This window comes from Lygodium microphyllum, chromosome 2 (genome assembly GCF_053477565.2).
Source record: "Lygodium microphyllum isolate KBCC chromosome 2, Lygodium_microphyllum_v1.1.10, whole genome shotgun sequence".
Classification (NCBI taxonomy): Eukaryota; Viridiplantae; Streptophyta; class Polypodiopsida; order Schizaeales; family Lygodiaceae; genus Lygodium; species Lygodium microphyllum.
The window spans coordinates 36230420-36302508 of NC_141136.1; the positions used below are offsets into that span (position 1 = coordinate 36230420).

At 41.8% G+C, this 72089-nt stretch overlaps 4 protein-coding genes and 2 pseudogenes across 4 annotated transcripts; all 6 read right to left on the reverse strand.

Annotated features, from left to right (window-relative positions):
• Window positions 1–28774: 28774 nt before the first annotated feature.
• On the reverse strand, window positions 28775–29191 carry LOC148039607 (large ribosomal subunit protein eL32z pseudogene; annotated as a pseudogene).
• A 558-nt stretch (window positions 29192–29749) lies between these two features.
• LOC148039608 (pentatricopeptide repeat-containing protein At2g33680-like) lies at window positions 29750–30860 on the reverse strand. Its single transcript, XM_087661769.1, has 3 exons — window positions 30707–30860; window positions 30520–30599; window positions 29750–30421 (listed from the first exon to the last, which is right to left on the reverse strand). Exons 1-3 carry the CDS (start codon window positions 30858–30860, stop codon window positions 29750–29752), a joined length of 906 nt encoding a protein of 301 aa, XP_087517895.1.
• An 8784-nt stretch (window positions 30861–39644) lies between these two features.
• LOC148039609 (cysteine-rich repeat secretory protein 55-like) lies at window positions 39645–40837 on the reverse strand. Its single transcript, XM_087692153.1, has one exon. The coding sequence runs from the start codon at window positions 40597–40599 to the stop codon at window positions 39838–39840; it is 762 nt and encodes a 253-aa protein (XP_087548279.1). The 5' UTR covers window positions 40600–40837; the 3' UTR covers window positions 39645–39837.
• A 16116-nt stretch (window positions 40838–56953) lies between these two features.
• LOC148039610 (large ribosomal subunit protein eL32z pseudogene) lies at window positions 56954–57370 on the reverse strand (annotated as a pseudogene).
• A 490-nt stretch (window positions 57371–57860) lies between these two features.
• Window positions 57861–59038, reverse strand: LOC148039611 (pentatricopeptide repeat-containing protein At2g33680-like). The gene is made up of 4 exons (XM_087661787.1): window positions 58846–59038; window positions 58698–58786; window positions 58365–58599; window positions 57861–58294 (listed from the first exon to the last, which is right to left on the reverse strand). Exons 1-4 carry the CDS (start codon window positions 59036–59038, stop codon window positions 57861–57863), a joined length of 951 nt encoding a protein of 316 aa, XP_087517913.1.
• An 8981-nt stretch (window positions 59039–68019) lies between these two features.
• LOC148039612 (cysteine-rich repeat secretory protein 55-like) lies at window positions 68020–69225 on the reverse strand. Its single transcript, XM_087692162.1, has one exon. The coding sequence runs from the start codon at window positions 68972–68974 to the stop codon at window positions 68213–68215; it is 762 nt and encodes a 253-aa protein (XP_087548288.1). The 5' UTR covers window positions 68975–69225; the 3' UTR covers window positions 68020–68212.
• Window positions 69226–72089: the final 2864 nt, after the last annotated feature.

The window sequence follows — 72089 nt, forward strand, 5'->3', positions numbered from 1 at the left end:
TCATGCCAAATGCCTTCAAGATCTCCCATGCATACTTCTTCTGAGAGATGAAGATCTTTCCTGGCTCTTGCCAGACTTCAATCCCCAAACAATAGTGCAGCAAGCCTAAGTCTGTCATTCCAAACTTAGAGCTCAAAGCCTTTCGAGTTTGGTTGATCATATCTTCATAGTCACCTGTAATAAGAAGGTCGTCCACATATAGGACAATCACTACAGACTTTTTACCATCCCTACAAACATACAAGTTAGCATCTGAGGCACATCTTTTGAAGTTTAGGTTTAAAAAGAACCTATCTATCCGCTGGTACCATGCTCTGGGGGCTTGTTTAAGCCCATACAATGCCTTCTTCAGTTTACACACTTTGTTCTCAGAATGGGGGGCCTCAAACCTTGGTGGCTGAGCCACGTACACCTCCTCCTTGAGGTCACCATTTAAGAACGCTGACTTAACATCCATTTGGTACACTCGCCACTTCTTGTGGGCAGCCACTGCAAGTACTGTGCGAATAGTGGTCATTCTGGCAGTTGGGGCAAATGACTCTTGAAAATCAAATCCTTCAACTTGTGAAAATCCTTGGGCAACCAGTCTAGCTTTGTACTTTTCTAAGGTACCATCAACCTTGTACTTTACCTTCCAGATCCACTTGGTGCCAATAACCTTCCGCTTTGCTGGTCGAGATCCACTAGCTCCCAAGTGTCATTCTTCATTATGCTGTCATACTTCGCCTGCATAGCATCCTTCCATGATGGATCTGCAAGTGCTTCTTCTAAGTCAGTTGGCTCCTTTACTTCTCTCATAATCTCAACCATCAAGGCCATATTGACTATGTGAGCAGAAGCCCTCCTTTGCTCCTCTATTCTCTGAGACCTCCTTGGTCCATCTGCCTTCTCCTCAACAGATGCAGGCATAGGATTATTGTGGTCATAGAGCTGCTTCACCCAGCGCGGCAATGGCTTTTCCGGTGGGGTGATGTCAAGTTGGTGAACTTTTTCCTCATCATCTGAAGATGATGCTTCCTCCTCCTTAAGGATAGGGATAGCTCTTGGGACAGGTTCATAATGGACTACTTCTTCGCTTGATGATAAAATGGAAGAACTTGCCTTCTCCTCCTCCACTGTATGCGGCTCCTCCTTGAACACCACATCACGACTCGCGATGATCTTCTTTGCCTCTTGGTCATATAACTTGTAAGCCTTCTGCTCATCACTATAACCCAAGAAGATACATTTTCTGCTTTTTGTTGTAACTTGTTTCTCTTCTCATCTGGAACATGTGCATAACATTCACATCCAAAAATTCTGAAATGTGAAACAGATGGTTTCTTACCAGTGTAAGCCTCATGAGGTGTTTTTCCCTTGAGAGCCTTTGTGTAGCTCCGATTTAGAATGTAGACTGCAGTATTAACAGCTTCAGCCCAAAAATGGTTAGGCAATCCCTTGCCCTTTAGCATGCATCTTGCCATCTCCACAATGGTACGATTCCTGCGTTCCACAACACCATTCTGCTGAGGTGTGTGAGGTGTCGTCAATTGACGCTTGATCCCTTTGCTCTTGCAAAAGCCTTCAAACTCCTTTGAGTTGAACTCACCACCACCATCTGTTCTAAATTTCTTCACACTTTTCCCTGTTTCATTCTCAACAAGTATTAGCCATTCTTTAAACTTACCAAAAGCTTGAGCCTTATCACGAAGGAAGTACACCCACATCTTCCTACTGTAGTCGTCAACAATCAACATAAAATAAGAAGATCCCCCCAAGGCCTGTGTAGGCATCTTACCACACAAGTCAGCATGCACCAACTCTAGAGGAGCCTGTGCTCTATTCTTGCTTTCTTGTGGAAATGCCTTTCTCTGTTGCTTGCCCATCATACAAGCTTCACATGGTTCCTTCAATTCAGTTATTGTAGGTAGGTGAGCAACCATACCTTGCTTTTGCATCTCCTTTAATACTGCAAATCCGATGTGTCCAAACCTTTCATGCCAAAGCTTACTTGTGCCCACTCCAGCGGTGGCTGTAAGAGCACTTAGCTCATATAGGTTGTTCCTTCTTTCTCCTTTGCCAACAATTGTGCCAGCACTATCAATAATTTCTGCACCTATCTTCTTGAACCTCACTTCATGACCAAGATCAGTTATGGCAACTGATAAGAGATTTCTCCTGATTTCGGGAATATACAACACATTTGAAAGCTTTTTGACTTCACCATTTGCAGCAACAAAAGAAATAGTACCTGTGCCCGCAGTAGGGCATTTAGCATCATTTCCAACCGTCACAGTGATGGATTCTTGTAGAGGCTGCATAGAACTGTATAGACCTTTCTTGTTGGTCATGTGATGGGAGGCCCCACTATCCAACACCCATGAGTCAGTGGTAGATTCTTCTTGCGCCGAGGAGCACACTTCCTCAATGGTCACCATGAATAATTCCAACTCTGCTTCAGCCGTATTGGCTGTCTCTTTCCCTTTACTTTTAAGGGTACCATTCTTTTCATCTGCCTTCTTGACACGACAATCTGTAATTGCATGTCCTTTCTTCTTGCAGTAGAAGCACTCTCCTTGAAACTTCTTCTTGCCGCCCTTCTTCTTTTTGTCACCATCATTTTTGGTGGAGGAGACACCTTTGCCTTTTGCATTGGCAGAGAATGCAGCATCTCCATTGTTGCTTCCTTCTCGAGCTTTCAACCTCAATTCCTCCTCCATTAATAATGCACAAAACTCCTCAAAAGTCAAAGCTTGAGGTCTCACCTGAGTATTAAGGGCAGTTACTAGTCCATCAAACTTTTGTGGACAAATCCGAAGACGCCTCCGAGCTAGCTCTTCGCTAGTCTTTTGTATCCCAGCGCCAGCCATATGATCGCGTAGATTCTTAATCCGAGTGATGAATGCTTCAACCGTCTCTCCTTCAGCAAACTTCTCCGCTGCTAGTTGATTCTCCAAGTTTTGAATCCTTGTTTGGTTTCGTGTTTCATACTGACTCCTTAGCACATTCCAAGCCTCTGACGCTTTGGTTGTATGCTGAATCAAAGTCAAAACACTGTCAGAACAGCTTGTAACTAAGGCACACAATGCATCTGCATTCCTTCGTTTCCAAGCTCGTAGAAGATCTGCATTCGGAGGAATCATCACACTAGGATTTGATGGGTCGGGGATAGGCTGTGGTTTTTGCGTCAGTCCCCAGCACAGTCTCCAGAAGCTCATAAGATTCAAGGATAGTTGTAATTTTGAACTTCCACAAGGTGTAGTTTGTACCATCTAACTTGCCTTCGCTGAAGGTTGGTGGACGAATCCTCAGTATTTGAATAGCCGGTATAGCAACACCACCTCCTGCACCGCTTCTGGAAGTCGACATAGTTTCTCTTTTCTGTTGAAGCCTTTGCCTCTTGCATGCTCTCCGATCTCTAGAGCCCCCTGGGCTCTGATACCATGTAAAATATTACACGACGCAGCGAACAGAATCTGAGAAAGAGATAGAGAGTACACAACAGATAAGAGGAGAATCAATAAATTCTTTAACTCCACACAACTGATACAAAGATGGCTCTGTCCACCCGTGCGCTTCCACTGTGTGAAGCTTAGATGGCGATCTAGACAGAAGATAGGTGAAGAGCTTAAGGCTAGCTGGAACAACAACTCTGACTGGGTGAAAGATGAGTGAGAGATGGCTGCGAAGAGGTTTAGCTTTTATAGCCCGCGAAGGTCGTCAGGTCGGCGTGCTGACCGACCTACCATATGAGCCTCCACTAGTCGGCCAGGGAATATTCCAGGGAATATTCCCTTTACCATCGGGCCGGGGGCGCTGCCCCCGGACCCCACAATAGGGGCCCCTTTTAACTCCCTTACACCGCAACTCGATGCAATGCGCCTCGAGTTGCTACCAACTTAACCACTCTGTCTAACCCAAAGATTAGACCCACAACAGTCACCTTTTTGCCATCCGATCACATAGACCTCATCTGATATACAAGTCAGGACTCAACCAATGTCCGTGTTCACATTTGGCTTCTCCTCATAATGGGGGCCTTACAACTTTGAGCACCATGGATCATTGGTAGCACCTAATGAGGGTGGGGCATTGATCATATCTAACAGATCTGAATTTCAACGTAGTACGTGCCATCGACCGATTTGATATCTTGAGGGCATGGAGGAGATGCCATGGGTTATATCAATGCGATGGTTGCATGGGGCTTTGACCGCAGCATCTCACGAAGGGACAGAGGTCTCAACCGAGGAGTGGAAATTCTCGAGGGGATGTAGTCCAAAGGTGATGATGTGTTTAGGGTTTGTCATATCTATATTTTATACGTGACAACTAATTGAGTATTTCAATGTACAATACAAAATATATAGTGCAGTATGGTCACGGGGATGGCATTTCTGCGTGGAGCATATTGACAAAACGCGCTCCACATCATATTGTGATATCATGGCAAGGTTTGAGCAAGAGAGCCGACAATGAGCAACGAATCCAAACACGGTTATAGATGACATGGAGTATTTTTGGAACTTGCAAAGTATTATTACGATGGATTACCATAGCTTCTCCATGATACTATTCGATGTGTAGTGGTTCAAAGTGGTACTTGAAGGAGCTGAAGCAACAGTTTGACGAGGTCCATCTGGATTTCTTGAAATAGATTCTGAAAAAAATGGATGGATTTGCGTGACAGCTTTGTGTTGCCGGTCCATTTTTATCTCTGCACGTGACCTTTGTGGATTCTTAGATCATCAAGATGAGTGGAGGGATAAGCAATGAGGAGTTGCAGGATATCTTCACGTGCATGTCTTCAAATCAGATGGCAAGATTCAGAGACATTGCAGATGAGGAGCTATCTCGAACATCGTCAAGCCACTCTATTAGATCTACTTCGGTGAGATTAGATGCTTCAGTTTCGAGCAAACAAGGTCGACGCTCTAGACTTGGGCCAGAGGGAGGGAGTGCTTCAGGGTCAGGGGGATGCTACAAAGATATGGATGCAGTGAACCCACGTTCGGCTTGGGATACAGGTGCTACTCCTCTCTCTCGTGGCGGTTCCAGAGAGCATGGCTCATGTGGTTACTGAGGAGGCACAGACGTAGTGTCTCCTCTCGTCGTTCTACTGTAGTTGCGTCACCTCCAGGATTTGTCACACTTGTGGGAACGTCTACTCTAGTCACTCCAGCTTTTGCTCAGCCGTCCGCAGGTGGCACCCCTATGGGTGCTACTCCGATAGATACTGTCCCGGTCAGTACACCACATGTACAGGGGTCTCTTGGATATGCCCAGGAGCGTGATCGCAGGTGGGAGAGGACCCATCTTAAGCATACCCCAGAGGGGTGTGCCTACCTTGTACATGATAGGTTAGGAGCCATCATCATGAATGATGAGGGGAGGAGGGTGACGGCTCGCATGAGAGAGTTGTGCCAATAAGTTTTTCGGCACAACGTCTTGGATCATTGGAAAAACATACCGGAGGGGAGCAAGGACTACATAGTAGCATCCTTGCATGAGGAGTTTCCGGTACCAACGCAGAAGATAGGTTTTCTACGGGCTGGATGATGGAGTGCATGCATGCATATATGTCACACAGATGATCGGACACATGCAAGACACTCAAGAGTGGGGCTGAAAAGCCTGAGTGGCTACACGGTAGCCACAGGACATGTCTGGAGGACTTTGTAAGTTTTTCTTTTGTTTTGCTTGCTTTTTTTTTTTCAATATCCTTTATACTGACAATCGTGTTTCTAACAGTTAGTATTTTGTTTCCTTTGCAGCACTCCATTACAAATTGTGATCCGACCAGCCTTGAGACTCAATATGTAGAGAGGAACGGTCTCACTACATTGATCGACCGATTCTATGGACGTAGTGGCTCTGTAAGTCACTCATTTTTCTTGTCTATAGTTACCATGTTTAATTAGAATGCATTATTATATGGTAGACTAATGTATAGTTGTTTCTTTTTTTGCAGAGTCTGTTCGATGCTCTTTTGTGGCGGGACGAGCTTTCAGATGGCGATGATCTATAGCTTGCCCTTGGATCCTTGGAGCTCACACACCCTTCTTTTCTAGTCACGTGATCTGTGTAGACATTTTCTATGTAGTAATGATATCTTGCCATGATTGTACTAGTTGCTTTCATTATGCGATTATGTATTTATTTCATGTATCAGTGTTATGATTTAAGTACACTTTGTCTTTATTTACACAAGCATTGTACACAGTACACAAACTATTTTATATGGCCCAAATAAAGCACATGGTGCTATTTGCCATAGGGCAGCTTGTTGCCCTGTCACCAAATTTTTTTTCCCTATTACCATCGCTATGAGCATCGCAAATTTATCGCACGCATCGTTATTGGCGTCGTTATTAGCATCATTATCAGTGTTGTTATTTGCAACACAAATAACGATGTTGATATCGACGCTAATACTGACTGTTCTATGGCATCGCCAATAGCGATGCTTTTTGCGATGACGGGGGCAAATTTCTTTATTTACATTTTTGTCACTTTTAACATCGGTATAAAGCCTATATCTTGTAGTGAGTAGACGAAAGAGAAGGGGTTCAAAGAAAGAGAAGATATGAAAGAATACTCGTAGAAAGAAATAGAAGACGTAGAATAATACTCACAGAATTGAAGCCTATCGGTTTTTTTCTCCATTATGAGAAGACAAATTTCTTGTACACAAAAAAGTACACAATATAATACCTTCCTCTATGTTGCTCGAACTGCCAATCTGATGCTTCCATTAGCTCCGAAAGGGGGATAAAATACTAGCACACCTGCCCAGAATCTTGCCAGATCACTCCTTCATCTCCCACTTCATAGTGTTGTTCACTACCTGAAAACAGTGATCGCGACGCGCACAATTTTTTCCATCTCTCTTTTTACATAAAATCATCATAGATGGCTGAAAGCTACATGCTTTCTTTTCTATGTCATCCTAATCTAGAAGTTGTCTATAATTATTGGTTTTTTACAAGACATAATATCTAAAATATCATAAATTGGATACACTTGTCTAGAAAACTAATATGTTTGAACCATGGACACTAACACTAATGTCTAAAATGGCATTGGCTCTCTAAATCAATAAGAAATCCGCACTTTAGAGATTTTCACATGGTATGTACGTAGCGGCACGGCATCTACCTCCTCCTAACCTGCACATCCTGTGGCATGTGCCAAAGTCTTATGGATCTGCAGTGTCAGAAGAATTATCCTCTGCCATGTCAATATCTTCATCTTCTACATCTTCTTCTTCCATATTCTCATGTTCATGCTGAGTATCCAGCTCCTTCAACTCATATGCCAAAGACTCCCTACGTTTAAAGAGTTTGATACATTTTCCAACCACTAGAATCCTTAGAGTTGTCCCATCCATCTCATTTAATGCATAGGTAGCATTGTCAAAATCCTCTATCAGCAACTACTTTACCAACGCATCCATACCTGCAAAAGACTTCTTCCAATAAGAACCTACAAACTACTTGAGTAGTCTTTGTACTAAGAGCTCGACCTTCCACTTGATTTTTCAAGTCTTCTCATGCATGCACAAGATATCTCATATTCCATAAACCTGTAGGCATGGTAACCAAATTAACTACCCATTTGTAATGTATAAACAATGGATATGTCGATTGCAACCCATCTCTATGCTTTACCATGGAATACATCTGACAAACATTGCATGATTCCACAAAATGTTCCACATCCTTATACATGTTTTTCCACCAATACTTCTCTTTGATCTTGGCAAATGTGCCCCAAACTCCTCTATGTCCAGCCCATAAGCTTTCATGAAACTCCTGCATCATCTATTGTTGAGAATCCTTATCTCCCAAAACACGTACTGGAGCTCCTCTCTTTTTCTTTGCATGCTTCCATAAACATCCAATTTTAAGAAAAACCCATAATCTTTTCTTTTAATCCTTTTTAATTCAGCTTCAGACCATTTAGCCTTCTTTGTCATGAGGCTGAGATATTGACCTTTTTTTAGCCAGTCATCCTCATATAAATCTTCCAAAAATTATGTTCTCACTGAAGCATAACACTGATGATGCTTTCTCTCTACTGCCCATTTCTTCTCCATGGATGTAAGCTCTTTTCTTACTACTAAAATCTCTGCTACAATAGTTGTACCTGCAATAACAACAGCTGCATACTCATTCCCTATTGTCATAAAGTCATTTTTAGCACTTATCACATCATCCTCTTCATCTTCCATCAACTCCTCTTCATCTTCAAATGTCGCTCATAAAAGCATGTGAGCCATGGGGTTTTCTCTACCTGCAATATGCTGAAAATCAAGGTTAAGTGACTTTCATATGCAATCCATCATAACATGGCAATATCAAGAGTTGAGAAATTTGCTATCATGCCCAATAGAGGTAGACAATGAGTCTCTACCACTACATGTGCTTCCATAAAATACTCCCTATCACACTCAAGGGCCATCATTACATCCCAAAGCTCTCTTTTGACTTGAGAATACCGTCCTTGGCGTTCATTGATGACCTTTGCTCCATACCAAATGACATATCTATTCCCATCAGCATCATCCTAACCCACTGCCCAACCAATGCCAATTGGGCTTGTATCCACATTGAGAATAATAGGTTGCCCATTCTCATAATTTTCTCTCTTTAGTGTTGGGGCTGAAATCAATAAGCTCTTTAACTTCTGAACTGCCTTTGTATGTTGTTTTCCCCACCAAAACTTTTTCCCTTTTCTCAAGAGCTGATATAGACTTTCACCCACATGAGCAAAATGTGAAATCCATATCAAGTAAAAGACACATGTACCCAAAAATCTTCTTACCTTGGATACATTCAAACATGTCCCCCGCATCCTGCTTATGGCATCAATCTTTACTAGTGAGGGCTTTCTTCCATATGGTCCACACATGTGCCCAACAACGAATTCTTCCTCCACTCCAAAAATTGATTTTTCTCTTGACAGAGTCAAATGCACTTCTTCAAGACGACTCAAAATCTTGTCACAATCAGCAATATTTTCAGCCACAAATCCTCTACATCCCTGATCATTCAGCTCTTCATTCTTCTCACGGATATCACACCCTTTTATCGGCACATCATCAAGAAAGGGTAAGTTCAACTAAGAAATATACTCCCTCAAAACTTTATGCATAGCATTCATCATATGCGCCACTAAATTGGTTGCCCCCTGTGGAAGCGTACACATCCTAACCAATCCAAGCGGTGTCTTCATGGTAGTGATATCTCGACTTTCTCATGCAAGTTGGAACTGATCATATCCTGAATATAAATCTCCCAAAGAGTAAATTTCCTTGCCTGTAAATGCTTCTGCAAATTCATCCACTATCGGGGATGATCCAACATTCCTTATGGTGACTTTATTAACTGGTTGCAAATCCTGTGTAAACCTCAAAGAACCATTCTTCTTTGAGGTTGTAAACCACCAATTTGAATATGGAGCTGAAGAGGGCTCCAAAATCTGCATCCTGATCTTCTCGTTCAAAAGCTTCAGCAACTTAGGCAAATATGCCCAAGGTACTGGAATAGGATTTAAATTCCATGGGACATGAGGTACTATAAAGATCACCATAGGTGCAACTATGATCAAATCAACACATCCAATTTTATTTGGCTGAAACGCAAAGGCTTTCCCATGCCTTGCTAACATCTCCAAGAAACAAGCTCTTTTTGCAGGTAAAAGAAAGCTTGTATCACCAATTTTCAGCTTTTGTAAAGTTTCAGCTGTAAATTTATGTCCCACTCCATGTGAACCCCGTAAACTAGGCTGTTGAGCCACTTTTTCAATCAACCCATCACTTTTAGGTGGTAAAGGCAAAGCCACATGCTTAACCTTCTTTGCAACTATTTTATACTTTGTATCCACCCTTGCTTCAGCCTTGTTTTGCAGCCCATTTTGCAACCCATAACATTCGTGCTTAGCAAAATCTTGAATGGGTTCATACATTTCTAAAGTGCCAACATAAATAACCTCTTTTTTTTCCATGCTTTCAGCATTAAATGTTGTAGAAATTTCAACTACTGTATCAACATCAATTAACCCTAAAAACAACCCTAAAATACCTTCATTTGCAACCATCAAACCATGTCTTCAGCTCTTTTTCAACCCATCCAACATATTTCTTTTCAGCCCTGCACATGACTGAAACATTCTTAAAACTACCAAGACTACATGATGTCCATTCCTGCAATCCAGACATAAACATAGTTTCCCCCTTTCTTGGAGGCATAATTATCTTCCTAGAGGCACTTCCATAGCCTCCCCTTACCGTAGTGCTATCTAAAAACCCTTAAACTCTCGTGCATTAGGTGGCATGGGATTATCCTGCAGCTTATCCTGATTATGGGGATAATTCACACAAACAGTGAGAAACTGTACTATCTTTGTATTATCTTTACTCCGAACCCGAGCATATGAAGAAGCATCATCCAAGGCTTTTGTTTCCAACCTTGATTCTGAAATATAGGGCTACCCCAAAATCACTGGGGACAACTACATGAATCACTGCTTGGAATAAAATGAGCATCTTCTTCTTCATGTACTTGTTGATGGACATCCTTATTATACATAGCATTTTATCTATGCTTAGTCCTACCCACAATACCATTCTCGGCCACAAGCTTGCTGTCTATATTTCCATCTAACCCATTTTCAGCATCAACCTATTCCAAAACAACATTACATACATCATCATATTCCCTCTAAAGATGTTTCTCTGTGTCTTTGTCAACCTATATCAATGCTTGCAAAACTTCACCATCAAACTGTCTTTTTCGTTTCAGCATATCAATCATTGCATCATGAAATTCACACTTTGCGAGTCCAAGAACTTCGTGAAGTGTGAATTCCACTCTATTGCCAAGTATACGATCTTCCAAGACTTTTTTAAGATTTGTGGCACTCTCAAGATCTGATTGTAACATGTAATCATGCTTACCCCTTCTTGTTTCTTCTCTTGAGATGCATCATCCATAACATGCTTAGGTATGGCTTTCTCAATCTCTTTTTGTTGCTCCATTTTACTTCGTGTTATGCATTTAGATGGGCCTGAAGAGGAAGGACCAATAGTGTCCTCATCTCTTCTTCTCTTTTCTTCCACAAGAGCTTCTTGATTATGAACCTCAGTCAAATAAGCATAGGCTAAAAATGAGTCCACTGGTACACTCCATCCTGTTCTCCCTCGTATACTCTCACTTGCATCAGCCAATTCAGATTTTGTTGTTTTTCCCTTTTCCATGCAATCTAATGCTTGCATCCAAACATGAGATTTTTCTTCAGCCATGCTTCCTTTATGAGCTTCATCAGTCCTTTCAATTCTCAACCCATATGTGGCTACATCTATGGTAGTGAGAGTAGAGTTTTAATGCCGAGAACTGCTTAAAAATAGCTAAAAATTACGAATATCAAGGGAAAAATATTCAACATCGAAGGCGTCAGCTCCAGCTAAGACGATTTTAAGCGTCAAGTGCTCTAAAGGCGCCCGAGCGACACTTATTGATTTTTGGTAATTTTTCAGACTGACGTGCAAGTTGTCAAGAGTTACCGGCCAATGCAGGATGTGAAGCCGGACGCGCAGAAATTTATAGCACTCGATTTGGACACCGGATAGGGAAATGGCCAACAAATGGGCAAGATTTGAAGGGGTGGACCAAAGTTTGGCCAAGTGGCTTGTGACCTTTGGGAGTTGGGGCATTTTATGCCACATGAAAGTGTGGAGGAAAAAAAGAAGCATGAAATCGTGATGTAGGCGTGGAGGAACAGGGCGCCGATTTTTGCGCTTCATCCTTGAAGATGGAGATGGCAACCTACAAGCAACCTATCCAACCGACATTACCCCCAATCTACCCTCTGGATGCTGACTCTATCGCTATGCTTGGCCCGCCAAATGGTGGCCTCAATGGAGATCTCTGATTTTAGTCTTTCTCTCACCTCCCTCTCTCTCCCTTAAGGGGTTATTCTTGTGTGGAAGAAGACAATGAAGAATGGTGGAGGAAAGCTTGTCCGGATGAGATCGGATTGCTTCCGAATGAATGAAGACATGAAGAGTGCTGTTCTTGAAGATGTTGAGCATTAAATGCATGCTGGAAATTAGTCTCATAATCAAGCCCAAGAAACCGAGACCCGAAAATAAGCGGTAATGCTATTTTTATGAAGAAAAATGATATTTTTATGTTATTTGCTTTATGAAATCTTGTTTATATGGGATGAAAGTTCTTTATGACATTGTTTGCCATGAGTTTGATCAGTTTATGCTCTGAAAATCGGAAAATATAAGGCTACATGGCCGGAATTAGTGTTAAAATATATGAAAACACGCGTTTTAAGGGTAAAATTGGGATTTTTGCTACATAAATGAGAAATATGATATGTCACACCAACTAAATCTGAGTTTTTTTTCTATCAATGAACCTAAGGGCCACAACCCACAATCAACCCTCATTTTCAATCATTATTTATTAAAGAAATATAGGAAAAAAATGCCTAAAAATGGAAAAAATGGGTTTAAAATTAGGGAAAAATGGAAAATGGGCTGAGGAAAATTGGGGAAAATTACATCTATGTTTATGCAATGTATAATGATGGCAAAGCACGAGGTTGGCCTTGGTTTGTCCCCGTTTCTATATTTTGTGTGTATTTATCATTCTTTTAAAAGGAAAAAAATGCATAGAAACCCTATCTAACTGATCAATGATGCAAAATGCTAAGAGTTGGATGAAAAGGGGCTGAAACACTGAAAGATAAGAAAAGATTTGATTTATGCATTATACTTGGAAAATAGGAAACGGTTTAAATAAAGAGGATGGTAGCATGAGCACATGGCTCGGTGCCTCCTTTCAACGCAGCACGCATTAGTGAAATTCATGGAAAGAATGCTTTATGCACCATGCACGATGTTGATTTTTTTTTTGTCTGAGCACATAGCCATACACGATTTGCATTAAGCATAATAATTAAAAGATATCAGAAAAACCTCCTGGATGCATGGCACATGTCTTCCTTAGGTTGAGACCAACGATGAGTGTGAGAGGACGTCCTAAGCTATAGGTTAGTCATTGGGTCCTAAAGGGAAATTGCTGCGAGGAATGGTATATCTTGGAACATAAAATATTGGTACCTTGAGAGGAGTTTGTGCTCATTTGTGTTATATGTTTAGCAGCGCATCAAAGGGCCAATCCGTGCGACATAGGAGAGCTGCCGTGGGGCTCCAACTATTAGTCGGTGGAGTGCCTCCATATGTGTGTGATCGTGGCATTGCCAATGTATAAGGGATCTCCCTCTAAGGAGTTTTAGGGAAACGTTGGACTATGAACTATAAATGCGGGAATTAAGCTTTAGGGCGGTTTGTCCCTTAGTATTAGATTGACACTCCTGGTCCACGAGGCCATGAGGGTGTTTGTGTGTCATGAGCATGAGGTCCGGCTAGTGCTATAGCCAGTGCTAGACCATTTCAAGTCCTATCAGTGGTGCGTCTGCCGGGAGCCACTTATAAGTGGTGGTTTTTGGATCTAGGGTTTCTAGGGACCAAAAGGAATTTGGTTTATGTCCTCTTACAAGGACCGTCAAGCCGAAATCCAGAAAGCAGAATGTGCTGAGAGGGCTAGACGGCGGTTAGAGATTGTAAGCCGTTATTCTCCTCAAAGGAGTAGCCCAATACATATAAGAAGCAGTGGTCTTAGTCACCCAACTGCTCCACATATTCCGTTAGGTGTAGGAGGAAGCGTAAGTTCTTCCTCTCCTCCACCAAGTCTACGCACTTTAAGTGGGGGGGTGAATTCACCCGTTCCAGCTCCTATTGCTAATCCGATTGTCACCATGGCACAACCTATTGCGATTCCTGGAGGGACTCCAGATTTACCAGCCTTAGGAGTTCCCTTACCCATTTTTAATGGGTTAGCGGAAGAGGATGCAGAATTTTACATTTGTGAATTTCAAAGATTGATGTTCAATTATTGCATCCAAGACGAGGGATATCTCATGATGTTCTTCAATATGACGTTAAAAGGAAGGGCTACAGTATGGTATCACAGCATAGAGTCTAGAACCATAACCACCATTGATCAATTTTATGCAGCTTTCAGAGCGGAATATACCCCTGAAAGAGGTGGCCAATATTGGTCGCAGATCTTGAATGTAACGCGCCAAGATCCTCACGAGAATGTGAAAGCATATGCCAAGAAGTTGAAGGAAGTATTCTGTAAGTTGCAAACTTACATTCCCATTCCCCTAGCTGCCCAATTACAATACTTTTTGCATGGGTTGGATTTTAATATCCAAGTACAATTGAGCAGTGTGGCCTTGGCAGACCTAGACACCGCTATTACGCGGGCAGAGGGAGTAGAAGCACAATTACAAACGGCCTACTCCTCTCGAATGAATGTTAATGGGGGTTTAGTACCTAGTGGCAATCCATCATTGACGAATGGAATTCAAGGGATGCCTATGGCTAACCCTAATGGGAGAGGGAATATGGTTCAGAATGTACCTTTACTATCGGCTCCTCCTAGTGTGACTATGCCTATGGCAAGTCAGTTGGCTCCACCAAATGTTGGAGGCCAAGTTTCAAATTCTAACATTGTTCGAGTGGGTCAACAGTCAATGCCAAATCAGATTGTTAGGCTAATGGAACGACGAGTTGATGATCGAGGCTATGAGTCGAGTGCATCTAATGTCCTTGGCAAAGTTAAGGACATAATGAAGCATTATACCGATATGATTTCTGAACAATATCGACAAATAGCCGCCGATGTTAATTTTTTGAAGAAGCAACAAATCTGATAGGGAGTCGACGCCCTGAAGAGGGTGGACCCTCTAGATTCAGTTGTAAATGGTGTGGTGGACAGCACGTGAAGTGTGACATTTGTGGAAAGTCGGGCCATCTAGCTACTACCTGTTGGAGTAAGATTAGTTCTCTCCAACAAGGGAGCAAATAACCGGGCCCAGTGAATCATAGAGCGCAAGGAAATAACTTGCAGCAGAATGATGCACCAAGGCAAATATTGCAGAGGGAAAAACAAATATAGAAGAGTTGCCACAAGGCAACGGGGTCAGCCTTATTGAGGCTATACAAGACCATGATGCTGAAACCTCTAACTTAAGAGCCGTGAAAAGAGGCCAAAAGGCTAAAGAGGTTGACAAAGATAATGCAAAACCGGTTGAGGCAAGCCCTAAACAAGGGGATAAGGGGACGCAAGTCTAGAATTCTAGCATAGAAGGGGGACCGCTAAAGTTGGTTGACAAGAAAGGCGATCCTAAAAAAGATAAGGAAGTGCCAAGAAAGAAGGAAAGAGCTAAGAAAGAAGCACCAAAACTGGTCCAAAGACCAAAAGAGAGGATGGTTTGGTGAGAAAAGAGAGCTTTGGCTACTTATCATGACTTTGATTTAGCAAGTTCTCTTTGCGAAGTCAAACCAGACGTGAACCTCTTGCAATTGATCAAATTATCTCCAGGAGTACGCAAGGAATTTAAGAAGATCCTGCGTATTGGATATATTGTAGAACCCTTGGGCATAGCACGAGTAGGGGAAGATTGGTTTGACCATGCTGAAAAGAACTACCCTAGGGTTCCAACTTATGTGGATAGAATATTAGTGGAACATGCCATTGTAAACACTGGATCCTCCGTCAATATCATGAGTTCAGAGTTGATGGAGAGGTTGGGTCTAGGCATCTAGAAAGATAGCTCCACCCTTCTTAGAATGGCTGATGATAGTCTAAGACAACCAAAAGGTTGCATTACTAAAGTCCACGTTACGGTTGCAAGTGTAGAATGCTTCTTGGACTTTAGGGTGATAAGATTTGCAGGACGTCCTAGCTATCGGGTTTTGCTAGGTAGGCCCTGGATCTTATGAACAGACTGTCAAGTCGATATACCCGCCGGTCGAGTGGTTTTAGGTAGAGGTGCTAATCGAGTAATAGTCGATGCTTATCCTGAGTCTCCTCAAAGTGAGAGAGCTCCTTTATCTTCTACTGAATTAGAGACAGTAGATGATCCATCTGGTAGTGAGACATCATCTAGCGATGAATCTAAAGAGGAGTCCACTACAGAGGATATATATCAGATAACTCTAAATGAGCCGATAGAGCCGCAGGATAGGATAAGAGATGCGGATGTGATTGAGTTAGACCTTGGCATGCCGAATGATTCGCAGCTAATTAAATTAGGTTCCATGCTCAGTTCAGCAGAAAGGGAGGACTATGTGTCCTTGATTCAAGAATTCCGCAATATCTTTGCTTGGAGTTATGATGAGCTGAGAGGTATTCCTCCCACCCTGGCTATTCATACTATTCCTGTAAAAGAAGGCAGTCGTCCTGTGCGTCAGAAAGTAAGGCGTATACCTTTTGAGCTGAGGGATGGGCTGTTTGAGAAGTTGCAAAAGTTAAGGAAAGCTGGGTTAATCTTCCCTGTATAACACATAGAATGGTGTTCACCAGTTGTTATCAGGAAGAAGAAAAACAACCAGATCCGATTATGTGTGGATTTTAGAGAGCTGAATAAGCAGGCAGTTAAGGATTACTACCCATTGCCATTTATTGACCAGATTTTGGATCAATTAGCGGGTAGGGAGATATATTCGTTCATGGATTGCTTTGCAGGATACAACCAGATGGCAATTGTAGAAGAGGACAAGTTGAAAATAACTTTTATTATGGTCTTTGGTACTTTTGTGTACCATGTGATTGCCTTTGGTTTATGCAATGCACCTGGATCGTGGCAACGAACATCAAACAAGACCTTTGGTGACATCTCCCCAGATGAGTTGAAAGTATTTATTGATGACTTGGGGGCAGCCACTATAAGGGAAAGGATGTTGATTATTTTGAGAAAGTTCTTTGAGCGTTGCAAACAATTTTGTATCGCTCTTAACCCACGGAAGTGTGTTTTTGGAGTACCTTATGGGTTATTGCTAGGCCATGTGGTCAGTTCAGTAGGGATCGCAACTAACCCTGAAAAGATCAAGGTTATAGTTGCTATGAGTCCAACACGCACTCCAAAAAGGTTCATAGTTTTCTGTCATCGATAGGGTACTATCAGAGGTTTATAAATGCCTTGGTAGAAAGAATGTTGCCATTAATGAATTTTTTATCCTTTAGTTGTTTATTTGAGTGGAGCAACCCTTGCAAGGTAGCTTTCGAGGATGTGAAGCAGGAGCTAGTAAAAGCACCCATTTTAAAAGCACCTAAAAGAGGCGAGGTGTTGTACATATTTTTAGCAGCCACCATGCATAGTAATTGCTGTTTAGCCCAAATTTGGGAGAAAAAGTGGTATCATCCGATAGCTTTTGCTAGTCGGAAGTTGGGCATTTCAGAGATCAATTATACCTACATGGAGAAGTTGTGTCTTGCGATGATCTTTGGGACTAAGAAATTCAGGCACTACATCCTCTATGAAAAGGTAGTGTTCTATACAAAGGCGGAAGGGCTTAGATTGCTTATGAACATGCTGCAGCCACCTGATTGTTTGGCAAAGTGGTTAATTACTTTGCAGGAGTTCAATTATCAGATTAAAAGAAAGCCACCAAGGTTGCAGGGTATTGTGGAATGCCTTATGGATTTCGGGGAGCCGAAAGAGACTTTGGCTGAGGGAAGTGATATTGAGGAAATGTTTAAAATTGATATAGCTTCCATTCCATCTTGGTATGCTGCCATTACACACTATTTATCAACAGCAGAGACTGGAGCTGGTCTATCAAAGTCAGAAAAGAGAAAAATCAAACAGCAAGCTTTGAAGTTTTCCTTGATCGCAGGGACACTATATCGGCAGGGTGTTGATGATATCTACCGCCGATGTGTGATGCCTGACGAGGTTTCTTTTATCTTGGAGGATTGCCATGACTCTGCATGTGGAGGGCACTTCGCGGGATGGTTGACATCGCAGAAAGCTTTACGAGCTCGATATTGGTGGCCATCCATCTTCCAATATTCTTTTGAGTATGTAAAGAAATGTGATACCTATCAAAGACATGACAGTAGAGAAAATAGGAAATGCCCACTTACGCCTATCATGGCTATCCTTCCATTTGAGAAGTGGGGCATTGATTTTGTGGGTCCTATCACCCCGTCGTCTACTACCCAGAAGAGTTACATTATAGTAGCCACTGATTATTTTACAAAATGGTCAGAAGCGCAGGCAATGAGGCAGGACAATGCAAAAGAGACTGCAAGTTTCCTTTTAGAGCAGATTATCTGCCGTTTTGGTCCACCGAAAGAATTAGTATCGGACTGTGGAACCCATTTTTTGAACAAAGTGATTAAAAACCTGACAGAAGCTTGGCAAATCAAGCACAATAAAATGACTCCTTAGAATCCGCAAGCAAATGGACAGGTGGAAAGTACTAATAAGCAGCTTGTGGGTATCTTGTCTAAGATAGTCTTTGAGAAGAAACGGGACTAGGACAGGAAGTTGTATGCGGCAGTATGGGCGTATAATACCACGTTCAAGCGAGCTACCAGCCATACTCCATTTAAATTGGTTTATGGGGAAGAGTGTGTGTTACCCCTCGAGATTGAATTGCCAACCATATGGTTTGCAATTAACCACTCTTTGGGAGATGAGGATTCCCTTTTTGAACGTTTCACGACTATAGCCCACTTGGACGAATTGAAGTTGTAGAGCTTACTACACCAGGAGGTGGCTAAACGTCGGATGAATCAGTTGCATGACCTTAGAGCAAAGAAATATACTTTTAAAAAAGGGCAATTAGTCCTCTATTATGATGCGCATAGGGAGCTATTTCCAGGGAAGCTGGAACCTAAATGGGATGGCCCCTACAAGATTGTGAGGCTCAGGAAAAATAGGTCTACGACTCTATTAGCTGATCTACAGGGAGTAGAGTTTAAAACTAAGGTTAATCTTAATAATATTAAACATTATTATTTCTAAGTATGCTAATACAAAGAAAATGCATTGCAGGTCCACGCTGGGGATGATTTGAGACCTGCAAAAGAGCTTAAAAGCTGGTTGATGGAGCGGTTAATCCCTTATTTGGAGCACCCATATTTAGAGCAAAGATACCATCAGGGGAAACTTATCTGTTGGAGCAAAGGATACAAAGTGATTGAGAAAAAAGATGGAACCTTTGTGTGGGAGATTAAAGTCTTCTGCCATCACTACTTGCAACTGTTGACGAGTATCCCTGTTGAGTTTAATGAAGAAGGTGGGATGGAGCCGTCCGTTCATCCTCTTAACATGCTAAACTTTGATTATCATAATTACGAATAGAGGGGTTTGTGATGGCAGGCTGTGTAAACCCATTATGGACGTACACATTATATTTTGACGGAGCGTCCAGGGGCCCTAATAAAAAAGGGAGTGTTGGAGTAGTAATCTGAGATCCCCGACGTAGAGTTACGATGAAGTTAGCTGCTTATCTCAAGGTAGGATTCACTAACAATATGGCAAAGTATAAAGCCTTGATTATGGGACTGCATATTGCCAAAGAAGGTGGTATTCGTCAGTTGTTAGTAAAAGGGGATTCCCAGTTGATCCTGAATCAGCTAGATGGGACATACACAGTGCGGAATCCCATTCTTTGTATGTATCATCGGACTGCTATGACCCTACTTGAAGAGTTTGAAAGAGTGTCTTTTCAGCTGATTCCACGTTGCTGGAATCAGTTTGCAGATTCACTGGCAAATCTTGCTTATGAGGAAGACCTCTTCTTCAATTGTGATCCTAGTTTGGATATTGTGATCAATGATGAAACAGGACCCGGTCGCTTGTGGGGAATGTTATCAGAGCATGCAATATATGGCAGACGATGGTTGATATGGGTGATGCAAAGAGTAGCCGAGACTAATCTACCATTGTTATCCTAGACCCATAGGTTGATTAGACAACATGTTATGCGTACGCCTCTTGCTATGTATGCAAGAGGGATGGGTCATAACCTTATGCATTTAGTTTAGGGCTACGAGCCCTGTGTTTTCCTCCATGGGAAGGAGCCTATTATTGTATATCTGGATTCTTTCAGGGAAGGATGTGTAGGTGCTACTTTGTTTTATTTCATTAGGCCAAGAGGGCCAGTTTTGCGAGTTGTTATTAGTTTATTTCATTAGGCCAAGAGGGCCAATCAAGTTTTGTAGTGAAGTGCTTTATATCATTAGGCCAAGAGGGCCAGTTGTCTGTTTCGTGTAGGTACGGTTAATGGTTCTTTGTTTTAGTTTTGTGCTAGAAAGGTTTGAAGAAGAGCTTGGAAGGAGCCTTTTGTTGCGTGGAAGCTTCTCGTGGCCCTATCCAAGTGATATCTCTCCTTTATGAGTACTGTGGTTGTTATGCTCTATGTGTTTGTGTACTTGTTAAGGGGTTTTTTCGTTTCTTGTTGGGGACCGGCGTCCAAGGCATGAAGTCCCGCGGTTTAGGTTCAGTATGTTTGAGGGAGGTCTGAGTAGTTGTTGCCTCCTATAAAGCCATTGCTAGACATCAAAAAACATGTTTTAGAAGGGAGTCCTAGTGACCCTCTTCTGCTAGCCTGCTAGGCAGCCGTTCTAGGAGTTCTTGTTAGTTGTGAGGTAGTTAGAGAAGCCTGCCAGAAGAAAATAATGATAAGGGAAGAGAAACCCTGAATATCTTAAAAGATAATAAATATATACAAAGGTGTGTAAAAAGGGGTTCTAACCCCCTATAAAAATAGAAAAGAAAAGAAAGGAAAATTTATAAGCAGTTGTTCATCGCCTTGCGAAGGCCTGGTAGGTTCCTGGGGATGAGTTAGACTCGGGGCCGATGCCTTGTCTTCCTAGGGGTGGCATCTTGCTGAAAAAGAAGAAAATAAGGAAGGTTGGAGTGAAAATAAAAGTGAGCGTTTAAAAAAAAGGATTAAGTGTCGCCTTCTTGCGAGGGCTTGGTAGGTTCTTGGGTACCAAGATATGTCCTAGGCCGATGCCCTATTCTCCTTGGGTCACTACGCTCAGCTCTCTCCTTTTTACATGCCCAAGTATGGAAAAATAAAAACCCTAACAGAAGAAATGTGCTGAAAGAAAAGACTTCTTGATCAGGCTATAGGAGTCCTCACCTAGTAGGAGCTCCTGGTTGTGTTGTCCTTAGTTAGGTAGGTAGTTTAGACCACCACTTATTAGGACAACCTCTTTGATAGTTCTTTTTAGTTTGGCCATGTTGGAGCAATCGGTTAGTGACTAGCTTCGGATATTCTATCAGATTATGCTAGGCCTACTCCTTATGGATGTCATGCCTTGGTTTTATCAGGAGGTAGGGTGAGCATTGTGCTATGTTTTAATATGTATCTATTTTATATCAGCTTGATGCTTCCTTTGGTTGTTTTGTGTAGATCTATTATGGGATTCGACGGGCTGAGTCACCCTATCCCGTGGTCACCAATGAGAGTGGAGTTTTGATGCCGATAATTGCTTAAAAATAGCTAAAAATTACGAATATCAAGGGAAAAATATTCAACGTCGAAGGCAGCGGCTCCAACTAGGACGATTTTAAGCATCGAGTGTTTTAAAGGCACCCGAGCGACACTTATTGATTTTTGATAATTTTTCAAACTGACGTGCAAGTTGTCAAGAGTTACCGGCCAATGCGGGATGTCAAGCCAGACGCGCAGAAATTTACAGCACTCGATTTGGACACCAGACGGGGAAATGGCCAACAATGGGCAAGATTTGAAGGGGTGGACCAAAGTTTGGCCAAGTGGCTAGTGACCTTTGGGAGTTGGGGCATTTTATGCCACATGAAAGTGTGGAGGAAAAAAAGAAGCATGAAATCGTGATGTAGGCGTGGAGGAACAGGGCACCGATTTTTGCGCTCCATCCTTGGGGATGGAGATGGCAGCCTACAAGCAACCTACCCAACCGACATTACCCCCGATCTACTCTCTGGATGCTGACTCTATCGCCATGCTTCGCCCATCAAATGGTGGCCTCAATGGAGATCTCTGATTTCAGTCTTTCTCTCTCCTCCCGCTCTCTCCTTTAAGGGGTTGTTCTTGTGTGGAGGAAGACAATGAAGAATGGTGGAGGAAAGCTTGTCCAGATGAGACCGGATTGCTTCCGGATGAATGAAGACATGAAGAGTGTTGTTCTTGAAGATGCTGAGCATTAAATGCATGCTGGAAATCAGTCTCGTAATCAAGCTCAAGAAACCGAGACCTGAAAATAAGCGGTAATGCTATTTTTATGAAGAAAAATAATCTTTTTATGCTATTTGCTTTATGAAATCTTGTTCATATGGGATGAAAGTTCTTTATGACATTGTTTTCCATGATTTTGATCAGTTTATGCTCTGAAAATCAGAAAATATAAGGCTACATGATCGAAATTAGTGTTAAAATACATGAAAACACACGTTTTAAGGGTAAAATTGGGATTTTTGCTATATAAATGAGAAATATGATATGTCACACCAACTAAATCTAAGTTTTTTTTCTATAAATGAACCTAAGGGCCACAGTCCACAATAAACCTTCATTTTCAATCATTATTTATTAAAGAAATAGGTAAAAATGCCTAAAAATGGAAAAAATGGGTTTAAAATTAGGAAAAAATGAAAAATGGGCTGAGAAAAATTGGAAAAATTTACATCTATGTTTGTGCAATTTATAACGATGGCAAAGCACAAGGTTGGCCTCGGTTTGTTCCCGTTTCTATGTTTTGTGAGTATTTATCATTCTTTTAAAAGGAAAAAAATGCATAGAAACCCTATCTAACTGATCAATGATGCAAAATGCTAAGAGTTGGATGAAAAGGGACTGAAACGCTGAAAGATAAGAAAAGATTTGATTTATGCATGACACTTGGCAAATAGGAAACGATTTAAATAAAGAGGATAGTACATGAGCACATGGCTCGGTGCCTCCTTTCAACGTAGCACGCGTTAGTGAAATTCATGGAAAGAATGCTGTATGCACCATGCACGATGCTGATTTTTCTTTTGTCTGAGCACATAGCCATACACGATTTGCATTAAGCATAATAATTAAAAGGTATCAGAAAAACCTCCTGGATGCATGGCACATGTCTTCCTTAGGTTGAGACCAACGACGAGTGTGCGAGGACGTCCTAAGCTGTAGGTTAGTCATTGGGTCCTAAAGGGAAATTGCTGCGAGGAATGGTACATCGTGGAACGTAAAATATTGGTACCTTGAGAGGAGTTTGTGCTCATTTGTGTTATATGTTTAGCAGTGCATCAAAGGGCCAATCCCTGCGATGTAGGAGAGCTGCCGTGGGGCTCGGACTATTAGTCGGTGGAGTGCCTCCATATGTATGTGATCCTGGCATTGCCAATGTATAAGGGATCTCGCTCTGAGGAGTTTTAGGGAAACATTGGACTATGAACTATAAACGCGGGAATTGAGCTTTAGGGCGGTTTATCCCTTAGTATTAGATTGATGCTCCTGGTCTGCGAGGCCGTGAGGGTATTTGTGTGTCACGAGCATGAGGTTCGGCTAGTGCTATAGCTAGTGCCGGCCCATTTCAGGTCCCATCAAGTGGCAAATGTTGTCCTTGCAACCATATCTTCCAACTTCTTTCTGCATGCCACCATTTCCAAAAATTCGGCTCTATTGGAAGACCAATTTCTATTGCATGTATTTTTTCATCTTTCCAAAAGATTAACCTTTTTGCTTCCACTTCACGGTAAGCTATAGAATCTCGCTTTTCATGTTGTAAATTGTCATACCAAATGCATCTCCTCTTGTATCCTTCTTTGTGCGGTCTTTGGGATGTTGTTCGAGCCTTCTCTTCTATCTTACCATCCAACTTTTTGACCTTTGCATAGATCTCTATCAAAGTCAGCCTCAAATCACGCATGCCTTTGATTAATTCATCCACAAGGTCACCTTTAAGAGCTAGACAACAGGTATAGGCGGTTTTTGTGCCATAGCTATATGCGTCTTGGATGCAATTTCATCCCCCTTCTGAGCATTGGCAGTTGTGGTGCCTATACCCCATCTTAATTTCATCCGCTCTCTCTTTACAAACATATGCACTGCTTTAGTTACATTACCCCAATCTGATTTCAACCATGTTTCAGAAGAGGCATCTTCTAAACGATCAGTCAGCTTCTCCTACAAGACAGGATCTATAGCCTTCAAAAACAAATCAATTTTTTGAACTCTCCAATGATTGCTGCTCAACGGCATCCATTTGCGCATATCGACTTTCAAATTCACGAAGCAAAGCTGTAGCAGCCTTTATTGGGCTTTTCAACCCAATCTATAAATGTCTTTTTAGTTACCAATCCTTCATCTTCCAAGAAAAACTCTTCTCTCAAAGTTTTCTTAAAATCTGCCCAATCAGCATCTCTTCTATGTGATTCATCAATTCAATCATGCAAAGCATGCATGGCCAAATGGGAGAAATACCGACTCCATGCATACTGCGGTACCCCATGAAACAACATATTTTCTTCATACATCCGAATGAAGGCCGAAACATTTTGACCTTTAAACTGCTTCAATTATTGTCCCACTACCTGCAATGCATTCAACTAAGGAATCAATTCTTTCTACTTCCTGCCGAATCATTTGTTGTAAAGCATCACCACCACTTGAAGCTGTAGAATCTTCCATCTTTACACGCCTCTACTCTACTGACTTTCACGTCGGGTTCATGGCTGTGGGAGTGTTTGCATTCAAAAGTCTACTACAGGGGTAAGAGACAGCAGGGTGAAGGGAGATTCAAGGAGCGGAGTAGATAGAAAAAAATGGGTTGAAAGAAAGAAAATATATGAAAGAATACTCATAGAAAGAAATAGAAGACGTAGAATAATACTCACAGAATTGAAGCCTGTTGGTTTATTTCTCCATTACGAGAAGACAAATCTCTTGTACACAAAAATGTACACAAAATAATATCTTTCTCTATGCTGCTTAGGCCACCAATCTGATGCTTCCATTGGCTGTGAAAGGGGGGTAAAGTACTAGCACACCTGGCCAGAATCTTGCAAGATCACTCCTTCATCTCCCACTTCGGAGTGTTGTTCACTACCTGAAAACAGCGATCGCAATGTGCACGATTTCGTCCATCACTCTTTTTCATAAAATCCTCACAAATGGCTAAAAGCTACATGCTTTCTTTTGCATGTTATCCTAATCTAGAAGTTGTCTATAGTTTTTGGTTTTTTTCAAGAGATAATATCTAAAATATCATAAATTGGCTACACTTGTCCAAAAAACTAGTATATTTGAACCATGGACACTAACATTAATGTCTAAAATGGCATTGGCTCTCTAGATCAATAAGAAAGTCGCACTTTAGAGTTTTTCGCATGGTGTGGGTGTAGCAGCACGACAATGTCCACTCCAATCACTCTAGCTTTTGCTTAGCCATTCGTAGTAGGTGGCACTCCTATGGGTGCTACTCCAAGAGATACTACCCCCGTAGGTACACCAGATGGACAAGGGTCTCCTGGATATGCCCAGGAGCGTGGTCGCAAGTGGGAGAGGACACATATTAGGCATAACCCAAAGGGGTATGGATACCTTTGAATGATGAGGGGAGGAGGGTGATGGCTCATATGAGAGAGTTGTGCCAACAAGTTTTTTGGCATGTCTTGGATCATTGGAAGAACATACTTCATACTCGTGGCTACAACTTGATTATCTGTAAGAGATTCACGTCTGGTTTAACATCACAAAGGGAGCTAGCTAAATCAAAATCGTGATAATTCGCTAAAACTCGCTTCTCACGCCAAACCATCCGCTCTTTAGGATGTTGCACTGGCTTTATTGCCTCCTTTTTAACTCTCGCGTTCTTTCTTGATACCTCTTTATCAATCTTGGCATCATCTTTACTCTCTACGGGCTTCAGAGGTCCCCCTTCCTCATCAGGATTTAAAACTTGCATTTCTTTATCATCCTGCCTAGGGTTTCCGTCGATAGGTTTTACATTATCTTTGTCACCTTCTCTATTTTTTTGGCCTCTTGTTATGGCATGTAGGCTAGAAGCTTCAATGCCATTAACCTACATAGCCTCGATGAGGCTCACCCCACAGCCACCTGGCAATTCTTCGATAGTAGCCTTACCTCTTTGGAGTATTTGTTTTGGCCCATCATCCTGCTTAAATTTGTTTCCATGCGCACAATGATTAACAAGCCCTGGTTGTCAACTGCCTTGGTGGAGGGAACTGATCTTGCTCCAACAGGTGGCTGCTAAATGGCCAGACTTCCCACAAATGTCACACTTGGCATTTGGAAAATTACATGGATAATGTTGCCTACCACACCATTTACAGCTGAATCTAGAGGGTGCACCCTCTTCGGGGCATAGACTCCATATCAGATTCTATTGTTTTTTTAAGAAGTTAACATCAACAACTATTTGCTCATATTGTTCAGAGATCGTATCCATATAGTGCTTCATCATGTCATTGACTTCATTAAGGACATTTGATGAACTTGACTCATAGCACTAATCATCTACCCATCGGTCCCTTGGACGTATAATTTTATTAGGCATTGGTTTAGCCCAGCTACTGACCCACAGGAATGACGTTAGGGTTCACTGCTTGGCCTCACACATTTGGAGGCATCTGACTCACCATAAGCATAGTCACACTAGGTGGAGTTGGCAATAAAGGCACATTTGGCACCACGTTCCCTCTCTCGTTACGTTTGGCCATTCCTATCCCTTGACTTCCACTACCATTGATCGGTTGCAAATTATTTCTTGATGCTAGACCCATATTAGGATTGATTCGAGAAGCATAGACTGTTTACAGTCGGGATTCTATTTCTTGCGCTTGTCTAATGGCAATGTCTATATCCACCAAGGTAATACTACTTAGTTGCACCTAGATGTTAAAATCAAGACCATGCAAGAAGTATTGTAACTAGGCAGTAGGTGGGATAGGGATACATGAGGAGGAGTAGAAACAGTAGGCACTGGCATAGGCCAAGAAACTGGCTGAGGAAGAGAAGAAATAACAGGGATAAAAGCAGGCATAGAAGCAGAAGACGGCGTTGGTGTCATGGATCCATTCTGTAGGCGAATCTTCCATATCATCCTCTTGGTCAAAGTCGAGACTGCATCCTAGGCATCTTGCCAATCCGTTTTAAGACCCATAGGCTTCGTGTGATCTTCAAGAAGCTCTCCTAATTCTTGCTGAAGAGTAGGATCTGCATCTTGCAAGAAAAGCTCAACTTTCTCAACATCCAATGCTCTTTGTTCAATGGCATCAAGCTGACTATACCTCTCTTCAAATTCTCGTATCAACTCTGAAGCAGCTATGTAGACCCACTCTTGGAATGACCGCCGGGTAGCCATCCCAAAGTCCTCAAGGAAATAATCTCCTTTTAGGGCCTTCCTAAAATCTTGCCAATGTGAATTTTGAAGGAAAAGATCAGCCACTTTTGCCCTCAAGGCGGGTGTGACTAGACGAAGGAAATACTTACTCATAAGTCCTACTAGTACTCCAAAAAATCCCATCTTGATCTCATACGTCTTCAAATAAGCTGAAACATTATGGCCATCAAATAGCTTCTTCTCATTCTCAACTACTTCAATCGCCTTAGTCGCGCTGATTGCATTCTCTTGCTCCGAATACAATTGCCTTTGCTGAGACAACTGTTGTTGATGCAACTGTTGCTGTTGTTGCATATACAATTGTGTCTGTTGATTTTGAAGCTGCATATACATAGACATATTCTGCAAAATCTACTTTAAATCATCCGTTGAAGTACTTGAAGCAGCAGTCAATGATGGAGCTGAAGTAGAGGACAAAGAAGGAATTGTAGAAGAGGCTGAAATGGATGCTGAAGTATCTCCCATCTTGAAATTTATGCGACGCTTTCACGCCGAGTTCACCAAAGATGTCGAAGGGTTTTCGAAAGCAAAGTCGCGACCACATAAGTTCTTGAAAAATTCCAAGATAGAAGAATAATCAAGTGAGATCAGGCTATGCAACAGTAAACTCCAGACTCTTCATATTGAACGCAAAGATTGTTGATTCAACATGCATCTGTTCAATAAACTTGGTGTTCACAGCCTGAAGAGCTATTGAATCCAAGCACCACCAGTTCCAGTAATCAAAGGCAAGTTTCTGATCAACAGTTATTTGACCCTGCGCCAGTATAACATACTCTATGGCAATGCTTTATTGCTGGGTTCTATGACTCTGCAGAAGGCTAGATTTGTCTCTAGCAAGCTCTCTAGCACCATACGATACATATAAGATTTCCAGCAAGGGCTGCCACTGCTTATTGATAAAATGTGTTCATGCCTGACAGATCTCACATCCAAAATTTACTACACAAACTTAGAAGAGGGAAAAACAAGGATTCACTTAGAAGTAGTCCTTGTCTAAGGCCAATATCCAAGTCTTCAAGAACATGGTTACACTGTTCAATCGTATATAAGCTCTGAATATATGCACTATCCCAAGGAAAGGCAATCAATTAAGCTCAGCAACGAGAGGTCAATCCTTTTTCCTTGAATCTGCCACAAATTGACAATGCCATCCAGTGCACTTGTGGCACAGAGCTGCTCAGTTGTGCTTCAGAATAACCTGCACAAGGTAGAAGAATGTTTTCTTGTGGTCAACCTTCTGCCTCACTTGCACTGTAGCAACTCACTGGTCTGGATTTGCTGCAGATCTAGAGTAGCTATCACACATATGATCTTCTACAACATACTCAACAACATACCCTTGTTCCAATATAGCATCATTCATCACTTCTTTTTGAATCTTTAACTTGACTTTCAGTCTCTTAGAGTGTGGCTCTGTGCATATAAGCCCAGCGTCAACAAGCCTTACTTTGTTCAGATTCTTCAGTTGTTTAATGTAGAATGTGAGCAACTCCTTTGATTCCAATTGTGCCTTAATTCACGTTCGTGGTGGTTGGAGGTAACAGCTGCAATCTGGCAGAACCATTCGTCACAGCTATGTTGAGTTGTGCAGTCCGCTCAACAATTGACTTCCGCTTGAGAGTTGAGACATTATGGGCAATCTCAGCACAGAACTTCCTGTTATGCATCATCGGAAGATCTAGCTCAGTAGAGTTGTGCACCAAGAACTTCTTAAATCCATTGGGAAGGACATGTGGAGTCTTCTTGTTCGTTCCATAACCAATATTGGGCATTAATATGCATCCTTTAAACTTCCGCCTGACATCAGAATCAATACCCTTCTGCCTACGCCAGTTTGGCTTGACGGAGATCTTGTAGTCGCTCTGAGATCGCTTCTACTTCTTGATGCGCTTCTTCACGAGCTTCTACTTCACAAGATTTATAAGCATTCGAGAAGAGCTCGACCGATCTCCTGAAAGCCCGTTGCTTGTCCTTCCCTCTGATCTAGAGTGGCCAAAGAAATGTTTTTCGGATTGTCTAGTCCAGGACATGAATCCATGTTCTTGTTTCTAGGCCTGATCAGCCTCAAAGCAACTTCTGCCGCTGTGCTTCTGGCAGCGAAAACATCTGCTGCTCTTCCCGTAACATGCCCTTCTTGAATAACATGTGTATGAGCAACAACAGCTATGAAACCATCAATGTGGCACCCAAGGTCAATTTTGACTATGTCATTTTTTGAAATAGTAGTCTTTCATTTCATGACTCAAAACACCCTCAGCAATCTTGCAGTTATAAGCAGCAGCAACCTTGTGCCGAGCATTAGTCACCTCCTTGTTCTTTCTTCCCCATTCGAGCTTCCTTTTTTTTCCCCAAAAAGCTTCTCCCTGATGCTTTTCTTCACCATCCTCTGTTCCTTCCACAATATCTCCCCTTTTTTATTAGAAAAATGGCCCCATTTTTAACCAGAAAAGCGGCCTTCTCCCAATCAAGCACTCCGTCCGCAATATTCATGCCCGTGCAAGGAGGTCTATCATAGCCACATAATGCTTCAAGTCTAGACATAATCCTGAATATGTATGAATACCATTGAGATACTCAATGCCTTTGTCAACAAAACTGGAATGACTGCAAGCAAAAAGGAGTGAAAGAAATGTGAATCCATTAGGAATTATACCAGCTGGCTGCATTTCATCACACATTTGTAGGCTTGCTAGACTATATCCTTCCTGCACATAGCCATCAATACATGCAGTCCATGCTACAACATCTTTCTTCCGCATTCCATTGAAGATGGCTTGAGCATCAACCATACATGAACAATCACCATATGTGCAGATAAGTGCCATTCCAAACTCAGGAAGCAGATCATAACCTGCAAAAACAATATCAAAATGAAGTTGTCTGCACATCTCCACACTTCTAGTGGTCCTGCAAGCTACTACTGCAGATAAAATTGTGATATCATTCAAAATCACATCTTCAGCTTTCATTTTGAAGTACACTTGCAAAGCTTTATCTACTTGACTGACCTCTAGATAGGCAGAAAGCAAAGCATTCCATAACACAACAGTGTGCTCAGACAACCCATCAAACATATTCTCTGCTTCTACAATGCTCTCACATTTGCTATACATAGACAGCAGGGTACTACAAACATAAATATCTAATGTGAATCCTTTCTGAAGGACATCAACATGTAACGCTTATCCAATTTCCAGAGACTTTGAGTTATTCGGCCCTTCTCTTCTTGGATTGCGCATGCTTGGAGTGCGATCACTATTGTCTGCTCCACTGGGTTGACATCTTCAACCTGCATGTGTCCATAAAGTTGTAAAGCCTTCTCTCCTTCGCCTTCCTCTGCATAACCAAATATCATCACATTCCATGTCACTGTGTCACACTTGGATAACCTATTAAACACATACTAACAATGGTGTTGCCAACAAAAGTATCTGAAAAGAAACCCTTCTTGTGAGAATTTGCATGTAATGCTTGGTAAATTTCCCAAGAAACTTTTCTTAGTTTCCCATCCATGCTCATAACATCTTCCTTCTCAATGAGGGTACCGCATGCATGAAATGTGATCTGCTGATTTGAGAAAATGCCCTCCTCTTGCATCTGTTTGTATGATAATAATGTATTCTTGCCTTGACCCTGCTCAACATAGGCTGAAAGCATCCCATCATGCCCACCATTATTGAAGGAGGACCTATCTGGTGCAACCCCAGTTGAAAGGAAAGGCAGCAAAAGACCCCTCTCTCTACTATACTACCCATGCAGAACAAAAATGCAAACACAACAACTAAGTATGTACAAAGTAACAAATGTCACACACACAACTTTTTGGTGGATTCCACACCTCGGATGCGCAACAGTACGACAGCGACTTCTGGGGATGACTTATTAACCTGCATCAAGATCTTGGACAAAACTTTCACTACATTCGCTAGAAGTTATGAGACACTAGACCTAGGTCTTCTTGACAAAACACTTGCTTCGGATGTTCGTACATTACCATGCACTTGGGAAGAATACGAACTTATGACCTGGAAATTCCCCAAAATTGCTGGTGAATTGATAGCAAACGACAAAATCTCGAAGGAGCAAGCTACCCTCAGAAGACTAATCACTTCATATCGTAAGCCTCCTCGTTCTGTTCCTGAGCACGAGTTGCAAGAGCTCACGCAGATGGCAAGCTCGCCTTCCACATTCTTGCAGCAGTAGTTTGCATTGAGAATCCAATGGGAGAAAAAAGGTTGCTGGATAATGACCAATGTTGAGCAATGTAGGGCAATTAAAACCATCGAATATGACCCTACTTATGTGGCACCTATCTCGTTTAGGGTTTTGGCCATCACCCGCAACCAGCATTAAGACGACCATGTGCTCGCTCACCCTTACATTGACCAATTCCTTACGGAAGAGGAATTACATGTTGCAAGCTGCCTTAATACTGGAGATCTCTTTCATGATGTCTTGACCTTCATCTCCCAAGTCTCCATCCAACCATCTGCTCTTGATTGTCATGCCCAACTTGAATACAATCCAAGCTTCTATGATTGGTTATTGGCTAAGTAAGTCAATCCACGAAAAATAGCATTTGCCTTGTACTTCCTGTGCTAATCCTAGGAAGGATTCCTTGAAAGATCCAAGACGGGGGGGGGGCAATGTGAGCAAGAGTAGAGCAAAATGAGATTCAACAAAATGAGAGTCATACTATCTAACAGAATGTTATGATTAATTGAGTCTCAATGGAAGATACTGCAAAGGGAAAACAATAGCGATTGCTACTGTGAGCCTGTCTCTAAAATTCAAGCCTCTAAGCAAGTATACCAATTTTTGACATGTACATTCTTCTCTCAAAATTGAGTTTTGTTAGAAATAAGCCGATTTTTAAGCACTAATGTTGGCATGGTGCGTTGACAGGTAACCACCATGGTAGGACAAGACAAAGAGGGCAAACTCCCATTTTCTGAAGAAGAGATGACCAAGTTCGGCATCAATGTTGAGACACGAGGATTCAGTCAATTCACCTTCAAGCACACGTTGAACCTGGATGAGACCATCTTGGAGGAACCTACAGTCAAAGAATTGGTGGACTGATGCCACCTCCACAAGTATATGGAAAAGGTGGGGCAGGCCGTGGATTACGGCATGTGTACTGAATTTCTGAGGAACTTTGACAAGGGCAGGAACTATGGCACTGTCACAGTGAGGACAGGGGAGTAGGAAAGAAGATTTGAAGTGCCCCTCAATGCGGCAATCATAGAGAAGGCCTTGGGGCTGGTACCGAAGAAAGAGAGGCGGCCGAGAAGGGATGTTTACGCCATGCTGGGGGTAAAGAAAGAAGAGGTGCACACCGTGGATGGAATCAGCTTGGCTGACATCCCAGATCTAGCAGTGAAATTGCAAGCGAAGATGATCCACACACTCTTCTCGGGCCAAAGGTACAATGCATTGATGAACAGGATCGGGGTCCCGTTGTTAGAAAGCATCGCAGTAGGAGTCCTTGAGGAGGTAGACTGGAATGGGTTCGTGCAGAAAACCATTCAAAGCTCAGATGCCCTTCTCACTCTAGTCTAAGTACCAGCAGGAGGAGAATCCCTTGCCTCAACAGCATGCTCCACAAGGAAGAAACCTACCTCAAAGGCGGCCACAATTAGATATGGTGGTGTTTTGACAGCTATCATAGATGAAGCAATGAAGGATGCTGGAGTCAGGGAAGAGCAAGCTGTGCATCAAAGCCCACAACATCAAAGCCCACCTCACCGCGAAGAAGAAGAATCAAGTGAAAGAACGATAAGTGACAAGGGAGAACAGGAAGTGCCGCCTACACAAGCAAGCAAACCAGAAGGACAAAAGAAAGGGGATAGGAGACAGAAGGAAAGGAAAAAGGAATTAAGCAAAGAAGAACGAGCTGAAATCAAGAGGGCTCAAAGAGAGTCTAGGAGGACTGAGGAAGAAAGAAGGAGGAAAGAGGAGGAAGAGCTTGCAAAGATAAGAGAAGAATCAAAGAAGGCAAAAGAGGATAGGAAAAGAAGGGCGGAAGAAGAAGCTGAAGAGCAGAGACTGAAGGAGCTTGCCGAGTTGGCAGATGCTACACGAAGATCTGTGAAAGAGACCCACAGGGATGGAGAGCTCGAACCTGTGAGCCCCCGTCATAAAGCCGAAGCTAGTTCAAGTGTGGAAGCAGCTCTAGTGGCTGTAGGCAAGGGCAAGTCCCTACTACATCCACTTCCTTCCTCTTTTGTGCCTGCAATGACTGAAACCACGACTGCAACCACCACACAACCCACACCTCCCCTCGACATGGCACAGCTAATAAACATGGTGCAAATGCTAGTGAGCAAAGTGGCCGAGATCGTGCCAGAAACCAGATTGAAAAGGCCCATTGCCGTAGATGCAGAGTCACGGCAAGACCCTAAAAGACAAAGGTTGGAGACACCAACCACCACACCCCATACTCCCATGCCTGCCGACACTGATTATGACGCATATGTGGCTGAGCTACTGGCACAACTAGACAAGGCAAAGGAAGAGAAGAAAGTGGCCTTGATGGAGCTAGAAAAAAAAAAGAAATGTCAGCTGCTCTTAGGCTAGAAGTCTCAAGGCAAGGAGTCGACCGACGAAGAGAAATGAAGGCCCTGCAGGACCAGCTAGTAGCAAAAACAAAGGAAGCCCAGGACAACGAAAGCCGCCTTAGACAAAGGCTGAAAGACAAAGAGCAGAACCTGGTGGCAGAGCAAAGGAGTCTAAAGCTACTAGTGCAGCAATACAATGATCTACAACAAAAGCTCACTCAAGTGGAAATGCTAAGACAAGAGGTATAGGAAGGCGAAGCCAGTATGCCACAAGAACATACCATGGAGCTCTGTTTGTGGTAGGAGCTAGAAGAACAAAACATATTAATAAGTGAAATCGAGTTTCTGAAGAGTGAAGGGCCAGGAGTCTTAGTAGTAGAAGCAAAATGGCTACAAGATGAAGTGCAAAGATTACAAGATGCGCTGGAGACCTCCCAGGAAGATGTAGAGGCCCTCATGGCCATGGCTTTCAATCAAAAAAGGCTATTCCTTTGCTGAGATCCAAAGCCAAGAGTAGCTGGTGCAGGAAAAATCAGAAGTACTGGTCGAGGTGCACCAAAGGCTCAGCATTGTAGATCAAGCCAAAGGGATTGTTGAAGAGCAGCTGGCTCAGAAGTTAAGAGGAAGGAACCAGTTGTGGTTTTTAACAAATGAGCAGCAAGAGGTAGTAACCACCCTGGCGAGCCAACTGGAGGAAGAGAGAAAAAGGATGGAGGAAAGAGCTATGAATTGGGAAAGGAATCATTTTGACAGGGTGAGGGACTTGACCGAACGCTTGGCAGTGGTAGAATGGGAAAGAATGCTTGTAGAAGCCAGGGTTGAAGCTGCCGAAATAACTACTAAAACACAGTGGCAGGCCTTCCTCAACACGGTACTCCTTGTCACACAAGCTGAGGGTGATGATCCAGGGAAAAGGTGAAAAGAAAGTTGGAGCTAACCACCCAAGCTCTAAGATATGATCTTCAAGAGCGGGAGCTCCCAACGAGTACAGGGATCACTAGGGAGCAACAATTCCACTACTTATGTTGTATGGGCCTTTCCACTGCTAAGCTCAAGGAGCTAGGTTTTGAGGAGCATGAGCAGCCACCACCACCACTACCAGTCATCCCATCTGTGGTTGAGCGACATGTCGAAGAGGGTCCGGATTTCGAGCAAGGTGATGAAGAAGAGCAACAAAGAATGCCAAGTCTGCCTCAACCCAATCTCCCACAGGAAGAACCTGCACATGCCCATCTGCCTGAGCGTGTAGTTGCAGCAAGGAGGAGAAGACAAGAATTAGCTGAGGAGGCCCAACGCCAAGCACGCACAATTCCAAGACAACTTCCTGAAGAGCCCATGCCACTGAGAGTTCCATAAAAGGCCGTTTGAGCTCTCATTTGCTTTCCCATGCTCTCTGGACCAGGCCCTGCCTCTAGGAGTCTTAGCCAAGATCGAGGATCTGGCTAATGAACTTGCAAACATGTGGATAGAAGAGAGGAGCATGATAATGACTAGATGGCGACAAGAGCCACAGGATTACTGGGAAGATAAGGTCAATCTGGTTCCCAAAACCGTCCAAGGCTATGAGGCACAACCGAAATGGCGGAGGAGGATTTGGGACACCAATTTTGATGCATGGACCGCCTTTTGCAGTTCACTCCCCGAAGAGCGCAATGATCCTATCTACATGCCCTACCCCCGTAGGCATGGAGTGGACTATGATAGAGACTTGCATGGGGATTACGACTTCCCAAAAATATATAATGTAAATGCTAGGAGCCCTGAGGAATGCTTAGTGTTTAGGTTAGAAGATATACTACCTTCTATAAATCGTTTCCTTGCAGACTTCTCTTCTTGCCCAGATCCAGCGTTTTTGACCACTTCTAATTACCTCCTACTTATCAAATTCCTGCTACTCCAAAAACCCACAGTAGAGGAAGCCCATCTCCCCCCACTCTTCTTTGATATCAACCTAGGAATAGATAGTAGAGCTATGACTAGGTTAATGATGCGGGCTACTTTCCTTCCTTCCTTCTGTCTAAAGCTCCTAGAAAATATGAGTGACACCTGCTTCACAAGGTGTAATCACCCTTTCTTGTCAACCACTTCTCTCAGAGCTAAGGCCGATATTAAAGAATACCTACAAAGTCGCGCATTCTTATCTCAATGCCTGCGACCGCCCCGTGATTAAATGGGTGTGATATGCCTTGACAATTGTACTCCCTCTCTCATTCTCAAAAAAAAAAAAAAAGCAAAGAGAGAAAAAGCCACAAGGAAACAAAGACAAGGTGACTGGAGAGAAAGACAAGAGCAAAAAAATAGCAAAGCTGAAAGATGAATCTACTACTAAGCAAGTTAACAAGGAGAACACTTCACATGTGCTTGCAGTCTCCCTTCATTGTTATTGTGCACCACACTCACTGCATCTAGGGTTCTCCCTAGCCTCTTCCCCACTTCACACTTAGGACACATCAAGGGCATGACTTTCAGACCCGTCACCCTAAGTTTTGCACCGCACCTCCAACGATGCACGAACTGGGTCCTCAAGTGTTGGACATTACCAAGGGCTTGCCCAAGGTTAGTAGACCCATCTCCCAGTTCCACTGGCACGAGCACCATGCACTACACAGTGAGACAGACACACCCCCTAGGAAGTGCACAACTTTTCTTGCAAGTTATGTTCGTGTTTCAAGAACTGACTGCTTGGCTGAAGAAGATCATCCACTACATCTTCCAATGACAATGAATTTTTCCATGAGTCGGACATGACTCCATTACTGCAATTTCAGGAGCTTCGCTGCTAAGGTTTAAATGGCTCAACAGATTTCATGTTGGTAGCCATCTGCCTGCTGAGTCAACAATCCATCTTTAATAAGACCAACCTTCGTTAAAACCATTTCAAGAGTTTCGAGCAACATGCTTAGCATGAATTAGCTACCCTAAAGTTCGCTCTCCCCCTTGGGTTAGGTCTTCGCAGGGTCGATTTTACATGTTCCTTCAAGATCCTTTTGTCTTGCGCGGCCCTCGACAGTTGCAACTTACTTGACAATCTGTCTAGTTCATTGAGTTTCACAACCATAGAGCCTTTGATGGACAACCCTTTTGTTGGAAAAGAAACGACTAAGTCCTTGGAATTGGGTTCTTAAGTTTTCAAGGTATGACAATAAACCCTCCTTGTTGGTCATCAATTGGACATCAACTTTATTTAATGTAACATCTTCTAACCTTCTATCTTTAAGTGTTATACTATGTAGAATCTTTCTAGTCAAATTCACTACTCATGCGGTTGGAGAATACCCTATTCCAAAATAGCATTGCATGCATCATCATACTTCCTCTAAAGTTATTTCTCTATGTCTCTATCAACCTGCATCAATGCTTGCAAAACTTCACTATCAAACTATCTTTCTCGTTTTAGCATATCAATGATTACATCATGAAATTCACACTTCCCTATTTGAAGAACTTCGCTAAGTGCGAATTTCACTCTAATACTAAGTATGCATTCTTCCAAAACTTTTTTTTAGGTTTGTGGCAGTCTCAAGTTCCAATTGTAGCTTGTAACTGGGTTGCTTGCCCCTTTTCTTCCCTTCTTGTTTCTTCTCTTGAGATGCATCCTTCATAACATGCTCAAGTATGGCTGGTTTAGCCTCTTTCTACTGCTCCATTTTACTTTATGTTATGCATTTAGATGGGCCTGAAGAGAAAGGACTAGTAGTGTCTTCATCTCTTCTTCTCTTTTTTTTTACAGGAGCTTCTTGATTATGGAGCTTAGTCAAATTAGCATAGGCTGAAATTGAATCCATCTGGTATACTCCATCCTGTTTTCCCTCGTATACTTTGCCTTGCATTAGCCAATTGAACCTTTGCTGCTTTACCCTTTTCCATGCACTCTAATTCTTGCATCCAAACTCAAGATTTTTCTTCACTCAGGTATCCTTTATGAGCTTCATCATCCCTTACAATTCTCAAACCATATGTGGTTGCATCTATGGCGACAAATGATGTCCTTGCTTCCATCTCTTCAAACCTCTTCTACGTGTCACCATTTTCAAATTTTGGCTCTATAGAAAACTAGTTTTTGTTGCATGTATTTTGCCATCTTTCCAAAAGACTAAAATTTTTGCTTTGGCTTCACAGTAGGCTGTACAGTCTTGATTTTCATGCTGTAAACTATCACACCAAATGCATCTCCTCTTGTATCCTTCTTTATATGGTCTTTGGACTATTGCCCGACCCTTCTCTTCTACATTGACATCTAATTTCTCAACATTTACATTAATTTCAATTAAATTCAGCCTAATCACGCATGCCCCTGATTAATTCATCCACTACATGATCAACTTTAAGAGCTGGACCAACAAGTGTAGCTAGTTGTTTTGCCATAGCCACAGGTGCCTTGGCTGCAATTTCAGCCCACTTCTGAGCACTAGCAGGTGTAGTGCTTATAGCCCATCTTAATTTCATCCGCTCTCTCTTTACCAACATATGCTGTACGTCAGTTACATTAGCCCAATTTGATAAAGGCCGAGGCCGAGGCCTGGGAAGAGAGGAGCCTTAGAAGAGTCAAGGATATGGTTGAACGCCTTGCTGTAGTAGAAAGCAGGAGAATCATTACAAAGGCAAGGGCTAGAAGTCTAGTAACATGCCTTCCTAAACATAGTGCTTCACGTAACTCAAGTTGAAGATGATGAATCCATGGAAGGGCTAAAGAGAAAGTTTGAGATCTTAAGAAGAGCCATAAAACATGGGCTCCAAGAACACACCCGAGTGGAGGCTACTCAAGGGGAACATGGAGGAGTTATACGAGTAAAAGCATTAAGAGGTGGTTCAAGAGTGAGTATGATTGTGATTGATGTCATAGTTGGAAGTGCCAATTGGGTGTCTATCAACACTTATTTCATAACTAAATTTTATTTTATATCTCCTTTATTATTATTATTTTGATTATAAATATTTTGAATAGGAGTGGATGCAAGAGGAGGAGGCATGAACATGCATGGAAGCATGATCAATCTTGCACTTGGGGAGTGACAAGTGGTGTACCTTCAATGGCCTACTTTGTAAGTAACTTGCACTTGGTATCTAATGTATGGCACTCCTTTATTGATTGTCAAGGATTAGTAATAAAAAATATGTTTTTCTAATTGAGCTTTTTGGCACATATATCAAGAAGGATCTAATGGATTTGGAGATAAAATATGTATGAAATGTGGCCTTTCTATTCTATTCGAGAAGTTGTGGCATCACGAGGCAAAAGCTAGCATAGTTGCACTCATGAACTCCTTGTTTTTTTAATTATTTCTTCAATTTAAGAGTTTTGGTTGTTTTCATATTTTTTGAATTGATATTTGGATACACAACCATGTGAGGTAGGTTGGAGTAGAGTTCTAGAAGCATATTTGAAAACCCTAATGAAAGAGAAGAAAATCTCTATAAAAGCTACTATAAGAATAAAAGGTGTACCATGAAAAAGTGATGCCATTAGATTAAGAAGAGTTTGGAGTGACTTATGTATCGACGATTTTGATGAAAAATGAGATAAGAAAAACACAATCTTGTCTAGAATTTGATCCCATCTATTCTACCCACGCAAGTTTTCAAACACACCAATGTTCAACCATCATTGCTAGAGACTCTCACATGGCTTTCATGGTAAACTTTGTGTCTACGTAGTTGAATTCGAAAAGAAAGTGGCTCATCATTGATAGGACGATTGCATTGATTCAATCAACCTATTCTTAGTTCGTTTTTGGTTTGAGAAGGTTCATTTTTAGATATTGATTTAAATGGAGGTAGCAGTCGAGGAATCATTTGTAATTGCACTCATACAAATTCCCAATTTCGTGCCAAGGTTAAATTCTCAATTTCATTTCTAGATTGAAACTCATTTCGGATGATTTTTGTTGTCACTAAAAAGGGAATTTTTGTGTCAAAGTACATTTTTATTGAGTAATATATATATATATACCGCGTGGAGCTGGACTTCGAACGCTGCAGCTAAGCAGGAGCTGTAGAAGTGTGATCACGTCTAGCTAGCTCATCTCGACGTTGTAGAACGGGTAGATCTCGAAGCGGTAGTAGCAACTGGCGGTGTGGATCTGGGCCCCTACGCCGTGATCGCAGTCTTGCCAGGAGTCAGCATGCGAGGAAAGGCAGTCGGAACAGTCGGCCTTGGAGAGGTAGCCCAGGCACTGGGCGAGGGCGTAGAGGCGACCACCAGGTACGTCGGGGTAGGGGGCGCTGGCGCTGGCATACAAGCCCCGGCGGTTGGGGGCGGAAGCTGTGACTGTTGTGAGCAGCTGCTCGACCTGGGACTGGAAGGCGGTGCTGTTGTCCTTCTGCGTGTTGCACAGCTCCACGACTATGCTGGAGTCTTCTTTGAAGAAAGGGGAGTTCTCGTACCTGAGGAAGCAGCCGTCCAGCTGGACCCTGGAGCCGATGGCATTCGGGCAGCTGTCAAGGGCTGCCTGGGCGGCATCCCCGACGCACTGCGAGCAGACGTCTGGTGGCACGTCCCCCCTGCATTGGTATGCCCCGTACACCTTGTCGCTGCCGCCATAGGCACTGCTGCTACGGTGCCAGCTCGCAGAGGAGGCCGACTCGCGCTTTAACGCCGTCAGCAGTGCGCTCAAGCCTTTGCCGAAGGCGCTGCCGTCGGGATACTTCTGAGTGTTGCACAGGATGTAGACCTCCGTGGAGGGGTCGAATGTCGCACAGCCTATTCCGAGCAGCTGGACGAGTGTAAAGAGGCCAATTACAACGATGGCTGGAATCGTGGTCATGCGCATATCCATGATGCAGACTGTTTACTACCTAGATTCTATTGGAAGGCCCGCTCTCTCTCTCTCTCTCTCTCTCTCTCTCTCTCTCTCTCTCCGTGTCTGTGGTTCAAAAGGAGGTCATACGTTACTGCGGACCTGCACCACAATTTATATAAGGACCCGGCGACGAGCGATTCATACAATCCATCTCAGGCTGGCCGCTGAATCCATCTCAGCAAGCCCGACTCTGTCAATGGTTCGTTGAAACTTGCGTTGGCAGACGAAACTTGCGACTTTCTCCGATGTTATGACAAAAGACACTTTATTAAAAAACCTATTTCTGTAATTTTAACGATTTTAAATTTGAAATTTGAAATTTGCCTAATTTTCAGCGTAAGGTCTACCATTTGAAATGTTCCTCACATAGCACCTCGGTTTCGCCTAACCACTGCTGGCTTTCACAAATTAAGCCTTAAGCGGTTGTCTTCACAATTTGCCAAAAGTTTAAGCTTCCAAAGTCTACAATGTGATATGTCCTTCAATTTTGAGAAAATGAGACATGTATGTAAGAATGGAAGTGTTGCGAGTCCAATAATGTCTATTCATTGGAAATATTGCAACATATTGCTTATGTGAATTGTTGCCCCATGGCAAATCTTTCCACATGGGCCTAGCTTTCACCCTGTTTGTGGCACCACTTCTAATACATTTTGTGGTGGGCATATAAAAAACGTTTGTGCATCTTAATCCACCCTAACTATAGCAATCCATATGCTTTCGAACGACTAACTACAGTGCAAGTACAATCACTTCTTAAAAGACCAAAAAGTTATTAGGTGTTTGTGGTGCAACTATTATCATCTAGTACATTGATTTGGCTTCTTTAAGAGAATAACTATAGAAAGTAATGCATCCTAATTGTATAACATTAACATAATGGGCTCACTCCATATAAACTCACACTACCATGGTGGCATGTGCACACACACACACACAAGCACATGGATACACATGATAAGTTTTTTAGAAATAAGGCCCCTTGCATGGCTTTTAAAGGAGTTTTCTATTTGGAAAAGAAATATATATAAGCAAAAACTACTAGGAATGTCAAATTTCAAGAGTCACAATTAAGAATGAATCCGCGAAAAAAAGCTACCCTACTTAAATTTTCTTACCATGGCATTCTTAAAAACCTTCTTGGCAAGCTTATCCATACAAATGTGACATCATTAATCAAGAGACTAACATCTATTTCCTCCCTTCAAGCAATGCATCTCGATAGAATTTTATGCCACATTTGGGGCTTTTGAGAATAACAAGTATTTAATAAACTAAACTCTACTATGATCAAAACCACATTGCGGACTTTTAGAGCCACTTTTGTTACTCAATTACACAAGTAATACTAGCATTACTAAAAAAATGGGTTTCTTAATGACTTTCTCACTTAAAAGTATAACCATGTAATTGGCTTTATGTAAGGTCTCTATCATTTTGTTTGCTTTCTCACTCAATCTTTTAATATGCCATTGAATTTGTGCATGCTAAATCTCAAGCTTATCTACTATGATAAATTCCTTCTAGAAACTATCCACGGTGCAAGTCCCAACACCAGTGGTTAGCCACTTGTATTCTAAGGGATTAGGCAAGGCAACGGAGGGCGTAGAGTGGGCCACTAAAAATTATGTTAGTATATCATGTGGGTTAAATGGAATGAAATTTCAAATACTCTTTTTGGGCCTCTTTTTATATACAAAATAGTATCATCTAGAGGGAATATTTACAGATTGAGTAAGAAAAGGTTATTTTTCATCCATGAAAAATTTAGAGATATGTCATTTTTAAATTGGGTCTTGAATGCACATGTTCACATGTAATAGGCACCCCTTGAAAAAAGAGTGCTTATATTGCCATCAGAGAGACTAATGTTTAAATCTATCTTTCATATTGCTATTACCAAAGGATTGCTCAATTTAGGAACTAAACTTGAAACTATCTCATCACCATGTATTCAACCCACCCAATGAGCTATACATGTTTGGTCAACATACCTCTCTCTCTCTCTCTCTCTCTCTCTCTCTCTCTCTCTCTCTCTCTCTCTCTCTCTCTCTCTCTCTCTCTCTCTCTCTCTCTCTCTATTTATATGTGTTAATTAATGTGATGCTTGAATTGATTCATGATAATTCATGGGGCTTGAAGCTTTAAAAATGGCTAATCCAATACATGAAGAGTTATATGAAAGTTCTATGGACTACATCATAGAACTCCATGTATACAAATGCCAGGTTGAATCCATCTCAGCAAGCCAGACTCTATCAATGGTTCTTAGATATGACATAGCCATGAACCAATGACAGATGAAACTCATGACTTTGTTCAATGCCTTTAAAAAACAATTCATTTTAAAAGAACTTTTCTTGTAATTTTAATGTTCTTAAATTTGACATTTCCCTCAATCCCTTGACCTCTACACTTTTTTCCATAAACACTAACCTTGACAATTTTAAATTTTAAATATATGTGTCTAGAATTTTCCTAATCTCTAGCTTAGATTCAAGTCCACCATTTGAAATGTTCTTCACATAGCACCTAGGTTTCCCCTGAACACCATTGGTTTTGACAAGCTACACCTTAAATGGTTGTCTTCACAATTTGCCTAATTTTAAGCTTCGAAAATTTGCAATGTGATATGTTCTTCAAATTTTAGAAAATGAATAGGTGAGAATGGAAGTGTGGTGAGTCCTATAATGTCTATACATTACGAATATTGTTACAAGCTTCTTTGAATTGTTACCCGATGCCAATTCTTTCCACATGAACCTAACTTTCACCTCGATTGAGGCACCACTTCTAATACATTTTGTGGTGTCAAGCAAAAAAAGAGAGAAAAGATTTATGCTTGTTCATCCACCATAACTATAACGGTTTATACTTTCAAATGGTTAACTATAGTGCAAGTATAATTAGTTCATTAAAGGCAATAATGTTATTTAGTGTTTGTGATGTAACTATTATCCACTAGTATATTAATTTAGCATTTTTAAGAGAACCACTAGAGAAAAGAATGCAACATTATGCTTGCTAATTGCTAAAAATTAATTTAATGGGCTCACTCCATGTAAACTCAAAGTACCACACTAAAATGTGCACATATGCACGTATGCACCAACCCACCCACACACACACACACAACCTTATAAACACACATTATAATTTTAATAGAAACAAGGCCACTTACATGGCTTTTAAAGAGATTTATACTTGGAGTCTGCATTGCTTAATAAAAATCTCTTTGCATTGCTTAATAAAAATATCTGCCATGTATACTCTAGCTGAGGAAAAAGGCTAATGCTAGATGAGGTGGTAAGACAAAAGAGAGGTGACCCTTCCTTACCACTTAAGACCGTGAAAGGGTGCACAACCCAACCAGAGGGGAAATTTGCACACCTCCTGGTGATCCAAAGCTCAATACTTGTATGCAAGTGAGGGTACTTCCCCATGATCTCCACTTTCCCTCATGCAATGATCCCCCTTGGACACCTCCTCAATGCTAATGGCACCCATATCTGATACTAGAAGTGCATGCAATCAAAAGAGATGTATGACAGTGAATTTACTTATGCATTAATGGCAAAGAAGATGGGTATCCAATGATGCTTGGTTTAGTGCTTAGTATTCTCAAGATGCTATTTATATTGCTGATTAGGCCTCTCTAACTATGCTCCACCCATATAAGGCATTTGCAATAAAGAACAGTTCTTGGTCATAGTCCTACAGAACAATCACGAAGATCCTATTGCAATTTTTTTTGTTTTGAATCTAGGAGTGAAACCTATATCCCACCTCGAAGAGGGCTTTGTCCCCTCTGGTTTGAATCAAAAACCTCCCCAATTGGAGCTACGGTTTGGAAGGTATGCCCATTTTTAAGCTCTAGGGTCATTGTGGACAAGGTGTAGACTACTCCAAGATAGGCATAGTAACTCCATTGCAAAAAATGCTGATCATTTTCTATCATAAAGGTTAATAGTTCATCTCAAATATGACTTTTCCCCCTTCGACTTGAACCAAAATAGTCATCAATCGAAGGTTCCTACTAAAAGTTACGCCCCATTTACTAACAACAGATCTTGTGGATTGCATCTAGATAGTTGGCCAGAAAGGAAAAAGCAAGGCCTAAGAGGACCTCCAAAGGGAGATTAGAGACTCTCAGACCTCCATGAATGAGGAACCAAGCTCAACACAAGATTATCATGGTGATGTACAAGAGGAACTACCCGAAACAGACCTGTACACCTCGCTCAATCTCACACCCTATGTCAGCATGAGCTTCACCACATGGAATGACATAATGACATGGTTACCAACCACCACCAAATGATGTCCAAGTTTGATGAATCCATCAAGCACATGGCCCTCTCAAAATTGAGGACTCAACAAACCTTGGAGTAGCTCACTACTCAACTAGCAACCGCTTCAGCCCAAAAGAAAGTCAATGACTCTAGCATGAGTCTAGATGTCCTCCACATTAGAAGCCATTAGATGAGCCCCTTTTGAATTTCCACATCAACCATGTTGCCAACATCCAACTGAGGCCCTCTCCCACCCTTGGTAAAAATTCCCCCACTCTCCCTAGGAACCCCCATGCACCCTATATGAATCAAACCCATCATGGACAATATGGTACCAATGGTCAGCATGGCAATCATGGAGAGCCTAGCTATAATGGACAACTTGGGATTAATGCACCATATGGGATGTATGGACAGCAAGGCATGTATGGCCACCACGGGATGTATGGGCAGCAAGGGTTTCATGGGCAGCATGACCCTAATGATCTGCGTGAAAAGATCATCCTAACAAAGTACAATGGGCAATCCCCCTCACCATCTGACTTGGAGGAATGGACGTCCAAGTTGGAGTCCTACTTCAGTATCTACCCTCGCACTGATGATCAAAAATTTTTTTTGGCTTCTCTTCAATTGGAAGAATTTTCCCACACATGGTGGCGCTATATCAATCAAGAGAATCATCAGTTCATTGAGTGGGAAGATTTTAAAATGCATATTTCCAAGTTTGTGTCTCATGTGGAAAAAGAGCGCTTGCCAAGACGGTGTCACAATCTTGACCAACGTAACCTCACTGTATGTGAGTTCACAAATTAATTCATGAGCTTGACAATGTATGTGAAGAGTATTAGCGATGATGCTAAATTGCACAAGTATATCTATGGGTTGGAACCAAGCCTATCGGACAGATGTCATGACCCAAAAACCTACCACACTGTTTGATGCAATTGAACTAGTTGAGAGATATGCAAGAAAGTACTCTAAGAATGCACATTTTCAGAAAGGTTTTGGAGAGCCCCGCATCCCTATATGATCAGCCCCATATGGAGGTGGTTTCTGAGGCACTTTTATGCCTAATAACAACCCCAAAGTCCCCACTTACCCCTCCTATGCTGAAAGAAAAATGGGCACTTTTAGGATAGCATTTGGCTCTAATACTGAGAATATATATGCAAAAATAAAGAGTCCACTGTATCATCTTCCCATGGATCCAGTAGCCAACGCTTCATTTCTTCGGATGTTGTGAAAGGAACGGAAGGAAAAGGGGCTATGCTTTAAAGGCGGAGATAAGTACACTACTAATCATGCCTCCAAATGCCATACAAGACAACTAAGGTCAAGGCTCATAGCATGTATGCCGTGGACATTAGGAAAAAAATGAACTCACAAATGGGCCCTTAAAAATAATATAGTTTAAGATGTGGGCATTTTGGATTGTCCAATAGGAAGGCTTGATGTTGACATCCATGGAGGGTGAATCTTCTCTCTCCAAATCTTGGATTTTCTATTAAAAAAGAGGTAGTGGGGGATTAAAAAAAGGGAGAACGAATAAATGGTACACAAAATTTGAGTTTCTCTCACCTTGTATTTCCCCCCCTTTTTTGGAGAATTTTCAATTTTGGTTTTTTTTCCTCTCACAAAATCAGTTTGACCCAAAAGTTGAGCAATAGACCACTTTTCCTCTCTTCTCTATACTTATGAAATTTTGTCTCCAGTGAAGCTCCCTACAGTGAGAGTAATAAGGGTTTTGAGTGTTTTGCTTACATGTGCACTTTCTTCTCCATGCAACTCCAGATTTTGGGCAAAACACAGGTGCCCATCTCTCTTTGGATTTTCTCTTGTTTGCTATTTTTTCAATAGGGTTTGATGTCATTTCTTACTGTTATTGTTGTTTTATTGCAGAGGTTGTTTGGGGCAGGAGATAGAGGTGCTCATCTCTCTCTCTCTCTCTCTCTCTCTCTCTCTCTCTCTCTCTCTCTCTCTCTCTCTCTCTCTCTCTCTCTCTCTCTCCCCTTTCTTTCCTCCCTCTCTCTATGTGTTGTTTCTCTTTTATGTTGTGTTTTCAATAGAATTCGATATTGGTTCTAATTGTTATTTTCTTGTAGATTTTATTTAAAGCAAGAGGAAAAGGTCTTCAAGGAAAAAATCATAGAGTCTCTTCCCCATAATGTTGCATCTGCCTTACTCTACCATGCATATTGCTACAAGACAATGCATTTTCAGCGACTTTCTTCTCTTTTTCACATGTTGTCCAGTGATTAGTAGCATGCATAGATAATCCAGTACTTACTCCATACTCATATTCAACCCGAATACCCAACAAACCCATTTCCTCTTCAAATTGTAGCAATGCACTAGTGGTATCACTAAGAAACTTGCGCTTCCTCTTAATTATGTCAATGATCTCATCATGAAATTCTTTCTTGGCAATGCCAAGCACCTCTCCCAAGGTGAATTCCACCCGATTGTTTAAGATCCGTTCTTCAAGAACCTTCTTAAGATCTGTGGCTGTCTCAATGCCACATTGCAACTTATATATTGGCTGCTTGCCCTTCTTTTTGCCCTCTTGTTTGTCATCTTGTTTTTGCTCATGACTAACCTCTTTCATAACATGCTTGGGAGGTGGCTGATTTGCAACTTTAGGCTGATCCACACTTCTTGTCATTCTCTTAGATGTTACTGCATTATCTTCATCTCTTTTTCATTTTTCTTCCACAAGTACATCCGTATTTTGTACCTTTGCTAAATATGCATACATTGAATATGCATCTACCGGTGATTCCCAACCAATTATGCCAACAATGTCTTGCCTTGCATGAGACATTTCACTATCAGTGATTTTTCTCTTTTCAGCCACATGCACAGAATGTGTCCATATTTCAGCCTTTGGACCAATCATCACTTGGTCATGCATTCTATCCAATTGTAGACCAAAAGTAGAAGCATGTACCGCCGCATAAGCATTTCGAACTACCAAGTCTTCTAACAACTTTTGCATATCTCCCTTTCCGAAATTCAAAGCAAGAGGAAATCCCATTTCTTATGCATGGATCTTGCTATCTTTCCAAAAGATGAGTTGTCATGCCAAGGCTTGCTGATAGATAGCACAATCCTTTCTCTCATGCTGTAAACTATCACACCACATACATCTTTTTCCCAGCTTAGGGGATGTTTCCCATCCCCTTTCCTCTTGTAGAAACAATTCAATTTTCTAGCTTGCAAGAGTTTTCTGTTCTGTAAGATCCAACTGCTCAAATCGACTTTCAAATTCTCTTAACAATTCTGTAGCCACAAGACCCTTATTGGGTTGTAAAACCCACTCCTTAAAAGTCTTGTGCGTAATCAAATTGGTATCCTCAATGTAAAATTCTTCCCTGAGCGTCTTCTTGAAAGCTACCCAGATAGCATCCTACACGTATAATTCAGTGATTCGCGCTCTCAGTTCATGCACGGTAACACGCACAAAATTTTGGCTCCATGTGAGTTGAGCCACTCCAAAGAACTCCATCTTCTCAGCATAGGTATGTACATATACATGTATATTCCTGCCATTGAATAACTTCACCTCATGCTCAGCTACTTGCAAAGCATTCATCACAACACTTTTTGGATGAGCAAAAGCTTGCATCAGTTGTTGTTGTTGTTGTACCTGCATAAGCATATTCATATTTTGAACCAACTGTTGCAAAACATCATTGAAGATTTTTTTTGAAGGTTCTCCCCTCTTGTCTTTCCTTCTTTTGATGATCTTTCATGTTGGGTTCACCAATGTCAGAGGGGTTTTTGTTGAAAGATTGAATCCACTGGGGATCAGAGATAGAAGGAAGTAGAGATAGGAGATGGAAGAGAAGATAAAGAATACACAAGAGGTAAACACAATAATAAAAAAGCACAATGAATCAAATCAATATGTATTGACAGAACCTAAAATCCTTTGTCTGGCACTACTCAGAAGCACTCTCTAGGCATTAGATCTCCTAGAGCTCCCTCGTAGAACAAAAACATGGATTAGAAATAATAGCTCCTTCTCTACTGCTCTGAACCCAAATCTGATGGCTCCATTGGCTCTGGAAGGGGGGTAAAGCTCCAAGACACCTACTCACGGATCTCCCAAATCATTCCTTCTTCCTCTTCCAGTTCAAACTGCAATTTTCAGCCTACGATCGTGACGTGCCGATTTCATTAATCTGTCTTTTTTATGAAAATCCCATAACTGGTTGAAAAAGGAACTTGCTTTTTGCATGCCATCCTAATCTAGAAGATTTTCTAACTTTTTTGGCTTTTTACAATAAATAATATAAAAAATAAGCTAAAATTATCCAAAAATCTAGTGATAATCCATGCAACTCACACTAGTACTAATGACTTAGATCACATTGACTCTCTAGATCAATAAAGAAGTCGGATGATGATGCATTCCATGCTTTTTCACACTATGTCCGCATAGCACCACAACAACGTATGACACAAGCTTTAAATGAGCCATTGGGCTAGACCCCATTCAAGCTAGTCTATGGGAAGAGTGTTTTTTTCCCTTAGAGATTGAGTTACCAACTATAAGATTCGCAATCAATCATTCTTTGGGTAACAATGATGCACTCTTCGAGTACTTTATGACACTATCCCACTTGGATGAGCTCGAATTGCAGAGTCTATTGCACTAGGAAGTGGCTAATCATCGAATGAAGCAGTTACATGACTTAAAATCAAAGAAATATACCTTTAAGTAGGGACATTTAGTTCTACATTATGATGCACGTAGAGAACTGTTTCCAGGAAAACTTGTGCCCAAATGTCCGATCTCTATACAAGATCATAAGAATATGAAAAAATAAGTCCATGGAATTATTGGCTGATCTTGAGAGGGTGGAGTTTAAAAATAAGGTTAATCTTAATAAGATCAAATCTTATTATCTCTAAATGCACAAATGAAAAAAATACATTGCAAGTCAATGCGAGGCTGATCAAAAACTTGTAAGAGAAGATATTGGTTGACAAGGTGACTTATTCCTTACTTGGAACACCCATACTTGGAGTAGTGATATCATTAGGGAAAGCTTCTTTGGTGGAATAAATGATATAAAGTGATTGCGCAAGAGGATGGATTATTTCTCTAGGAAATCAAAGTCTTATGTTATCACTGCTTACAAATTTAGACAAGCATCATTGTTATATTCAGTGAAGAAGGTGGGATGGAGCCATCCTCTGAATATGCTAAATTTTGACTATCATAATTACAAGTAGAGGTGACGATGATTGGCTATGTGAACCCCTTATAGACATACACATTGTACTTTAGTAGAGCGTTTAGGAATCCCAAAAAGAAAGGAAAAATAGGGGTAGTTATTAGAGATCCCCAACGTAGAGTTGTGATGAAAGTTGTTTATCTCGGGGTTGGATTTACCAATAACATGGTGGAATACAAAGCTTTAATCATGGGCCTGAATATTGCTAAGAAGAGCGGTATCTGTTAGTTAGTAAAGGGGGATTCCCAATTGGTATTTAACCAACTAAATGGGACTTACAAAGTATGAAATCCCATTCTTTCTATGTATTATCACAGTGCTATGTCCTTGCTCAACGAGTTTGAGAGAGTGTCTCTTCAATTGGTTCCATGTTATTGGAATCAATTTGCAAACTCATTAGCAAACTTTGCTTATGAAGAAGACATTTTCTTCAACTGTGGTCCTAGTTTGGATATCTCTATTAATGATGAGATAGAACCTAGTTGATTATGGGTACTTTTATTAGCACGTGCTCTATATGGCAGGTGATGGTTAGTATGGGTGATGCAAAGAGTGGCCGAGACCCATTTTCCTTTGTTATCTTGGACCCATAGATTGGTTAGACAACATGTTATGCATACCCCTCTTGCTATTTATATGGGAGGCATGGGTCACAATCACATGCATTTAGTTTAGGGTAGGAGCCCTATTTCCTCCTTGGGATGGAGCATCTTGTTGTATATTAGTGAGATTTCAAAAGGGGGGATATATATGAGATGTTTTGTTTTATTTCCATTAGGCTCAGAGGGCTGGGTCTTTTTAGGGTTTTAAGGCTGGATGTCCTTAGGTCAAGAGGACCGGTTTTTGTCGAGTTTAAATGATTTATTTCTTTAGACCATGAGGGCCGCTTTTGTTAGTTGTGAACTGTAATATTTCATTAGGCCAAGAGAGCCATATGTCTATTTGGTATAGGTAAGTTTAATGCTTTTTGTTTTAGTGATTGTATCACACAGGTTAACGAAGTCACTTCAACCATCTATTGAAGAGGCATTTTAATACATTTTCATTTAAAATCCCTTTATTCCACTTGCTCAATCCATTCTCACATTGAGTTTTTTTTTCTCATGAATTGTATAGTCTCAAAATTTTTGTGCTTGAACCATTCACAAATCACTAGAAATTGTCATGGGTAAGTTAGCAATCACGGAATCACTAATTTTCTAGTGTAATCCCTCTCCTTTATCCATTGATTCTATTCAAATCCCTACATATCCTTAGCTAAAAGATTTCTTTGGATCAAATGGATTCCATTCTTGGTTTTCAAATTAGAATGCTACTACTATGTCAATTTTCACACCAAGGAAAAGGATGGATATAAAGGGAGATAGTGACACAAAAGAGAGGTGAACCTCCCTTGCTATTGTAGGTTCTAAAGGGAGCCACAACCTAACTAGAGGAGGAATTCTACATACACCTGATGGAAACCCTTTTTCTCTAAATTATCCCTTGCATAGGTACAATATATGGAGGAATAAAGAAGAGATCTTGGATGAAGAAACAAGGTATTTTAGGCGTCAACAAGGAATTTATAGGTTATCACATGTAGTGAATAATAGGCTACAAGTGAATTAGCGAAATACATGCTATTTTGAGATATTCTTAGGTATTAGAAGTGATCCGGGTTTTTTACAAACCAGATTTCTACCACAAAATTTAGCCAAAACCCCTATCAAGAGCCTTACCATATCACTTTGGGCTTACTCTTCAAGCACTAGCTATGCTACATTGCTTCTCGATTATGATAACTCTAGCAAATGGGGGGAACAAGTTCTTAGGAGGGATGTAAATGTAAAGGGTTCAAGGGATAGTTATCTTAGTGAAGATGGAAATGGATTACACCTAGGAGTTAAGTGAGTGCATAGATTTTTCAAAGGACTAGCCTCCAACTACACGTGGGTTCCATCTGCATCACTAAGATTTGGTATCTATCACCTCACTAGAGGAAACCTTACCCTAGTACACAAGTCAATATCCACATCATGGTGTCATTTAGATCTTACACAAAAGCTTACAAGCATGGACCCCTTCTATCACATGCTTATATGTATTTATATATATATAAGGAACTAAAGTCAAATCAGCTTTTGGATGCTATTTTTTATAATCTCAATAACTCCTAGGAGAAAGTGAATCTCAAGAAAATTCCCACGCTTCCCAATCAGTTTCGATCTGGTCTACAAAGTTGCATAAGAAACTTTTTTCAGATTCTTCACCAATTTGAAGTTATGAAGGTGCAAATTGCTGGCTACATGCAATTTTCTTCTCTCTTTCACCACATCAACTTTCCATTCTATCCTTCTTGTAAATATATTATAATAATGTGCTTTGGACACCCACCTCTTGTAATCTAGCTCCCTTTCTCTATTTTTGTCTACCACCACCCTTGGCTTTTTGCATGATGACCAAGGTGGAGACTTGTCCCATCCACTATTCTTCATATTTTCAAAGATGCCACACATTATCTAGGATTATGTTAATCAAGAATATTAGCTTAATCGAATCCCTCATGGAGGCTATATAAGAAATCCATGGAGATGTAAACAATGCAAATAACAAGCACATGAGAGCACTCTAGAATACCCTCATCCTAGTCCATCTCTTTGAGGTAAGCTATGAGTGAGTTCTTTTATTATGTAGCATAATGGCAAGCTTCCTCTACCTCTTCTCCTCTTGTCTCCCTCTCTTCTCATATTCTCACTCCATGAATACATAATTGCAAGCTTCCTCTACCCTTTCTCCTCTTGTCTCCCTCTCTCATCATCTCCTCATTCCATGAATACATATTGGCAAGTTTCCTCTACCTCTTCTCCTCTTATTTCCCTCTCTTCTCATCTCTCTCTCTCTCTCTCTCTCTCATATTCTAATATGGTGTCTAGTACATATATTCTCTCTCGTAAAGTTGTGTATTGGTTCTTTCCATTCTGTGGTTGATCCCTCTTTGGATTCTTCAGTTGTTTGACGACATCTCACTTGCAGACACATCTTTCATTGTCTCTAACTCTATAGAAGAAAGGGGATCTCGCTTACTTTGAGGTGATTCACGATATGCATCGACTACCACATGTCTAGCACCTCTGCCAAATATCAATCTACCACTGGGTATATCTACTTGATGGTCTGCTTGCAAAATCCAAGGTTGACCAAGAAATACTTGGTAACTCAGATTCCTTGCAAATTGGATTACCCTAAAGTCCAACATGCATTCTACGTTGGCAATGTCAAGTGGACTTTAGTAATGCAGCCCTCTGACTGTCTCAGAATATCATCAGCCATTCTAAGGATTGTGGAGGCATCTTTCTAAATCGCAAAACCCAACCTCTCCATCAATTCAGAACTCATAACATTAACTAAGGATCTTGTGTCGACAATAGCATTATCCACTAGAATCCCATCAACATAGGCTGCAACCCTTGGGCAGTGCTTTTCGACATGTTCAAACTAGCCATCCCCTACGTACGCTATTCCCAAGGATTCTACGATATAACCTATATGCATTATCTTTTTAAATTCATTGCATACTCGTGGCTACATCTTGATTATCTGTAAGAGATTCACGTCTGGTTTAACATCACAAAGGGAGCTAGCTAAATCAAAATCGTGATAATTCGCTAAGACTCGCTTCTCGCGCCAAACCATCCGCTCTTTAAGATGTTGCACCGGCTTTATTGCCTCCTTTTTAACTCTCGCGTTATTTCTTGACACCTCTTTATCAATCTTGGCATCATCTTTACTCTCTACGGGCTTCAGAGGTCCCCCTTCCTCATCAGGATTTAAAACTTGCATTTCTTTATCATCCTGCCTAGGGTTTCCATCGATAGGTTTTACATTATCTTTGTCGCCTTCTCTATTTTTTTGGCCTCTTGTTACGACATGTAGGCTAGAAGCTTCAGTGCCATTAACCTACATAGCCTCGATGAGGCTCACCCCACAGCCACCTGGCAATTCTTCGATAGTAGCCTTACCTCTTTGGAGTATTTGTTTTGGCCCATCATCCTACTTAAATTTGTTTCCATGCGCACAATGATTAACAAGCCCTGGTTGTCGACTGCCTTGGTGGAGGGAACTGATCTTGCTCCAACAGGTGGCTGCTAAATGGCCAGACTTCCCACAAATGTCACACTTGGCATTTGGAAAATTACATGGATAATAATGCCTACCACACCATTTGCAGCTGAATCTAGAGGGTGCACCCTCTTTGGGGCATAGACTCCATATCAGATTCTATTGTTTTTTTAAGAAGTTAACATCAACAACTATTTTCTCATATTGTTCAGAGATCGTATCCATATAGTGCTTCATCATGTCATTGACTTCATTAAGGACATTTGATGAACTTGACTCATAGCCCTAATCATCTACCCATCGGTCCCTTGGACGTATAATTTTATTAGGCATTGGTTTAGCCCAGCTACTGACCCACAGGAATGACGTTAGGGTTCACTGCTTGGCCTCACACATTTGGAGGCATCTGACTCACCATAGGCATAGTCACACTAGGTGGACTTGGCAATAAAGGCACATTTGGCACCGCGTTCCCTCTCTCGTTACGTTTGGCCATTCCTATCCCTTGACTTCCACTACCATTGATCGGTTGCAAATTATTTCTTGATGCTAGACCCATATTAGGATTGATTCGAGAAGCATAGGCTGTTTACAGTCGGGATTCTATTTCTTGCGCTTGTCTAATGGCAATGTCTATATCCACCAAGGTAACACTACTTAGCTGCACCTAGATGTTAAAATCAAGACCATGCAAGAAGTATTGTAACTGGGCAATAGGTGGGATAGGGATACATGAGGAGGAGTAGAAACAGTAGGCACTAGCATAGGCCAAGAAACTGGCTGAGGAAGAGAAGAAATAACAGGGATAAAAGCAGGCATAGAAGCAGAAGACGGCGTTGGTGTCATAGATCCATTCTATAGGCGAATCTTCCATATCATCCTCTTGGTCAAAGTCGAGACTGCATCCTAGGCATCTTGCCAATCCGTTTTAAGACCCATAGGCTTCGTACGATCTTCAAGAAGCTCTCCTAATTATTCCTGAAGAGTAGGATCTGCATCTTGCAAGAAAAGCTCAACTTTCTCAACATCCAATGCTCTTTGTTCAATGGCATCAAGCTGACTATACCTCTCTTCAAATTCTCGTATCAACTCTGAAGCAGCTATGTAGACCCACTCTCGGAATGACCGCCGGGTAGCCATACCAAAGTCCTCAAGGAAATAATCTCCTTTTAGGGCCTTCTTAAAATCTTGCCAATGCGAATTTTGAAGGAAAAGATCAGCCACTTTTGCCCTCAAGGCGGGTGTGACTAGACAAAGGAAATACTTACTCATAAGTCCTACTAGTACTCCAAAAAATCCCATCTTGGTCTCATACGTCTTCAAATAAGCCAAAACATTATGGCCATCAAATAGCTTCTTCTCATTCTCAACTAGTTCAATCGCCTTAGTCGCGCTGATTGCATTCTCTTGCTCCGAATACAGTTGCCTTTGCTGAGACAACTGTTGTTGATGCAACTGTTGCTGTTGTTGCATATACAATTGTGTCTGTTGATTTTGAAGCTGCATATACATAGACATATTCTACAAAATCTGCTTTAAATCATCCGTTGAAGTACTTGAAGCAGCAGTCAATGATGGAGCTGAAGTAGAGGACAAAGAAGGAATTGTAGAAGAGGCTGAAATGGATGCTGAAGTATCTCCCATCCTGAAATTTATGCGACGCTTTCACGTCGAGTTCACCAAAGATGTTGAAGGGTTTTCGAAAGCAAAATCACGACCACAGAGGTTCTTGAAAAATTCCAAGATAGAAGATTAATCAAGTGAGATCAGGCTATGCAACAGTAAACTCCAAACTCTTCATATTGAATGCAAAGATTGTTGATTTAGCATGCATCTGTTCAATAAACTTGGTGTTCACAGCCTGAAGAGCTATTGAATCCAAGCACCACCGGTGCCAGTAATCAAAGGCCAGTTTCTGATCAGCAGTTATTTGACCCTGCGCCAGTATAACATACTCTATGGCAATGCTTTATTGCTGGGTTCTATGACTCTGCAGAAGGCTAGATTTGTCTCTAGCAAGCTCTCTAGCACCATACGATACATATAAGATTTCCAGCAAGGGCTGCCACTGCTTATTGATAAAATGTGTTCATGCCTGACAGATCTCACATCCAAAATTTTACTACACAAACTTAGAAGAGGGAAAAACAAGGATTCACTTAGAAGTAGTCCTTGTCTAAGGCCAATATCCAAGTCTTCAAGAACATGGTTACACTGTTCAGTCGTGTATAAGCTCTGAATATATGCACTATCCCAAGGAAAGGAAATCAATTAAGCTCAGCAACGAGAGGTCAATCCTTTTTCCTTGAATCTGCCACAAATTGACAATGCCATCCAGTGCACTTGTGGCACAGAGCTGCTCAGTTGTGTTTCAGAATAACCTGCTCAAGGTAGAAGAATGTTTTCTTGTGGTCAACCTTCAGCCTCACTTGCACTGTAGCAACTCACTGGTCTGGATTTGCTGCAGATCTATAGCAGCTATCACACATATGATCTTCTACAACATACTCAACAACATACCCTTGTTCCAATATAGCATCATTCATCACTTCTTTTTGAATCTTTAACTTGACTTTCAGTCTCTTAGAGTGCGGCTCTGTGCATATAAGCTCAGCGTCAACAAGCCTTACTTTGTTCAAATTCTTCAGTTGTTTAATGTAGAATGTGAGCAACTCCTTTGATTCCAATTGTGCCTTAATTCACATTCGTGGTGGTTGGAGGTAACAGCTGCAATCTGGCAGAACCATTCGTCACAGCTATGTTGAGTTGTCCAGCCCGCTCAACAATTGACTTCCGCTTGAGAGTTGAGACATTATGGGCAATCTCAGCACAGAACTTCCTGTTATGCATCATCGGAAGATCTAGCTCAGTAGAGTTGTGCACCAAGAACTTCTTAAATCCATTGGGAAGGACATGTGGAGTCTTCTTGTTCGTTCCATAACCAATATTGGGCATTAATATGCATCCTTTAAACTTCCGCCTGACATCAGAATCAATACCCTTCTGCCTATGCCAGTTTGGCTTGACGGAGATCTTGCAGTCGCTCTGAGATCGCTTGTACTTCTTGATGCGCTTCTTCACGAGCTTCTACTTCACAAGGTTTATAAGCATTCGAGAAGAGCTCGACCGATCTCCTGAAAGCCCGTTGCTTGTCCTTCTCTCTGATCTAGAGTGCCCAAAGAAATGTTTTTCGGATTGTCTAGTCCAGGACATGAATCCATGTTCTTCTTTTTAGTCCTGATCAGCCTCAAAGCAACTTCTGCCGCTGTGCTTCTGGCAGCGAAAACATCTGCTGCTCTTCCCGTAAACAGGCCCTTCTTGAATAACATGCGTATGAGCAACAACAGCTATGAAACCATCAATGTGGCGCCCAAGGTCAATTTTGACTATGTCATTTTTTGAAACAGTAGTCTTTCATTTGATGACTCAAAACACCCTCAGCAATCTTGCAGTTATAAGCAGCAGCAACCTTGTGCCAAGCATTAGTCACCTCCTTGTTTTTTCTTCCCCATTCAAGCTTCCTTTTTTTTCCCCAAAAAGCTTCTCCCTAATGCTTTTCTTCACCATCCTCTATTCCTTCCACAATATCTCCCCTTTTTTATTAGAAAAATGGCCCCATTTTTAACCAGAAAAGCGGCCTTCTCCCAATCAAGCACTCCGTCCGCAGTATTCCTGCCCTTTCAAGGAGGTCTATCATAGCCACATAATGCTTCAAGTCTAGACATAATCCTGAATATGTATGAATACCATTGAGATACTCAATGCCTTTGTCAACAAAACTGGAATGATTGCAAGCAGAAAGGAGTGAAAGAAATGTGAATCCATTAGGAATTATACCAGCTGGCTGCATTTCATCAAACATTTGTAGGCTTGCTAGACTATTTTCTTCTTGCACATAGCCATCAATACATGCAGTCCATGCTACAACATCTTTCTTCCGCATTCCATTGAAGACGGCTTGAGCATCAACCATACATGAACAATCACCATATGTGCAGATAAGTGCCATTCCAAACTCAGGAAGCAGATCATAACCTGCAAAAACTATATCAAAATGAAGCTGTCTGCACATCTCCACACTTCCAGTGGTCCTGCAAGCTGCTACTGCAGATAAAATTGTGATCATTCAAAATCACATCTTCAGCTTTCATTTTGAAGTACACTTGCAAAGCTTTATCTACTTGACTGACCTCTAGATAGGCAAAAAGCAAAGCATTCCATAACACAACAGTGTGCTCAGACAACCCATCAAACACATTCTCTGCTTCTACAATGCTCTCACATTTGCTATACATAGACACCAGGGTACTACAAACATAAATGTCTGATGTGAGTCCTTTCTGAAGGACATCAACATGTAACGCTTATCCAATTTCCAGAGACTTTGAGTTATTCAGCCCTTCTCTTCTTGGATTGCGCATGCTTGGAGTGCGATCACTATTGTCTGCTCCAGTGGGTTGACATCTTCAACTTGCATGTGTCCATAAAGTTGTAAAGCCTTCTCTCCTTGGCCTTCCTCTGCATAACCTAATATCATCACATTCCATGTCACTGTGTCACACTTGGATAACCTATTAAGCACATACTAACAATGATGTTGCCAACAAAAGTATCTGAAAAGAAACCCTTCTTGTGAGAATCTGCATGTAATGCTTGGTAAATTTCCCAAGAAACTTTTCTTGGTTTCCCATCCATGCTCATAACATCTTCCTTCTCAATGAGGGTACCGCATGCATGAAATGTGATCTGCTCATTTGAGAAAATGCCCTCCTCTTGCATCTGTTTGTATAATAATAATGTATTCTCACCTTGACCCTGCTCAACATAGGCTGAAAGCATCCCATCATGCCCACCATTATTGAAGGAGGACCTATCTGGTGCAACCCCAGTTGAAAGGAAAGGCAGCAAAAGACCCCTCTCTCTACTATACTACCCATGCAGAACAAAAATGCAAACACAACAACTAAGTATGTACAAAGTAACAAATGTCACACACACAACTTTTTGGTGGATTCCACACCTTGGATGCGCAACAATACAATAGCGACTTCTGGGGATGACTTATTAACCTGCATCAAGATCTTGGACAAAACTTTCACTACATTCGCTAGAAGTTATGAGACACTAGACCTAGGTCTTCTTGACAAAACACTTGCTTCGGATGTTCGTGCATTACCATGCACTTGGGAAGAATACGAACTTATGACCTGGAAATTTCCCAAAATTGCTGGTGAATTGATAGCAAATGACAAAATCTCGAAGGAGCAAGCTGCCCTCAGAAGACTAATCACTTCATATCGTAAGCCTCCTCGTTCTGTTCCTGAGCACGAGTTGCAAGAGCTCACGCAGATGGAAAGCTCGCCTTCCACATTCTTGCAGTAGTGGTTTGCTCTAAGAATCCAATGGGAGAAAAAAGGTTGCTGGATAATGACCAATGTTGAGCAATGTAGGGCAATTAAAACCATCGAATATGACCCTACTTATGTGGCACCTATCTCATTTAGGGTTTTGGCCATCACCCGCAACCAGCATTAAGACGACTATGTGCTCGCTCACCCTTACATTGACCAATTCCTTACGGAAGAGGAATTACATGTTGCAAGCTGCCTTAATACTGGAGATCTCTTTCATGATGTCTTGACCTTCATCTCCCAAGTCTCCATCCAACCATCTGCTCTTGATTGTCATGCCCAACTTGAATACAATCCAAGCTTCTATGATTGGTTATTGTCTAAGTAAGTCAATCCACGAAAAATAGCATTTGCCTTGTACTTCCTGTGCTAATCCTAGGAAGGATTCCTTGAAAGATCCAAGACGGGGGGGGGGGCAATGTGAGCAAGAGCAGAGCAAAATGAGAGTCATACTATCTAACAGAATGTTATGATTAATTGAGTCTCAATGGAAGATACTGCAAAGGGAAAACAATAGCGATTGCTGCTGTGACCCTGTCTCTAAAATTCAAGCCTCTAAGCAAGTATACCAATTTTTGACACGTACATTCTTCTCTCAAAATTGAGTTTTGTTAGAAATAAGCCGATTTTTAAGCACTAATGTTGGCATGGTGCATTGACAGGTAACCACCATGGCAGGACAAGACAAAGGGGGCAAACCCCCATTTTTTGAAGAAGAGATGACCAAGTTCGGCATCAGTGTTGAGACACGAGGATTCAGTCAATTCACCTTCAAGCACACGTTGAACCTGGATGAGACCATCTTGGAGGAACCTGCAGTTAAAGAATTGGTGGACTGATGCCACCTCCACAAGTATGTGGAAAAGGCGGGGCAGGCCGTGGATTACGGCATGTGTACTGAATTTCTGAGGAACTTTGACAAGGGCAGGAACTGTGGCACTGTCACAGTGAGGACAGGGGAGTAGGAAAGAAGATTTGAAGTGCCCCTCAATGCGGCAATCATAGAGAAGGCCTTGGGGTGGGTACCCAAGAAAGAGAGGCGGCCGAGAAGGGATGTTTATGCCATGCTGGGGGTAAAGAAAGAAGAGGTGCACACCGTGGATGGAATCAGCTTGGCTGACATCCCAGATCCAGCAGTGAAATTGCAAGAGAAGATGATCCACACACTCTTCTCGGGCCAAAGGTACAATGCATTGATGAACAGGATCGGGGTCCCGTTTTTAGAAAGCATCGCAGTAGGAGTCCCTGAGGAGGTAGACTGGAATGGGTTCGTGCAGAAAACCATTCAAAGCTCAGATTCCCTTCTCACTCTAGTCTAAGCACCAGCAGGAGGAGAATCCCTTGCCTCAACAGCATGCTCCACAAGGAAGAAACCTACCTCAAAGGCGGCCACAATTCTATATGGTGGTGTTTTGACAGCTATCATAGATGAAGCAATGAAGGATGCTGGAGTCAGGGAAGAGCAAGTTGTGCATCAAAGCCCACAACATCAAAGCCCACCTCACCACGAAGAAGAAGAATCAAGTGAAAGAACAATAAGTGACAAGGGAGAACAGGAAGTGCCGCCTATAGAAGCAAGCAGACCAGAAGGACAAAAGAAAGGGGATAGGAGACAGAAGGAAAGGAAAGAGGAATTAAGCAAAGAAGAACGAGCTGAAATCAAGAGGGCTCGAAGAGAGTCTAGGAGGACTGAGGAAGAAAGAAGGAGGAAAGAGGAGGAAGAGCTTGCAAAGATAAGAGAAGAATCAAAGAAGGCAGAAGAGGATAGGAAAAGAAGGGCAGAAGAAGAAGCTGAAGAGCAGAGACTGAAGGAGCTCGCCGAGTTGGCAGATGCTACACGAAGATCTGTGAAAGAGACCCACAGGGATGGAGAGCTCGAACCTGTGAGCCCCCGTCATAAAGCCGAAGCTAGTTCAAGTGTGGAAGCAGCTCCAGTGGCTGTAGGCAAGGGTAAGTCCCTACTACATCCACTTCCTTCCTCTTTTGTGCCTGCAATGACTGAAACCACGACTGCAACCACCACACAACCCACGCCTCCCCTCGACACGGCACAGCTAATAAACATGGTGCAAATGCTAGTGAGCAAAGTTGCTGAGATCGTGCCAGAAACCAGATTGAAAAGGCCCATTGCTGTAGATGCAGAGTCATGGCAAGACCCTAAAAGACAAAGGCTGGAGACATCAACCACCACACCCCATAATCCCATGCCTGCGAACACTGATTTTAGTGATGGTTATACAGAAAAAAATATTTGGCAGGGCAGCTTACTGTCCTGTCACATATAGCAACATGTGCTATATAATATTCTACAAATGCATTACATGTTGGGTACGCAATGGTTGTCAAGATGAGCACAAAATGTACTTGAATCCATAAGACTGATACATAGAATAAGTACAAGATCGCTGATGAAAAGTCATGGAATTATCACAAGATACAGAGGATGATAAGTACATCTAAGGAATAGTACATGGAAGATGCTTGCACAGAGACGCATATGTGGCTGAGCTACTGGCATAACTAGACAAGGCAAAGGAAGAGAAGAAAGTGGCCTTGATGGAGCTAGAAAAAGAAAAAGAAATGTCAGCTGCTCTTAGGCTAGAAGTCTCAAGGCAGGGAGTCGACCGACGAAGAGAAATGAAGGCCTTGCAGGACCAGCTAGTAGCAAAAACAAAGGAAGCCCAGGACAACGAAAGCCGCCTTAGACAAAGGGTGAAAGACAAAGAGCAAAACCTGGTGGCAGAGCAAAGGAGTCTAAAGCTACTAGTGCAGCAATACAATGATCTACAGCAAAAGGTCACTCAAGTGGAAATGCTAAGACAAGAGGTATAGGAAGGCGAAGCCAGTATGCCACAAGAACATACCATGGAGCTCCGTTTGTGGTAGGAGCTAGAAGAACAAAACAGATTAATAAGTGAAATCGAGTTTCTGAAGAGTGAAGGGCCAGGAGTCTTAGTAGTAGAAGCAAAATGGCTACAAGATGAAGTGCAAAGATTACAAGATGTGCTGGATACCTCCTAGGACGATGTAGAGGCCCTCATGGCCATGGCTTTCAATCAAAAAAGGCTATTCCTTTACTGAGATCCAAAGCCAAGAGTAGCTGGTGCAGGAAAAATCAGAAGTACTGGTCGAGGTGCACCAAAGGCTCAACATTGTAGATCAAGCCAAAGGGATTGCTGAAGAGCAACTGGCTCAGAAGTTAAGAGGAAGGAACCAGTTGTGGTTTTTAACAAATGTGCAGCAATAGGTAGTAACCACCCTCGCGAGCCAACTGGAGGAAGAGAGAAAAAGGATGGAGGAAAGAGCTATGAATTGGGAAAGGAATAATTTTGACAGGGTGAGGGACTTGACCGAACGCTTGGCAGTGGTAGAATGGGAAAGAATGCTTGCAGAAGCCAGGGTTGAAGCTGCCGAAATAACTACTAAAACACAGCGGTAGGCCTTTCTCAACATGGTACTCCATGTCACACAAGCTGAGGGTGATGATCCGGGGAAAAGGTGAAAAGAAAGTTGGAGCTAACCACCCGAGCTCTAAGATATGGTCTTCAAGAGCGAGAGCTCCCAACGAGTACAGGGATCACTAAGGAGCAACAATTCCACTACTTATGTTGTATGGGCCTTTCCACTACTAAGCTCAAGGAGCTAGGTTTTGAGGAGCATGAGCAGCCACCACCACCACTACCAGTCATCCCATCTGTGGTTGAGAGACATGTCGAAGAGGGTCCGGATTTCGAGCAAGGTGATGAAGAAGAGCAACAAAGAATGCCAAGTCCGCCTCAACCCAATCTCCCACAGGAAGAACCTGCACATGCCCATCTGCCTGAGCGTGTAGTTGCAGCAAGGAGGAGAAGACAAGAATTAGCTGAGGAGGCCCAACGCCAAGCACGCACAATTCCAAGACAACTTCCTGAAGAGCCCATGCCACAGAGAGTTCCATAAAAGGCTGTTTGAGCTCTCATTTGCTTTCCCACGCTCTCTGGACCAGGCCCTGCCTCTAGGAGTCTTAGCCAAGATCAAGGATCTGGCTAATGAACTTGCAAACAGGTGGATAGAAGAGAGGAGCATGATAATGACTAGGTGGCGACAAGAGCCACAGGATTACTGGGAAGATAAGGTCAATCTGGTTCCCAAAACCGTCCAAGGCTACGAGGCACAACCGAAATGGTGGAGGAGGATTTGGGACACCAATTTTGATGCATGGACCACCTTTTGCAGTTCACTCCCCGAAGAGCGCAATGATCCTATCTACATGCCCTACCCCCGTAGGCATGGAGTGGACTATGATAGAGACTTGCATGGGGATTACGACTTCCCAAAAATATATAATGTAAATGCTAGGAGCCCTGAGGAATGCTTAGTGTTTAGGTTAGAAGATATACTATCTTCTATAAATCGTTTCCTTGCAGACTTCTCTTCTTGCCCAGATCCAGCGTTTTTGACCACTTCTAATTACCTCCGACTTATCAAATTCCTGCTACTCCAAAAACCCACACCAGAGGAAGCCCATCTCCCCCCACTCTTCTTTGATATCAACTTAGGAATAGATAGTAGAGCTATGACTAGGTTAATGATGTGGGCTACTCTCCTTCCTTCCTTCTGTCTAAAGCCCCTAGAAAATATGAGTGACACCCGCTTCACAAGGTGTAATCACCCTTTCTTGTCAACCACTTCTCTGAGAGCTAAGGCCGATATTAAAGAATACCTACAAAGTCGCGCATTCTTATCTCAATGCCTGCGATCGCCCCGTGATTAAATGGGTGTGATATGCCTTGACAATTGTACTCCCTCTCTCATTCTCAAAAAAAAAAAGCAAAGAGAGAAAAAGCCACAAGGAAACAAAGACAAGGTGACTGGAGAGAAAGACAAGAGCAAAAAAATAGCAAAGCTGAAAGATGAATCTACTACTAAGCAAGTTAACAAGGAGAACACTTCACATGTGCTTGCAGTCTCCCTTCATTGTTATTGTGCACCACACTCACTGCATCTAGGGTTCTCCCTAGCCTCTTCCCCACTTCACACTTAGGACACATCAAGGGCAGGACTTTCAGACCCGTCACCCTAAGTTTTGCACTGCACCTCCAACGATGCACGAACTAGGTCCTCAAGTGTGGGACATTACCAAGGGCTTGCCCAAGGTTAGTAGACCCATCTCCCAGTTCCACTGGCACGAGCACCATGCACTACATAGTGAGACAGACACACCCCCTAGGAAGTGCACAACTTTTCTTGCAAGTTATGTTCGTGTTTCAAGAACTGACTGCTTGGCTGAAGAAGATCATCCACTACATCTTCCAACGACAAGGAATTTTTCCATGAGTCGGACATGACTCCATTAGTGCAACTTCAGGAGCTTCGCTGTTAAGGTTTAAATGGCTCAATAGATTTCATGTTGGTAGCCATCTGCCTGCTGAGTCAACAATCCATCTTTAGCATGAATTAGCTACCCTAAAGTTCGCTCTCCCCCTTGGGTTAGGTTTTCGCAGGGTCGATTTTACATGTTCCTTCAAGATCCTTTTGTCTTGCACGGCCCTCAACAGTTGCAACTTACTTGACAATCTGTCTAGTTCATTGAGTTTCACAACCATAGAGCCTTTGATGGACAACCCTTTTGTTGGAAAAGAAACGATTAAGTCCTTGGAATTGGGTTCTTAAGTTTTCAAGGTATGACAATAAACCCTCCTTGTTGGTCATCAATTGGACATCAACTTTAAGTAAATGTAACATCTTCTAACCTTCTATCTTTAAGTGTTATACTATGTAGAATCTTTCTAGTCAAATTCACTACTCATGCGGTTGGAGAATACCCTATTCCAAAATAGCATTGCATGCATCATCATACTTCCTCTAAAGTTGTTTCTCTATGTCTCTATCAACTTGCATCAATGCTTGCAAAACTTCACTATCAAACTATCTTTCTCGTTTTAGCATATCAATGATTACATCATGAAATTCACACTTCCCTATTTGAAGAACTTCGCTAAGTGCGAATTTCACTCTAATACTAAGTATGCATTCTTCCAAAACTTTTTTTTAGGTTTGTGGCAGTCTCAAGATCCAATTGTAGCTTGTAACTGTGTTGCTTGCCCCTTTTCTTCCCTTCTTGTTTCTTCCCTTGAGATGCATCCTTCATAACATGCTCAAGTATGGCTGGTTTAGCCTCTTTCTATTGCTCCATTTTACTTTATGTTATGCATTTAGATGGGCCTGAAGAGAAAGGACTAGTAGTGTCCTCATCTCTTCTTCTCTTTTTTTTCACAAGAGCTTGTTGATTATGGAGCTCAGTCAAATTAGCATAGGCTGAAATTGAATCCATCTGGTATACTCCATCCTGTTTTCCCTCGTATACTTTGCCTTGCATTAGCCAATTGAACCTTTGCTGCTTTACCCTTTTCCATGCACTCTAATTCTTGCATCCAAACTCAAGATTTTTCTTCACTCAGGTATCCTTTATGAGCTTCATCATCCCTTTCAATTCTCAAACCATATGTGGTTGCATCTATGGCGACAAATGATGTCCTTGCTGCCGTCTCTTCAAACCTCTTCTACGTGTCACCATTTTCAAAATTTGGCTCTATAGAAAACTAGTTTTTGTTGCATGTATTTTGCCATCTTTCCAAAAGACTAAAATTTTTGCTTTGGCTTCACAATAGGCTGTACAGTCTTGATTTTCATGCTGTAAACTATCACACCAAATGCATCTCCTCTTGTATCCTTCTTTATATGGTCTTTGGACTATTGCCCGACCCTTCTCTTCTACATTGACATCTAATTTCTCAACATTTACATTAATTTCAATCAAATTCAGCCTAATCACGCATGCCCCTGATTAATTCATCCACTGCATGATCACCTTTAAGAGCTGGACCAACAAGTGTAGCTAGTTGTTTTGCCATAGCCACAGGTGCCTTGGCTGCAATTTCAGCCCACTTCTGAGCACTAGCAGGTGTAGTGCTTATACCCCAACTTAATTTCATCCGCTCTCTCTTTACCAACATATGTTGTACGTCAGTTACATTAGCCCAATTTGATAAAGGCCGAGGCCGAGGCCTGGGAAGAGAGGAGCCTTAGAAGAGTCAAGGATATGGTTGAACGCCTTGCTGTAGTAGAAAGCAGGAGAATCACTACAAAGGCAAGGGCTAGAAGTCTAGTAACATGCCTTCCTAAACATAGTGCTTAACGTAACTCAAGTTGAAGATGATGAATCCATGGAAGGGCTAAAGAGAAAGTTTGAGATCTTAAGAAGAGCCATAAAACATGGGCTCCAAGAACACACACGAGTGGAGGCTACTCAAGGGGAACATGGAGGAGTTATACGAGTAAAAGCATTAAGAGGTGGTTCAAGAGTGAGTATGATTGTGATTGATGTCATAGTTGGAAGTGCCAATTGGGTGTCTATCAACACTTATTTCATAACTAAATTTTATTTTATATCTCCTTTGTTATTATTATTTTGATTATAAATTTTTTGAATAGGAGTGGATGCAAGAGGAGGAGGCATGAACATGCATGGAAGCATGATCAATCTTGCACTTGGGGAGTGACAAGTGGTGTACCTTCAATGGCCTACTTTGTAAGGAACTTGCACTTGGTATCTAATGTATGGCACTCCTTTATTGATTGTCAAGGATTAGTAATAAAAAATATGTTTTTCTAATTGAGCTTTTTGGCACATATATCAAGAAGGATCTAATGGATTTGGAGATAAAATATGTATGAAATGTGGCCTTTCTATTCTATTCGAGAAGTTGTGGCATCACGAGGCAAAAGCTAGCATAGTTGCACTCATGAACTCCTTGTTTTTTAAATTATTTCTTCAATTTAAGAGTTTTGGTTGTTTTCATATTTTTTGAATTGATATTTGGATACACAACCATGTGAGGTAGGTTGGAGTAGAGTTCTAGAAGCATATTTGAAAACCCTAATGAAAGAGAAGAAAATCTCTATAAAAGCTACTATAATAGTAAAAGGTGTACCATGAAAAAGTGATGCCATTAGATTAAGAAGAGTTTGGAGTGACTTATGTATCGACGATTTTGATGGAAAATGAGATAAGAAAAACACAATCTTGTCTAGAATTTGATCCCATCTATTCTACCCACGCAAGTTTTCAAACACACCAATGTTCAACCATCATTGCTAGAGACTCTCACATGGCTTTCATGGTAAACTTTGTGTCTACGTAGTTGAATTCGAAAAGAAAGTGGCTCATCATTGATAGGACGATTGCATTGATTCAATCAACCTATTCTTAGTTCGTTTTTGGTTTGAGAAGGTTCATTTTTAGATATTGATTTAAATGGAGGTAGCAGTCGAGGAATCATTTGTAATTGCACTCATACAAATTCCCAATTTCGTGCCAAGGTTAAATTCTCAATTTCATTTCTAGATTGAAACTCATTTCGGATGATTTTTGTTGTCACTAAAAAGGGAATTTTTGTGTCAAAGTACATTTTTATTGAGTAATATATATATATATACCGCGTGGAGCTGGACTTCGAACGCTGCAGCTAAGCAGGAGCTGTAGAAGTGTGATCACGTCTAGCTAGCTCATCTCGACGTTGTAGAACGGGTAGATCTCGAAGCGGTAGTAGCAACTGGCGGTGTGGATCTGGGCCCCTACGCCGTGATCGCAGTCTTGCCAGGAGTCAGCATGCGAGGAAAGGCAGTCGGAACAGTCGGCCTTGGAGAGGTAGCCCAGGCACTGGGCGAGGGCGTAGAGGCGACCACCAGGTACGTCGGGGTAGGGGGCGCTGGCGCTGGCATACAAGCCCCGGCGGTTGGGGGCGGAAGCTGTGACTGTTGTGAGCAGCTGCTCGACCTGGGACTGGAAGGCGGTGCTGTTGTCCTTCTGCGTGTTGCACAGCTCCACGACTATGCTGGAGTCTTCTTTGAAGAAAGGGGAGTTCTCGTACCTGAGGAAGCAGCCGTCCAGCTGGACCCTGGAGCCGATGGCATTCGGGCAGCTGTCAAGGGCTGCCTGGGCGGCATCCCCGACGCACTGCGAGCAGACGTCTGGTGGCACGTCCCCCCTGCATTGGTATGCCCCGTACACCTTGTCGCTGCCGCCATAGGCACTGCTGCTACGGTGCCAGCTCGCAGAGGAGGCCGACTCGCGCTTTAACGCCGTCAGCAGTGCGCTCAAGCCTTTGCCGAAGGCGCTGCCGTCGGGATACTTCTGAGTGTTGCACAGGATGTAGACCTCCGTGGAGGGGTCGAATGTCGCACAGCCTATTCCGAGCAGCTGGACGAGTGTAAAGAGGCCAATTACAACGATGGCTGGAATCGTGGTCATGCGCATATCCATGATGCAGACTGTTTACTACCTAGATTCTATTGGAAGGCCCTCTCTCTCTCTCTCTCTCTCTCTCTCTCTCTCTCTCTCTCTCCGTGTCTGTGGTTCAAAAGGAGGTCATACGTTACTGCGGACCTGCACCACAATTTATATAAGGACCCGGCGACGAGCGATTCATACAATCCATCTCAGGCTGGCCGCTGAATCCATCTCAGCAAGCCCGACTCTGTCAATGGTTCGTTGAAACTTGCGTTGGCAGACGAAACTTGCGACTTTCTCCGATGTTATGACAAAAGACACTTTATTAAAAAACCTATTCCTGTAATTTTAACGATTTTAAATTTGAAATTTGAAATTTGCCTAATTTTCAGCGTAAGGTCTACCATTTGAAATGTTCCTCACATAGCACCTCGGTTTCGCCTAACCACTGCTGGCTTTCACAAATGAAGCCTTAAGCGGTTGTCTTCACAATTTGCCAAAAGTTTAAGCTTCCAAAGTCTACAATGTGATATGTCCTTCAATTTTGAGAAAATGAGACATGTATGTAAGAATGGAAGTGTTGCGAGTCCAATAATGTCTATTCATTGGAAATATTGCAACATATTGCTTATGTGAATTGTTGCCCCATGGCAAATCTTTCCACATGGGCCTAGCTTTCACCCTGTTTGTGGCACCACTTCTAATACATTTTGTGGTGGGCATATAAAAAACGTTTGTGCATCTTAATCCACCCTAACTATAGCAATCCATATGCTTTCGAACGACTAACTACAGTGCAAGTACAATCACTTCTTAAAAGACCAAAAAGTTATTAGGTGTTTGTGGTGCAACTATTATCATCTAGTACATTGATTTGGCTTCTTTAAGAGAATAACTATAGAAAGTAATGCATCCTAATTGTATAACATTAACATAATGGGCTCACTCCATATAAACTCACACTACCATGGTGGCATGTGCACACACACACACACAAGCACATGGATACACATGATAAGTTTTTTAGAAATAAGGCCCCTTGCATGGCTTTTAAAGGAGTTTTCTATTTGGAAAAGAAATATATATAAGCAAAAACTACTAGGAATGTCAAATTTCAAGAGTCACAATTAAGAATGAATCCGCGAAAAAAAGCTACCCTACTTAAATTTTCTTACCATGGCATTCTTAAAAACCTTCTTGGCAAGCTTATCCATACAAATGTGACATCATTAATCAAGAGACTAACATCTATTTCCTCCCTTCAAGCAATGCATCTCGATAGAATTTTATGCCACATTTGGGGCTTTTGAGAATAACAAGTATTTAATAAACTAAACTCTACTATGATCAAAACCACATTGCGGACTTTTAGAGCCACTTTTGTTACTCAATTACACAAGTAATACTAGCATTACTAAAAAAATGGGTTTCTTAATGACTTTCTCACTTAAAAGTATAACCATGTAATTGGCTTTATGTAAGGTCTCTATCATTTTGTTTGCTTTCTCACTCAATCTTTTAATATGCCATTGAATTTGTGCATGCTAAATCTCAAGCTTATCTACTATGATAAATTCCTTCTAGAAACTATCCACGGTGCAAGTCCCAACACCAGTGGTTAGCCACTTGTATTCTAAGGGATTAGGCAAGGCAACGGAGGGCGTAGAGTGGGCCACTAAAAATTATGTTAGTATATCATGTGGGTTAAATGGAATGAAATTTCAAATACTCTTTTTGGGCCTCTTTTTATATACAAAATAGTATCATCTAGAGGGAATATTTACAGATTGAGTAAGAAAAGGTTATTTTTCATCCATGAAAAATTTAGAGATATGTCATTTTTAAATTGGGTCTTGAATGCACATGTTCACATGTAATAGGCACCCCTTGAAAAAAGAGTGCTTATATTGCCATCAGAGAGACTAATGTTTAAATCTATCTTTCATATTGCTATTACCAAAGGATTGCTCAATTTAGGAACTAAACTTGAAACTATCTCATCACCATGTATTCAACCCACCCAATGAGCTATACATGTTTGGTCAACATACCTCTCTCTCTCTCTCTCTCTCTCTCTCTCTCTCTCTCTCTCTCTCTCTCTCTCTCTCTCTCTCTCTCTATTTATATGTGTTAATTAATGTGATGCTTGAATTGATTCATGATAATTCATGGGGCTTGAAGCTTTAAAAATGGCTAATCCAATACATGAAGAGTTATATGAAAGTTCTATGGACTACATCATAGAACTCCATGTATACAAATGCCAGGTTGAATCTGGTGCGCAGATCGGACGCAGGTAGCTCACGTAGTGAATTCCCAAAGGTCCCCAAGAACAAAGCACTCTACTTTTTAGCACAAAGACCAATGTAAAAACAAGCACGACATGAGACAAGAGACAAATTGGGTTGAATCTCCCCCATGCCTTGTGTGAGCGCTTCACAAAGCATGTATTTAATATATATTTTCAATCTTTTTGCTCAAAAATAGCCCAATTACAAAAATATACAAGCTTTTAGCTTTTGAGTTTGCTTTCTACCAAAAATAGGAAAATAAAGCTAATGGACGGTGCCCAAAGAGTCTGGCACGCCCAATATCAATGTTCAAATAAAAATAACATATCCAGGCGCATAAGCGCATGCAAAATAATAATAAATAGTCGATGTCTCTATAGACATAATCAAAATATAGGCGTGGCGCCTATCAAAATATAATCGAAAGGTCGAAAACTCGCTAGACTCCAATGCTTTCCTCCGCCACTGCTGCTATCTCTACACATCAACTGAAGCATTCACAATCGTTAGTAAAATAACACAATTAAACCGACAAAAGTGAATACCTAGCAGTCTTCAGCTACATAAATAAATCACTTGGTTAGAAATAAATCCTAACCTTAATTTATTACGAGTGCGCACTCTAAACTCATAAACGTTTATTAATTTAATATGCATTTTGCGGAATCACCCGCTATGGAATCACCCATGTACACACTAAATTAATGAAACGCCCGAAAAGGACAGGCGTCCCCATCAACTTCTCGCACAAAGAATCCTCTTTGCGTATGAGCCCCGGTCATCTAAGTTTACGGAATCCACCGTAAAACCTCACGGAATCCACCGTGGAATAAAACCTCACGGAATCCACCGTGGAA

What these genes read in the sequence shown, in the direction of transcription:
- LOC148039612 (XM_087692162.1), bottom strand. Translation starts at nt 68,974, where the DNA reads ATGGATATGCGCATGACCACGATTCCAGCCATCGTTGTAATTGGCCTC.
- LOC148039608 (XM_087661769.1), bottom strand. Translation starts at nt 30,860, where the DNA reads ATGCAAGAGGAGGGCATTTTCTCAAATCAGCAGATCACATTTCATGCA. An exon ending in TGCAAATTCTCACAAGAAGG is followed by an intron (nt 30,600 to 30,706) that starts GTTTCTTTTCAG and finishes TTGGTTATGCAG; the next exon opens with AGGAAGGCGAAGGAGAGAAG. An exon ending in ACCCAGTGGAGCAGACAATA is followed by an intron (nt 30,422 to 30,519) that starts GTGATCGCACTC and finishes GATGTCCTTCAG; the next exon opens with AAAGGATTCACATTAGATAT.
- LOC148039609 (XM_087692153.1), bottom strand. Translation starts at nt 40,599, where the DNA reads ATGGATATGCGCATGACCACGATTCCAGCCATCGTTGTAATTGGCCTC.
- LOC148039611 (XM_087661787.1), bottom strand. Translation starts at nt 59,038, where the DNA reads ATGCAAGAGGAGGGCATTTTCTCAAATGAGCAGATCACATTTCATGCA. An exon ending in TGTTGGCAACATCATTGTTA is followed by an intron (nt 58,787 to 58,845) that starts GTATGTGCTTAA and finishes TGATGATATTAG; the next exon opens with GTTATGCAGAGGAAGGCCAA. An exon ending in ACCCACTGGAGCAGACAATA is followed by an intron (nt 58,600 to 58,697) that starts GTGATCGCACTC and finishes GATGTCCTTCAG; the next exon opens with AAAGGACTCACATCAGACAT.